General features: G+C 39.4%; 2 protein-coding genes across 6 annotated transcripts; one reads left to right on the top strand and one right to left on the bottom strand.

The window, feature by feature from the left end:
* The first annotated feature begins 7,723 nt into the window (after nucleotides 1-7,723).
* Nucleotides 7,724-19,229, top strand: LOC143328852 (tissue factor-like). Its single transcript, XM_076744266.1, has 7 exons — nucleotides 7,724-7,920; nucleotides 9,527-9,641; nucleotides 12,799-12,888; nucleotides 14,243-14,349; nucleotides 15,338-15,516; nucleotides 16,733-16,898; nucleotides 18,242-19,229. Exons 1-7 carry the CDS (start codon nucleotides 7,854-7,856, stop codon nucleotides 18,385-18,387), a joined length of 870 nt encoding a protein of 289 aa, XP_076600381.1. The 5' UTR covers nucleotides 7,724-7,853; the 3' UTR covers nucleotides 18,388-19,229.
* A 3,494-nt stretch (nucleotides 19,230-22,723) lies between these two features.
* Nucleotides 22,724-47,903, bottom strand: LOC143328851 (uncharacterized). Of its 5 annotated transcripts, none has more exons than XM_076744264.1 (11): nucleotides 47,614-47,903; nucleotides 42,420-42,504; nucleotides 39,836-39,997; nucleotides 36,670-36,867; nucleotides 35,225-35,383; nucleotides 33,649-33,729; nucleotides 32,504-32,657; nucleotides 30,614-30,658; nucleotides 29,450-29,917; nucleotides 26,632-28,130; nucleotides 22,724-24,233 (listed from the first exon to the last, which is right to left on the bottom strand). In XM_076744264.1, exons 1-11 carry the CDS (start codon nucleotides 47,673-47,675, stop codon nucleotides 24,186-24,188), a joined length of 2,961 nt encoding a protein of 986 aa, XP_076600379.1. In that variant the 5' UTR covers nucleotides 47,676-47,903; the 3' UTR covers nucleotides 22,724-24,185. The 5 variants fall into 5 exon arrangements, with proteins under 5 accessions (XP_076600379.1, XP_076600380.1, XP_076600376.1 ...); XM_076744265.1 differs by having other exon boundaries at nucleotides 42,447-42,504; nucleotides 47,614-47,889; XM_076744261.1 differs by lacking the exon at nucleotides 47,614-47,903 and having other exon boundaries at nucleotides 42,420-42,768.
* Nucleotides 47,904-60,948: the final 13,045 nt, after the last annotated feature.

Genomic DNA, 60,948 nt, shown 5'->3' with positions numbered 1-60,948 from the left:
TCAAATTTGCAATAGCGAAAACACTGTACTGAAACCATGTGCAATTCTAAATCCATGTACAATTTTCAATCTTTCCATTAGTAATATAATTTTTCAATGCCCACCCCCTTTTTTGTGTAAAATGTATACAATTGATTTTTCATTTTCTATTTTGTCTCCATTCCCCTCTATGTGTCCTTTTATATTCCTGATACTATTGCTGCCGCCTGTAACACCCTAATTTCCCCTATAGGGGATAAATAAAGTGTTATCTTACCTTATCTTATATTAACTTATCTTATCTTAAAGTGTTGCCTGGGGCTCTGCATTTCAAGGTGCAGTTCCGGTATGTGATTGTTCAGTTTTAGTTTTATAGTGGTGTGCCCAAAAAGAAAGCATGTTACTTTTAAAATCCTAGTATCTTTGTGGATTATTACCAGGATCACATTTATGTTTGCATATATAACATTTAAGCTGGAACAGAATTAAACTGTATACATTATTTCAGAAATAATGAAAATATATATAACGTGCTAATGCTAATTTTTTCAATGCTGCTTTCATTTTATATCTTGAACCACGGTAGTATTTGTCTGCAGATAGTTATTGTATGGATCATCCTGATGACAAATAATATTGTGTACTTGTATGCACTTGGCAAGATGTTTGAACTGCTGTATTCATTACTGAATGTCTGCAGATCCCAGACAACAATAAGTTTCCTTTGAGGAAAACTCAACAGTCAATGCACCATGATGGGAAGGATTTTTTTAAACTTATTTTACTCTTTTCAAGTGTAACTGTAGTGAAGATACTTTCAGCCAAGATCCATGTTTCATTTCAAACTGTGTGAAGAAGAAATGGAAGTAGTGAATGTGATTGGCCAAGATTGTCATAACCTCTAATTTGTTCAAATGTAACGCATGTTAATGTATTCCCTTTGGTGCACCAGGCCAATCTGACCACCAAAGGACCAAGAGTGCATTTGCCACACCGCTGATGGACTGCGAGGAGCACTCTGACTGTGATCTGTTCATGAAACTGGAGCTCTTTTCTGATGTTGCTGCTTTGATTTTATCTTGTTCGTGAACTCCTTTCTAGACCACAGTGTTCAATAAAACAATGAAATTTCCTCCAAATGTTTGCCTCAAGGAAAGGATTAACAATTGGCAATAAAGCAGATTCCTCACTGATCTGAAACAGCTGTCGGTCGGCTTCATTTGCAACACTAAAACTGTCATTGTCTTTACTTTGACCATGGTAATGCAAGAATTATTTCTTTTGAAATGCAATTCTTGTCAGGGTGAGGATGCCTCTCTAAGATACTAATGTTTTCTTACTGAAATAGTTTCAGGGGCTTGTAACAGGGCGATGATAGTTTAATTTCAGGTTTTACAGATTGCTGAATAAAGTCCTCCCACACTGTGCTGGAATGTTTTGTCAATCTCTGGAGAGAACCCTGCCCCTCCTCTCTGCTCCCCTACAGAGCTCCCACATCTCCATTCACCAACAGCAGAAACATGTCTTGACAGCGTGACTGGCTCCTTTTCATGCTGTTCCAGTGTCACATGAGCATGACGTGTTTGCTAGGAGTTTAATGTTAAGGTGAAGTGGGCCACGAATGAAAAAGCCATATCAGAATGTAAATAATGGAAGTCAGGTACAAGTCTCGTCTTGGTACCAGCTTCGTGTTGTTTCTCAGGAAATGATTTCTGGTAAAGGCTGTAACAGTTCAAGTTGTATAAATATACTACATAGGCTGAATACACTGACTGTTAGTTTTCCATCATGTGAATGAAACAAAGTGAAACATCACAAACTGTCATCTGCAGTGAAGCACTGTTATTTGACAACTTCCTGTGGTAAACACTTCCAGGGAGATACATATAAAGCTGCAACAAGCTATGTATTGTTTTGAATAAAAATGAAATCATCAAAGCAAGTGGTCAGTAATGATAACATGTGGCACATTGTGTTTAAATAGAGTTAGACAGATTTGGCATTTGTTCCTATAACATTGTGACACTCATGATGGATGCTTCATTTTTAAAAAAGGCAAAGGCAAATTTATTTGTATAGCACAATTCATACACCAGGCAATTCAAAGTGCTTTACAGAAGCATAAAAATACATTAGAATCATAAATAGAAAATGCATTTCAAAGAAAGAGAGAAAGAAAGAAAGAAAGAAATTTGAAGAGAATAGAAAGATAAAAAATAAAATAAAATACATTTAAAAGAAAATTAAAAACACAAGCCAGTAAAAGACAATAATTTAGCATTTAGAATGATTAAAGTCATTGAGCAAATATATTTACTTTAAGTAAAAGCTGTAGCAAATAATAATGTTTTCAACCCTGATTTAAATGAGCTGACGGTTGGTGCAGACCTCAGGTGTGCGGGGAGAATGTTCCACAGGTGAGGAACATAATAACTGAAAGCTGCTTCACTTTGTTTGGTTCTCATTCTGGGAACACACAATAGACCTGTCCCTGACGACCTGAGAGGTCTGGATACTTCATATGGAGTTAATAAATCTAGAATATATTTCGGTCCTAGACCATTTAATGCTTTGCAGACCAACAGTAAGATTTTAAAGTCGTTGTTTTAAAGTGGTTGTTAAAATTCAGGTCAGAATCAATAATTACACCAAGACTTCTGGCTTGATCTGTTGTTGTCAGTGACATGGAATTAAGGTGAGCACTGATCTTTCATTTTTGGGGCCAAATACAATCACTTCTGTCTTATCTGCATTAAGCTGAAGAAAATTCTGGCACATCCACACATTGATTTGATGAATACACTCACTCTGTGACTGTAGTCATGTGATGACGCAGAAACATAAAGTTGTGTATCATCTGCGTAAGTATGATAAGAAATATTATGATGCTCCATAATCTGAGCTAGGGGCAACATGTAGATATTGAAAAGAAGTGGTCTGAGAATGGACCCTTGTGGCACCCCACACATCATCTTTTTTCGTTCAGACACATGCTCACCAATTGACACAAAGTAGTCTCTATCTTGTAAATAGGATTTGAACCTGAGAGGTCTGGATACTTCATATGGAGTTAATAAATCTAGAATATATTTCGGTCCTAGACCATTTAATGCTTTGCAGACCAACAGTAAGATTTTAAAGTCGTTGTTTTAAAGTGGTTGTTAAAATTCAGGTCAGAATCAATAATTACACCAAGACTTCTGGCTTGATCTGTTGTTGTCAGTGACATGGAATTAAGGTGAGCACTGATCTTTCATTTTTGGGGCCAAATACAATCACTTCTGTCTTATCTACATTAAGCTGAAGAAAATTCTGGCACATCCACACATTGATTTGATGAATACACTCACTCTGTGACTGTAGTCATGTGATGACGCAGAAACATAAAGTTGTGTATCATCTGCGTAAGTATGATAAGAAATATTATGATGCTCCATAATCTGAGCTAGGGGCAACATGTAGATATTGAAAAGAAGTGGTCTGAGAATGGACCCTTGTGGCACCCCACACATCATCTTTTTTCGTTCAGACACATGCTCACCAATTGACACAAAGTAGTCTCTATCTTGTAAATAGGATTTGAACCAGTGTAGTACAGTGCCAGTCAGTCCCACCCACTTTTCCAGATTGTCAAGAAGTATGTCATGATCAACTGTATCAAAGGCAGCACTGAGATCTAATAATACTAAGACTGAGGTTTTGAAAGCATCATTATTCAGATCTATGTCATTTGAATTTCTCCACTGTGGGAATAATAAAGGTATATCTTATCTTAAAACTTTGACAAGTACAGTCTCAGTGCTGTGGTGTGGACGAAATCCAGACTGAAATGCATTAAAAAGATTGTTCTGCATCATGAAAGCATGCGTTTGTTGAAAAACAACCCTTTCAATAATTTTTCCTAGAAAGGGAAGATTTGATATTGGCCTGTAGTTACTTATCGCTGAAGCATCCAGATTAGTCTTTTTTAGGAGAGGTTTTATTACTGCAGTTTTCAAGGCCTGGGGAAACTGACCAGACTGAAGAGAATTATTTATTATCTGCAACACATCTGGAGCTATGCAATTAAAGACATTTTTAAAAAAGTTTGTTGGCAGAGTATCAAGGCAGCATGTTGTGAATTTTAACTGTGATACAGTTTCTGTCAGCCTTTTATGATCTAGAAGGTTAAAATGTGCAGATTAACTGGAGAACAAGAAGGCACAGATGGACTTATCATTTTGCCTGAGCTGGAGCTGCACACTGTTTGTCTTATCCTTGAAATTTTATCTGTAAAAAAGGCTGCAAAATCATTGCATGACTTGATGGATAGCAGCTCAGGAGGGACTGATGCTGTGGGGTTTGTCAGTCTATCCACAACAGCAAACAAAGTGCGGGCATTATTACAGTTTCTGTTGATAATCTCTGAGAAGAATGTTTGCCTTGCCTTCTTTAGTTCATGGTTATGGGTGTGGAGACTTAAATATAAATCTCATAATGAACCTGGAGTTTGATGCATTGATATTGTCTCATTTATTCCACACATTCCTCTCCTTTGTCAAAGCATGGCTCATTAAGTGCAGCAGTAGTCCACAGCTCAACAAACTGACTTTAAATACCACTGTTTGTAGGATGTGATTTGGGCACTCCACGACATTTATCTAGCTGTAACAGCTATAGTAACTGGTTACTTTACAAATCAAGATTTCAAACACAAAACTTATAAAGGGCATTAGAATATGGAAGCAAAGCATAATAAAAAAAAATCATCTGAAATTTAATCAAATTTGAACTTAAAGGGACAGTAATTGTATCTCTGTAGTTGTGCTCTGTAGGGCACAACTACAGGGGAGTGATGATCGTGGTGATCCTCAGGTGCTGAAGTCACCACCAGTCATGGTTCTCCTGCCTGTCTAACGTTTTGTGATGTTTGTCATCAGATTTAACAGCCGTTAATTTTACCTCTTCAAATGTGCACCTCCGGGGCTTTTTTTATCATCTTGAATTTGCTTGAATTCATTGTTCTGTAAGGTACAACATCTGAAATGAAATAAAATGACAATTCGGTAATATTACAGGCTAGGTCAAGTTTCTTATACACTCTTACTTAATATCGATATATCATTACTATAAGATTTCAGTGCTAAGCCTGGATCTCCACTGATCCTAGAACAGCCCCAGCCCTCCTGTATGACATTAGGCTTTTCTCTCTGCCTTTGAGTGTAGCTGTTTGGAGCAGCTGTACACTGTTGCTCTCTGACAAAGTCGGGCAACCTATTGTACAAAGTAGTGCTTGTCTAGCATAACCTGACCCTTAGTCTTGTTAACTTGACATTTGTAATGAAACCACTGACAAATGATGTAGTCCTGCTGGCATCATGTTAGAAAACATTAAAATGTATAATTTTTGAGAGCTATTTTGTTATTTAGTTTGGAGGACTGTGTTCAGAACAGTAAGGCAGGTTGATGCAGCATTCTCAAATCTATCTTCACCTATCATATACTGCAGAATGTCTGCATGGAATATGATCACTGGAAACATTTTTCCAGTCCAGGAAGTGTGATGTCACAAGGAGGGGCCCAGCTGTTTGCACAGAGCATCGAAGAGCGACAGCAGAGACCAGGGGTTACAGCCTGTGTCTCATCTGTTTTTTAGGCTGCTAAAACACTTGTTTTTTCAATATCTACTCAAGGTTGTCATCTTTTCTTAACTAAAACAGCTATTTTCATGTTGCCTGAGTTGTAAGGAGCAGATACTGGAATAATGAAGTGTTGACAGTAAATGTTTAGCAAATATGTTTGATATTAACATTTTGCATTTGTGTCAATGTAAATGTTTCTTCATTATGTTGATAAAAAAACATAACCAGCAGCATTGTGTTTCCTAAAAAATGATAATGCAAGTAAGGATAAGTAGTGTAATCTTTGGGACACAGGGTGGAGTAACACAAACAGTGCCTTATTCTGTGTGTGTGTGTGTGTGTGTGTGTGTGTTTCTGTAAGTTTCTGTGTATGGAGACAAGGTCCAAGTACAACAGTCAGATGGTTTCTAATTGCTACCAGGAGGTTTTGCTCAAATGACACACATTGCTGCAATGTTCCCACACAGTTGCTCAATGGCATTATATCTGCAAAGCACGTCACAAATTTTTACTGGAGATTTACTTCACTGACTTACCCAAATTCCATTATCTTAAATGCTTATACGAAATTACTAAGGTCACTGATTCAAACACAAATACCCACAGCTTTGAGATCTTTTCAAAAATGTACTTAGTATGTATTCACTTTTCTTCAGTCCCAAGGGGCTAATAGAGAGTGGAGGGCTCTTTCAAATATCTGACATATTTGGTTAACTTCGAGCAACAAAGTTTAAATAGTAAATGCAAAAAACCCCCATCATAATGGCATTCCAGTATTCAGTTAATGGTAAATGGATAAATAACATTATATAATAAAAACATCAAAAAGGGAACATGTGAGAGGGAACATGTTGCCAAACAGAGTTTGTGGGATAATGATTCAATTCAGGTAGCCGAATTTGTTAGATATTCCATGCTACTAAGACTTGATATCTTTACTGCTCCCACTCAACAATGTGTGCTGGTAATTATTATGAGGTTATCCATGAGGTAATGGAATATTATGTTCTTCTTCATTGTGTTCTGTTCTTTCAAACACATTTCACAGCGATCAGATGTTTTCTGATCTTCACGTCAATGCTCATTTTCATGGTTCTAAACATATATTTATCAATCAAAGAACAGCAAATCTTTTATGTTTCCTTAATTTTGAAAAAGTGCAACAGTATAGCTCATTGTTGTATTTTTCATAGTTTGTATTATATTTTAATTGTTTGTAACATACATCCATTGTGAGTTGGGTTCAACCTTTTCCTTTAACAAACCACTTCAGAAAAAGTCTTCACGGAACATACTGACTTCACTTTGAATCTATTTAGCAACATCTTAATCTCAATGCGGTTTCCTGATTAAATAAAGGTTATAAAATAAGTAACGATAATAAGTGTAATAGGTAATAAGCAGTCAATGAGCCCTTACACCAGGAGCCGGCATACCTGAATGGAATGCAGCTGTAAATAATGTTATTAGACCTGTGATTAACAGGTCAAAATGTTCCGTTGAACACAATTAAATATAGTTTTTAAACAAATTATAAAAACAGTAATATATATTATCACGTACATCCCTTATTGGAAGCTGAAATCTTTATCAGTGGGCATTAGCGCTGACATCCCATATCAGGCATTTATGGTATGTACTGAGTCTCCAGCGTTCCTGTGTGAGTTTAGAAAGAAATGAGTAAGTTTCCTGGTGAGAGAAAAGCAAGTTTGGATCTTGACCACTCAGTTATGACAACAGGGCATCAAGCTGTTTGCTTTTCAGAGAAACAGGGTTGGATATGCGCTGCAGCACTGTGCTGAGAATCTCCTTCAACCATCAGTGCAAAGAAAGAATGGACTGTTTGGTTCTTTTTTTGCGGGGGGGGGGGGGGGGGGGGTAACTATTGCGAACCAATTACTCATGTTTCTCGCTCATCTCGTGAGTTTACACTCACTCACAGGCGGACATGTCTCAGCCCATGGACAGCTAATGATGCAATCGATGATGTGGTAAAATGTTCAAACTGAGCAAACCGTCATAGAATCCTCCATCAGCAGGCAGGAATGTGGGAGGGATCAGCAGACGTAACAAGGCACAACCCTGAAGAGTGCCCCTATTCCCCCATCTGCAGCTCCCACACTCTCTGCCCTGTGCACCATAAAAAACAGTGAGTCTGAGCAGCTTCAGCCCAGAGGAAGACCTTATCCACAGCTACTTTTCACATTCAGCTCAGATACTTTTAACTGAATTTCAGAAAAGGGTTGTGCTAACATGGCATCTCTGAAAACTGTGCTTTATCTGGGAGTCTGTCTGTCTGTTTGGATCAGCACTACAGCAGGTAAGACCACATGATTAGATAGATAGATAGATAGATAGATAGATAGATAGATAGATAGATATGCAGAAGATGACAGACACATGTTCACTCTTATATAATCTCTTTTTATTTCTTTTAATGATCCTGGCGAATGGACTTGTTTTCTGTCAGTGTTATTAGCAGTGTAAAGTTTAAAGTTTATGTAACATATCACCATGTGGTTCCTATTACATTCTTTTACCATTACTGCAACCTGACCCGCATTTTAGTTGAGTTTTTGTTGCACAAGTAACAGAACAATGTAACATAATGGAGGAACAGGCATGGCCTACAGCGGCTCGAAAAGAGAGATGATTGCCTCTATATATAAAATTCAAGCAGAGGCTGAGCAGTCAACAGACAGTTTTCTGGGGTGGTCAAGTTGGGAAGTTTTTTCTCTTTTGTCAGAGATGTATAAACTAGGATAAGACACCCCCTCGTGAATGAAATCTATTTTCTTTAAAATATAGAGCCTATACTCAATATCAATATAATATGTACACAAGAAGTATGCTTTACTAAAAACATTTAAAGGGCAAAGAAATGTGTAAGGAAGTAAGGAAGCGTCTTCCCACATGACCTGAGGAAGATGCCCCCCTATTCCGAGAAGAAGCTGCCTCTTTCGTTACAAGTCATGTTGATTTAGACAAACTTGGGTGGAGCGGTGGGTGTCTAACCCTAGTTTAGCCTAAACATTTACGCAGGTTACAGGATGATGAGGGTTTATGGTCAATTACTCAGCTTTCAGTTATTTCACAGCTTGTAACTGGATCTCTGTAGTTTGGAGTTTGGTTCCTATGTTCCTGTTCTAACTTAACAGGGACATATTGATGTATGATGTCACAGTTTCAGGCAGTGGTGGACATATGTCAGGCAAGACAGTTGCCTCCACCATAAAGCAATGAAGCAAGGTTTGCTTTTATTTGTCCAAGCTACCTGTGAGATTTTTGCCTCCACACCAACACAATCGAAGTGAAAGGAACATCCACATAATGGACAGTTTTCATGGGACAGTAGAAAAGAGATTGGATTGTTCATTCATCTCCATTGTGTTGGGCAGTGTGTGGAGGTCAGACTTCAGTCTCTGGTGCTACGTCCACCTCTGGCCACCACTTGGCCCCATCATTGCATGCAAGCAGTTTGACTCATCAGAAAGTAAAGTGACAAAGGAAGATGGAGCTCCAATATATGTACAAAATATACGTGTGTTATATATGTTCCACAATGTTCTTTAGACTGTTGTAAGAAACGCAATGAAAACCTGATGTACTGTTACAAGAATGTTGGACATACAGTATCTGAGTGTACAAACAGCATTTCTAAGATTGTGTCTATTAACAGGCTCACTTTTGGAACACATCCAGCTATGCTCACTGACTTTAAAATCTGACTTTAATTATGGTCTGTTTATGATGAAGAAGAGGAATGGGAGGCTGTCAAACTTTTCTGCAAGTGGTTTATCAGAGTCCATTTTCATTTTTTGTGATACCACAACACACTCACTCACTGATGAAAATATAAAACAGGAATGGAGAACTTTCAGAGATCATGGATGAGTGGAAAAAGTAATTCTGCGTTTTCTTTACAGATATGAGCGATCTGCCCAAAGCAGAGAATGTACACTGGGTGTCTCTAGACTTTAAAACCATCCTCACCTGGACTGTTCCACAATCAAACCACGCATACACTGTGTTGTATTCTGAGTGAGTACACACACACACACACACACACACACACACACACACACACACACACTGTGGGGACACAACATAGACTTACCCTTACCCTAACCATAACTCAAGCATTAACCCTAAAATTGAATGATTTACTTCATGGGGTCCAGCATTTCTGTCCCCAGTTGACGGACCACACAGCCAACCCGTTCTCATTCCCAGAGCGTCACATACTGACGCTTTGTCACACCCTGCGGTGTTTCATACAGACACTCAAGAGCTTTCAACTAACTCCAATGTCTGGCGATCTGCAGCAATGTCAGATCACCAGAGCAACTGCTCTGGCCTCCCAGCACATTCTCATCCCCATGAGCACATATAAGATGTTAAATGGCCGTTTGCTGGCTGATGTTGCGTAATGCTGGAAAAAGTTCAGCCTGGATCAAATGATTTGCTGGCCAACCCGTCTGTGGCAGCAGTCTCACTGAAACGATCGTGAGCTGACAGTTAAGTGTACCAAGATGTCATTCGCACTGATTAATACAAAACAATCAAAACCCTCCTCAGAAATTTCAGTGACACCACTGTGTTTGCAATCCAGTCTCACGTCTAAATGTGGAAATGCCATGTTGGTCCACCATCACAGTAACAGGCCAGAGAGACTGTTAAATTCTGTCTGTGAAAACAAAAAACTGGTGCACATTTGTTTCAGAAACAAAATATAACATCCTAGGATCTTTTCTCACTTAGAGTGTGCTTTGATAACATTTCTAGAGAAATGTGTGTTGTATTTTCATGACATTTGTTCAGAGAATGTGTATGACTTTTACTTTGGTAGTTATTACCAAAGGTTTTTCAGATCTTGCCACAAATAGTTTAGAGTAAATGCAGCGTTTTCTATTGTTGCTGTGGTGGTTGCTGGACTCTTCTATCAATAAGACCACATCGCTTGCATGTTATTTGAATCATTGTTTTTGTGTCATGTAGTTTCTGAGCTGTTGTGTTATTTGCCTTGTGTTATGTATGTTTAATGATGTTCTTTCAATAAGAAATGAAGACTTTACAGCATCAAATCAGCTTCAAAGTCAGACGGGGCGCCTTGGTGTCCATGTTTTTTTTTTTTTTTTTTTTTTTTTTTGATAATATCCTCAACATTTCTCAGCACCAAAGCATCAAAGTGCCTTGATAATTCAACTTCACAATGTTTTATTGTTGGACCATCAGTTTTCATTGTTTCTCCTTTGATTCTGAGAAATGAAGAACTCAGCCACCGTTGCTATGGAGATAAAGTCAGTCGATTTTTTTCTTTCCTGTTATAAAATCTCAATTCATTTCAAGCTGATTCATTTTGTGTAAAAAATGAAATGAACATGTTCCTCTTTTGATTCTGGTTGGGTTGAGGGGCATTGTGTTTTTTTTTAATATCTTCTATGGAAAAACATTTTTTGAATGCAGTACAATGCAGCAAAGGAACAAAAGAAAGAAATAAAGGTAATTAGTGACAAAATGACAAAGATAAGAAAAAAAAAGTTAAGAAAAATTCATAAAATCAACATATGAACCCACACAAGAGGGTTAATTCATCTGGTATTGGATTTGCATAAATTGATCATTTTTTTAATTTCAGGTTTTTAAATGCGACTATGTTATATGCTAAGATCTGTTTTTTAAAGTTGAATATAAGATGATAATGTCATCAAGAATTTAATTTCATGAATGTAGAAGTTGGCAAAAATAATGAGCAAATTAGCAACACATTGTTCTATGATGGAGACATTAGGCTTTTTGAACAGAAATTCCTTACCAGTCATTTCCTGACCAAAACATATTTTAAGATCCAACTGAATATCAGTCCAAAAATCGTCACATTCACACACTGAATTGACACTGTTTGTGTATACAAATAAGAGAATCTACCAGGTAATATCTATGTGTGACTTTAAAGAACAGCTCTATGATTCTGTTAAGCAGCACATATACTGAGTATTCCATATTTTCCCATCAAGAGCTCAGTCTGTCCATCAACATTTAATAGACATTACTGTTCTTGTTTCTGATAAAGGTGATGAATGATGAAGATGGAAATGCTATTTGTGAGGAGAATTCTTGTGCTTATAGAAGGGACCAACACGTACGCGCTGATAGAAACAGAACATTTGGGGTAATATTCTCCATGCTGTCTGGAGATCCAGTTAATGCTGCTAATATGGTTGAATGAGGAAAACAGGGACATAACCTCCTTTCTTACCGTGTAGACGAGAGGTTTTATGTTTGGTGACATCACGGGTGGATCAGACATAAGAGGCTCTTGATTGGCCTCCTGCCTTGCAGTCAGTGTGCAGTTTTAGCCACAAAATAAGTCTCACGCAGAGAAACAAGATGTGAAGTAAATGTTTCTGAGCGATTACGTCTGCCCGTGCTGTTCTATCGACTGGACTCATTCCTCCCACACATTATGGACAACTTTCTGTCCCTAATGGTCATAAGCTGAATTCAATGTAATTGTTATTTAATGCCTTTATTATATTGTATTTGATATGATTGTTGATATTTGCACATTATTGTGTACTGATTGTGAATCATCTGTCAGTGTTAATAAGTCTCTGTGCTACTTTGGCAATATAGGATAGGATTCTAATCAGTCATGCCCAACAAAGCGACAAAGCGGCGACATATTCTTGAAAATCTAAAATTTAATGAGCAACCTCCTATTTTACAATGACAGCCTGAAGTGAGACTGGGTTGGTATTTGCACAGCTATCATCCCAATACAGTGGACTGAGGAAAAAAGCAGGAAAGGCAACGCGCAAAAGCATTAAAATTCCTTTAGTTTCAACTTAACCACACCGAGACAGACCCAGCACACAGTGGACAAGCTAACACAGGTCACAGAGCTTTCACCTGAACAAATGATGCTCACTAAAAGCTTCATGTCATCTCACCTCAATGCTTACAACATACAGTAAACACCTGTCACCTGAAAGCGTTTTCATGGTTCTGTCTTTTCAAACAGCAAAACATTTTCTTATTATTGTACAATAATTTTCTCAGAATGGTTTTCATTTTTTTTCTTTTGCACAGTGTGCTCTAGAAACTGAAGTGATATCAGGGACAGAACATCAGCAGTCTGTGCGTTCTTTATGTTATGACATCATTTTCCCTGTGTGCTTTGTCATGTGACTGTCAGAGATGGCAGTGACTGGACGGAGAGTCCTGACTGCATCCGAGTGTCAGAGCCAGAGTGTGATCTGAGCAACCACCTCGAACCCTTCGACAGGTAGGAGGAAGACGTGTCGCTTCAAACCCTGGCTGATATTTCTATGATATTTCAGTATTCCAACACCACTCATATTCTAAAATATTCCTACAGGAACTCACTGTGTTTTTCCTTCATCTTGGTTTATCACAGTTTTTAGTAACATACATTTTACTGAAACTACACTGAAATATTATGACTTTTTAAAATAAAAATAAGATAAAAAAGAAATAAAAGACCCATAGCGTTGATTAAGTATCAACTAGATACAGATGAAAATAATGTCGTTTAAGCAGTCTCTTTACCTTTTAGAAAAATAGTACGACCATTGTTTGTGCTGCTAACAGAAACCAAAATACCAAAATCGTTGATACCTAAGTTAACAGGAAATCTTGATGTCTGAACAAACTTTACAGAGCTGTGACAAGCCATGTATGGAGTTGTGATGATTTATTTGAAGCCAAATCGAGCCAGTCATTTTAAACATAACATTTTGAACTGCTCTGTCAAAGGCTTTACCAAAGTCAGCACATGAAATCTATCTCTGTAGTCATTCATTCATTCATTCATTCATTCATTCATTCATTCATCTTCTACACCCGCCTATCCCTTTCGGGGTTGCGGGGGGCTGGAGCCTATCCCAGCTGTCAACGGGCGAGAGGCGGGGTACACCCTGAACCGGTCGCCAGCCAATTGCAGGGCCTCTCTGTAGTCATTTAGATCTAAAACTAAACCTCTTCCAAATGAAATAACCAATTACAACCTCTGTGACATTGACCTCTAGAATGACACATAGAAGTGTTGTCTGATCTGAAATCCCCATCAGCCCCGTGCCATTCGTCTGTGTTTTATGATGTGATAACACTGTCGTGAAGATTTGGTTAGGTTTAAGGGAAGATCTTGGTTTGGATTAAAATGACTACTCTGTTCAGGCTAGAGGGCCTTTATCAGTGGTTCAATCAAATGGATAATAATAATATAATTTAAAGTTAAGGTTTCAGTCCTGCTTAATGTGGCGCCACCCATCTTTACTTCAGTAACAGCAGCTACTTTGTCAGAAATCCAACAGTTACACCAGATACAGCAGCTGGTGTTTACAGTGCAGCCAAACAAATTCACATATTGAAAAAACTTAAAACATATACAGAAGTCAGCTAAAAAGAAATTCAAACTCAAGTAGTTTTCAACACAGCGGCCGGACATGGTAAAAAGAGTTGGTTCTTTGCTGAGATGGTGGTGGTGTTCAGTCCTGGCTGCCTCTCACTCATCCTTTAGTTTACAGATTCCCAGTATTTACTGTACTGCTTTAGAATTCCAACACTGCTGTGCAAAATCCAAACAAGATGCATGTTGATTGCATGTCATTTATCTCCAGGACCTACTCTGCTGACATCCTGACAGAGTCCTCGACCATGGACAATGACTATGGCCTGGAGGACCTCCCTCATACTTATTCCCCACCCTTCAACCCCTATAGAGAGAGTAGGTGTTACACACACACACACACACACACACGCACACACACACACACACACACACACACACACACACACACACACACACACACACACACTCAAACACACACACACACACAAACACAAACACATGTACATAATTACAGAAGTGCACTGCTCAAAGAAGATACCATATTTCTGACAGATCTTGAATAAATTTTGGAATTCAGGACTTGTACATGAAGTTGAATATTTTTACATTGTTCTACTTCGAATTTTACTTAAGTAAAACAAACAAACCAAAGCAAAACAAAAAACACATTAGAGTTGCACTGCATGTGAAAAAATGTGTGGGAATCCTTTGGTGTCTCCTGACGGAGCTGTTTGAAGCCTGAGGAGTGTCATCAAGTGATGTCAGTGTCGGTTTGGGTCTGAAGACCACGAGCTTGAACATGTGAGAAACTCTGAAGGTTGGTTAGACAGTTAGACAGAAGTGACTTTTTATGTCTGCGGCAGGCTGGAGGCTCCTCCAGGCGACATTAGCTGTTGCTAGCACATCTCCAACCAAACTGAAGGGTTGAGTTTTATTCTGGCTTTAACCAGAATGGGATGATTCACATGATTTCATACGGAACGTGACAGATTATTCATTTCCCTGTTTACATAATTCTAAGAACATCCAGGTTTCTGATGATGTTTGAGCAGGTGTGTCTTGATTCTTCCACATTTCAGCCACTATGTTCTGTGTCAATAGGGTACGTTCACAACCACAGATAAGGTGTTCACTTTGCAACACTCCCCTGGTTTCTACTGAGTACTCTGATTTCTGAAACCAGGTTATGGTGTTTACATGCACAACACAAAACCTGATATGTTCATTTCTTAAAGGAGTTAAATGTGTTTTAAACAGCTTGTCTATCCAACAGAATCTTCTGATCAGCTTTTTTGGATAAGACACTTTCAACCCAACCAAGTCTGACTATAGTCTCATTATCGCCAATTTGTCCTCTCCTCAGGTAACATCAGTGCTGTGAAATTCACCGTGGAGGCTGTGAATGACGGCAGAGTAATTGTCAACATCACAGATCCGCTGACCAGCATCCATCGGCGTGGGAAGCAGCTCAGCATCAGAGACATTCTCAAAAATGACCTTAAGTACAAGATCAGCTACTACAAGTCTGGAAGTACAGGCAAGGTACTGTGTTCAGCCGTCAACACTGACTGACTCATACAAACAGTTTCACAAAAGTAGTGAAAACTAAAAAAAACTGTTCAATTCAATTCACATTTTATTTGTATCACACTGTCTTATACAGAAGCACTTCAGAGTACTTTACATTAAAAAGTTTTCTTCCAGTTACTTCCAGCTATAGATGAGCCACACTAATTCTCAGTCAGTCTGCAGCTGACCTGCAAGTACAGATATACACTATTGTATCTTGTAGTTATGAACATTCACTGTATGTGTTTTTCAGTTTATTGTTGTATTTTATTAATGAACTATTTGGAAAATATAACTGGAATGTCATTTTGTCACATCTGGAAGTCTGTGCAGTAGATATGCAGCTGGAGCTGGTTAGCCTCTCTTAGCATCAAATCTAGACGAAGCAGGAAAAGCTGGCCTGCCTCCACCCAAACACATTCAAAACGAACCAAACCTGGGCTGCCACAGTAGGGACAGCCTCAGTGCATGGGGTGTGCCCCATACCTCCATGCAAAAATTTAAGTATGAAAATGGCAAGCAGTGATTTTGCTACCTCCTGGATGGGCTCAGTATCTTCTGCTGGTTGCCTGGCAAGCTCCCAGCAAGAAAACAATGTAGCACACAATTCATTTCAGAGATTTTGAGGTTGTGGTACGTGGATTTTGTTACCTTTGGATAGATCCAGGCTAGCTTTTACCCCCATTTCCACTCTTTATGCTCAGACAAGCTAATTAGTGCTCTAGCCTAACTCATATGAGAGTGGTATCAATCTGTCATGCTAACTCTTAGCAAAAAAGTGTAGATGTATGAACTCTACATTGCTATTGACATTGCTACCTGCCTTGTAGAGAAAAAAAAAAATGACTTTCAAGAATGGAATGTGAGTTCATTTAAGTTGACTGGGTACTCAGCTAAGACTGATACTATATACTGAATGACTTTCCATTGTCACCCTAAAGATAAAGATCATAAAATAAATAAGAGCAAGGGTTCATACTGAGAGCAGCTTCAGAAGCTTATTTCATATTAGAAAGCTACTTACAGTGTGTGATATAAGTGTGTGATATGTGTGAGAGTATTTCAATTTAAATTCCATAGAAATATCGTAATATTGGCAGTCCAATGAAGACTTTCAGCTGAATGTCTAAATGTTAACCACAAATGGTAAGTTAGGTAAGTTAATCCTTTGTTTCTTCTGACCTGACAGAGAGACTTCATATCTAACTCCAGCATGGCAGAGTTGTCAAAGTTAGATCCAGGACAGAGTTATTGCTTCATGGTGGCAGCTTTCATCCCCTCAAGACCCAAAGCCACCCAGCAGGGAGCCTGGAGCGTCCAGCGGTGTACACAGGGAAACAGTAACGTCGTGGAAGGTGCGCAAACTCTGTACACACTACACTACACACACACTACACTACGTTACATTACACGCCACAGTGTGTGGACGTAGAAAGATCTGTAGAGTTACAGCGGTATCACAAGAGGACAGGTACATCCTGTGCTACAATGTGATGGAGTGAAACTTGTCATGAAAGTTGTTGTTTTTGCACATTAGCCCTCATGTGATAAAACTCAGACTCCGGACTCGAGAGAGAGAGAGAGAGAGAGAGAGAGAGAGAGAGAGAGAGAGAGAGAGAGGGACTTCTGGTGATCCATTAAAGTTGAAACATGAAGTCCAATCTAAAACATGGGGTAACTGTGCACTTCAGCCTCTTGTGGCCGAAATGGGTATTACAACCACAAGCCCTTGTGGTTGTAAAAAACATGAAATGATTGTAAAATGATTTTGACAAATTCATTTTTTTCACCATAACTAATTTTTTCTTCGTTTCACAAGTTCAAGGCAAATTTCTTAAATTTCATCAGCTCAGATATGAGTCTGTCTGTGTTTCCGTCAACCGCCTTTATACATTACTGTGTTCTGCAGTTCACTTCGACTCAGACTTAACTTTATTGATCTCAATTTGGGAAATTGTTTTGTTGCAGCAGCAGGTTAAACAATACACATAAACATAAAATATGTACAATACAGAAGAATAAGGATGAGAATAAAAGAGAAAAGAGAGTTTCTGAAAAATATAACTAAGTATAAAGTTATTTAATATGTATTATAATATATCATACATATTATGTAACATATTATAATAATATAATAAAACGCAATATAACTAAGTATATAAACAAGCATGAACAGTTCTTAAAGAGAGAGAAGTTGCTCGGTATTTGTGTGTGATTGCATGTGTTCATAACATGCATTTTTGCATATCAGTGTCCCTGCTGCAATGTGGAAATTTTTAAATGGCAAAACAAAAACAAAAGAAATAAAGAAGTAACACATGCTGTGATATGTGTGTATAAATCATAGCTCCAAAAACACAGTTCGGGACAGCAGACTGCAGACAGACAATCATAAATCTGACCAAACGTACAGTCAGTCGAGCAGCCGGTACAGACTGTTAATATGTCATGTAAAATCCAAATGATAAATGTTTTTCATTTCATTCTGACACAGTAAATGCATACATAAGAAATGGATAATTTATATTTCTATATATACATTTATATTGTTTTTGTTTTGACTTGAAGTGATACAGATGGTACAGGGAGCTGCACACCAAAACACTGCTGCAGAGTCATCAGGGCCTAAAAACTATACAGTGTGATAATTAATGAGCCAGATTCATGGATCTAACTGTGACTCTCACTGTCCCTCCAGAGCTGAGTACCGGAGCGTGGGTAGGTGTCGTCTTCATCCTGCTAACAGTCCTCATCATCATCATTACAGTGACGGTCCTCTGCTGCAGATGCTGCCAACAGAGAAACAAAAGCCTCCACTCATCTCAATCATCTGCACCTATTTAGTGTGTGTGTGTGTGTGTGTGTGTGTGTGTGTGTGTGTGCGTGTGCGTGTGCGTGTGTGTGTGTGTGTGTGCATATGGCGGGGGTTGTCTTTCAAACACAGGGAGCTGGCTTCCCTTCAGTTTTGTCTTGTCTTTTTCTAGGAAACCACTGTTTCACTTTGCTCTGCTCTTTGTTTACAGTGTTTTGTGATGTGTGTATTTTTTAATTTCATACCTTTAAGGTTAACAACATGTGCAGCTTGCTCTGACAGTTCAAAAAGGATTCTGCTTTCCAGTATCCGTATTTGATGCATTTCAGGCATTTATCCCATGTGTTTGAATGGCTGGTGTGGATCCACGCTCATTAATGCATTAACAATTATGTACGGCTTTGTTTTAGAATATCAAATGCTAACCACATCAGCAGTTTCAACTAAAAGAAAGCTAATCAAAGAGATCTGAATGTGATTTGTCTACTCTGCCATATAGGTACAGACTAAATGTGTAACATTCTGTCACAACTTTATTCCAAAATCCTTATTTTAACCGAACATGTTAATCCAGTTTCCTCTAAGCATCATTTTTAGGAGTCATCATTCTTTCAGCTGAGCTTTCCCTTAAAGTTCTGTCAGGACCGAGTATAAATGTCCACTACAAGTACAGTAAATGCAGCTCTGTAGTGGCCTCCACTGGTTGCTTGATGGAACTACAACTATATCAGCAAACTCATCTACAAATTCACACTCAGTGTAAAGTTTGTATGTAACTTCCTCAAATTCATTATTCAGTTATTTTCTGTGTCACAAGATCAGCTTTTGTTGAACAAAAGGAAGGACCAGCAATTAAACATTAAGGATAAAAAGGTTCTCCAGTTCCTGTCATTTTCAGAATTCACTGTCATCCCATTCAGTCAATCAACTTTAACATAATTCACACTCACACACACACTCACACACACACACACACACACACACACACACACACACACACACACACACACACACACACACCTGCTCAACACCTAAGCTTCAAATCAAACCATGCTGTGTTTTCTCTCCAGACCTGCAGGCTTGTTTCCTTCTGTGACACACTCCTGTACTGGTGGTGGTTAAGCGGCCTCTTAATGACAAACCAGTCCACATGCTGGAATTATAGAAGACCTTTATTTCTTAATTTTTCCAACATAGAATCTCACATTTAGACAGCAACACATACAACATCACACATAAATGTATTATCATCACAAGAAACCATGGCTTCACCATGGCCAAAGTTATTTTGAATATCATTTCACTCAACCATGGCTTTTAAAGTGCATACATCTGTATGATAGAAAACACACACTGAAACAAATGAAAAGAAGCCAGAAGCAACTATCTTTTCTGTCTCTGAACAACATTACTGCTTTCATGAGGATTGTGATCATGTCCATGTCTCGGTCATGTAACAACAGATAGAATAAATATAAATGAGAACAAAATAACAATACATACATAAATATGTTAGCAACAACAACTAATCTAATTGCCATCTGTGTAAAAACTAACTTGGTTCCTTGTCATACAGTGCATGGAATGAGATGTTGCATGTGCCTATGTACAATAATGCATTTTCAGCAGTTCAGGAAGGAACACGGATACAATTTATCAGTCAAAAACTGTTTAGCTTTGGACAGTGTGACACTGTTCTTACTTAGTAACTCACATGTGGAACACTTGTATATTTTGCTTGTGTTTTCAGAAGAAACTGCAGGGAGAAAATTTTATTGAATCCTTTCTCTGAAGAACAAATGTGGTCATTAGCCCGAGTGCGAGCGTTCTTCTCTGTGCAAACTGAAACTTATCATGTGCTACTACACCTTCACTTTTGGTGCTTTTTTGGAAACTGCAAAACATGTTTTTCTATCATCCGAACAAAAATGATGATGTCATGCAGCAGTGGGTGATATGACGAGAAATATGAAACAAGATGCTTTAAATGTTTCTTGCACCATACCATTAATTCCACAGCAGTTATCCAACCTAAGATCACGGCTTGTATGATGTTTTTGTGTAAATCACTGAATGAGCCGCTTTACTGCAAACTGGATTTTTATGTAATGTTTATGTTTTCAGCTGCTGGGAATCGAATTTGCTGGATTACCCCAAAACAAAAAATGTCTCATTATTTTATTGATTCATCAATTTGTCAGTGGATCTTCCAAAAAAATGCATATCTTGGCATAAAGTTACATATGCTGCCAAAGATAGTTTATCCATATCACCCACTGTTAAATCCATGTCATGCCTGTTTGTTGTTTGTACTATATGAATGACAAATTTGATCCATTTGACAATAAGCAACGTTTAACTGAACGTGACTCTGTACAGAAGACAGCGCTGAAAACTGGCTCACATGGATTTCTGTATATTAGTGATATAGCCGGATAACGTTGACTGTTAAAAACTCATTTCTTCTTCCTGCCCACAAAGACAGCAGAGTGTCAGATTTGACTCACTGAGGCCTCATATCATATTTTTTAATGTCTTGGTTATACAATGTGCACAGTACATGAATTTGCATTTTATCTTGACAGCACATGGTTACATAGTGTCAAAATCACAGAATGTTTGCTTTTACAGGGTTCACAGTGTTGTCATGCAAGTAGTGATGAGGTAGGCAAGAACTGAAACTTAATATTAACTGAAATGTTCCTTCAGTGCCTGTCTGTTCCAGTGTGAGAGTAGACTGTCATCTGAGATATATCATGTTGATTGAGCACACCACTATTCTATCATACAATCACATTCTTCATTTTATATAAGAATAATTCTATAAATGTATATGTCATTTTGTTTTTGTAAACTGTTTAATGAATTGGTTACACAGTATTTGTGGACTGTTTCTTACAGCAAGCACAAACAGTGCAGCAACAGTTAAACTGCAGTTAAACTGCATTTGTTCTGAATGTTGTGTTCCCTTAAAGCAGCTATAATTGATAACAATAACAATGTATGAAATGAAATTAGGATCACTATCACTATCACTTGTAGTGATGAACCCAGCTGTCCAGCCACAGCTGTACTGTTCTGGTTCACTCTCACTTTTCCAGTGAAAAGCTCCACTACATACGACCTGCTCAGCAGCCAACAGCAGACAGACACCGTTAGACTAGTTGGTGAACACAGTGGAACATTTAGCAGCTGAAGAGCTACATAATAACCTCAGGAGTTGGTGGAGACTGAAAACAGAGCTAAAAGAGAGGGAATATTCATCAGGAAGACACACATGCATCTCCGAATGAATGATCACTGAACTGCTGCATGTGGAAATAGATAACTGTTTGTTCACCACATCAACTTCAAAGGTGACGATATGTCTATGCTGCATTTAGGACTTGATTCTTGTTTCCAAAAACACTTACTGTAGGTTTAATTAAAGAATGATGGAAAATGTTCTACTTCATGCACTTTTATTTGACATCATCCTACCAGCAGGACTAACTGCTCTCTACACCCAACCCATAGCCGTGCATGGACAGAGTTTGGACATTGCAGTTAAGGGGCAGCCAACACTGAGCTGATGGTGGCAGAGCAGTCAGGACTACATCTACCATGAAGCCCAAATCTATCTGAGCTCACTCCCCTTCTCTGATGTCTTTGGTTTGATGGGAGTAAACATGTTGGAAGGGAATTCCTCACTGGTCTATCAGACCTGACCTGCCTGGAAGAAACTCTGAAAACTGTCAGCCCATTTCTGTAGTTGTTCTGTAAAGCGATCAAGTGCTGCCCGTGCAACATTCTACATGGTGTCTGATTCTAGCTGTGTCCCAATTCCATACTTAATACTAAATTTTAAGCAGGTTTCAAGTATGAAGTGTGTTCACACTAATTTAAACTTGCTCAAAGGTGTCAGTATGCATACGCAATCTGTCTGCCTTCTTCAGTGTGCTGTTGATGATGACTGTTGGCCCACAGTGCACACACCAAGGAAATGCAGGAGCTGCTCAAACTGAAAAAAAGACATTTTGGACAGTAGTGAAACATGTCCAAACTGGCCAAGAAAACCAAACAAAGTATAAAATCACTGTTGCTTTGTTTGTAAAATCAGATTTTGTGGTGAGTTTTGATTTTGTCAGAAATGAACTTGTCTGTTCTCTCTGGTGGACAAACTCTGTTATACAGACATCTGAGACAGAGCTGTAGCATTTCTGTAATGTTTTTGGTACTCATCAGCCACCATTTATGCCAATGCCATATATGACAACAAGCTAAATCTGCTGACATATTAGCTCAAGTTACGCTAACCATTAGCTGTGTTTTAAGCAGGGTTACGTACGGTTAAGCAAGTTTTTCTCTTTTTATCTTTTTCATTTCTTTCAAAGTGGTTTCTACTGTTTTGAGTGTTGCGCTGATGGACACTTTTGGCCCACAATACAGCATAACAGCTTTCCATAGCTGTAAATTATCGAAGAAAGAAGCAGACAGCAGTGTGACGACTCCAGTGGCAGCTCAGAAAACACAATAAAAATCCTTGAATCCTTGGAAATACAATTTTTGCTGACTGTTTTTGTTTCGTTTTTGAAACTGGCAGTAATATTTCAAAGTTGCAGTTTCACATCTGCCTATGCATACTTTAACACCGATCCTTTAGTGTTAATACTAAACAGTTAGGAAAATCAATGTCTTCTATACTAACTACCAAAATAGTGCAAAGTTAACATTAGTGCATAGTTTTCCTTCTTTTGTCTTATTAGTATATCATATGGAACTGGGACACTGATGTAGTGGAATGCAGTGCAGAGGCCATTTGATGCAGGCAGTTTTCAACGTTGATGTCCGAATGATGATCTGTTTGTTTAATGCTACTGATTCTAATGTTCAAGTATGATGTTCAGTGGCCAAGATGTTTTAAACTGTAATTTAACACCCCTTGAAAAGCTTCATTTTGCTGACTTCCAGTGGTTTAACTTCTTACCTTGCGGCAGTGCTGTGCAGGTGTACTCCAGAATGCCATGACATCACTGTCTGGTGTGGTTGCAGGTGCAACAAAGCACACCTCTTACCACACACGTCAGTCATGCTGTGGTTAGAAGGGAAACAGGCTCGAAACTTTAGAGATGGCAGTGAAACACTGCTTTTCAGCCTGCTGTCAAGGTACGGACCACCTTAAAGTAACCGATGACTGAAAACACTGGCCATGTTACCGTTACTAATATACACTCACTATACAACCTGACCAAACTCCCTCTACAGCACTCAGTAAATTTAGACCTAAAACTACAAATTGACTATATAATCTGAAAACCACAATAGCAGAGTATATAATATATATACATTTTATCTATGTGACAAAGTCCACTTACACATGCTACAACACTAAGGTCAAATAAAAATAGGGAAGATTATTTTCATGTTGTTCATTTTCATAATGTTGTTTCCAACCCTGACTTTTACAAATCACTCTAAATAGACTGAAGTCATGAGCCAATTAATATTGGTTTACAATAAATTACAATTAATAGTAATCATTAAATCTTGAGGAGTCAGTAGTTTTTACATCTTGTTTACTTCTCATCTTTCCATACTTTAAATTTTTCCCTTCATAACCTCCAAACAAAAGAATGCCTGACACTACCATTATTGCCATAAATAACAGCAAAATGATCGCTCCCTCCTGTCTATTTAACCATCCCTCCTTCATTCCATCCAGCCCCCTTCATCTCCATCTCATTGCCCATCCCCTTACTTCTCTCCTCCTCTTCATGTCTTGAGTTGACGTTGTTGTCATGGAAACCCTGCTGACATGGTAATCCCCACATGACTGTTGGTTGGTGAGAGATCACTTCAGGTCGATTCCCTGAGCCTGTGACTGAGCCTTCTCTTTGGCCTAGAACAATGATGAGAAATGTGATTAAAAGCTTCAACAAATGACAAATATGAATTCACCCATGATATCTGACATATAGAGGAGTTAAGATGTTTGTTGCTGTAAAAAGCAGCACAAATGGTGTCTATTTTATGATGGCATATACAAGAACGCCTTTACATTACATTAAATTATATTAATTTAGCTGACACACTGACAAGACAGAAATTATTGCATATTTACCATCTGTCTACCATCATGGCATTCATTTTGCAGGCATTATTATATTATTTCAAAATGACATTATATTATCTTTACTATTATTGCAGGTCATGAGCCAAGGCACCAAACCAAGTTTTGGACAGAATTAACTATGACCTGGTGATGGAAATAGATGTAACATTAAGGGATCACAATGTTACTACAATTCTTCTTGTGGGTGACATAAATGTTTCTAGCATCATTTCATGGCAATCCATCAAATAATTGTTAAGATATTTCACTCGAAAACCAAAAATGGCATGGAATCAACATCGTCATTCCGTATTATTCTCAAGGGACTATGAATGCATGTACAACATTTCCATTACATGGATTGGTATGAAAGTGGTAGACCATTTGACCTACTCTGCCATCCTTCAAGACACTACAAGTATAGCTTACCTGCGTCCAGTCAGAAAACAATGAAATCATGGTGACCAGTTATTTTAATGTCAAACAGTTATATGCAAATATGCCAAATACAACAGATCCCTCCCCAACCCAGTTAGAATTAACCTTGACTTGCACCTCAACCCATGGTTGGGCATTGCAGTAAGAATTATGTGGACCCATAACTGTGTTAATTTTGTTAACGATGTGTATTTTTTGTTTGTCAATGACGTTTTTTGAGACAGCACTGTTGTCACTACGCACTAACTGAGGCTGTAACAATATGGAACATTGTTGCCGAAGAAAGACTAAAATGTATCTTATCTCTCTTTATTTTTGTTGTTGCATTAAATATTAGGCCTAAAGACTTTCTTTTCATCAATGCAGCAGTTCTGCTGTGTGCTTATCAGGAGTACACTGATTACACACAGTCAGGACTCGGTGTCAGTTGATGTCAGTTAAAGCCAGGGTGCTGGCATGAAAGTGAGGCGGGGCAAACTGTATGCGAAATGCTGATGTTTCAACAAGATTGCGAGTTTATTTAAAGCAGCAGGAGGAGATTCAGTCTAAAATTAGTGAGCTAACTAGCTAAAAGCCATTCACCTTAGAATCATAAACAACAGCCTAGTACACACCTAATACCTGAGCAGCAAGCTTACTGACTGATGTATTTTGGCATGTCTTTGGTCCATTAACATGCTGTGTTTACTTGTCCTTCACGTTTCCAACAAAGTTAATTTCATTTGATTTGCCATCAAAATGAATCTGGATGTATTCCTTAAACCGAAACCATCAAACCACTAGACCAGACACTTGCAATGATACATTCTGCATTCTAAATCATTCAACCTGTTTTTTTCATCAGCTAATGATAAAATAACATTTCTTGTGAAATAAGTGTGACTGAAATGACATAATTTTAAGACTTAAAAAGACTAAAATGTGAACAGTTTTCATTGACTAAAACTATACTAAAATATTTCTTTGACCAAGATAAGACTAAAATAACTTGTCATCAACTAAAACTTCAGAGGATAAAAACCTACACTCAGAACTTCAAACTTTATTTATTTATATGGCACTTTTCATACTTAAAAAGCAAAGTGCCTCACAGAGGCTAAAAACAACAAAGAAGAAAACCCAGCCCTCCCGCCCCGATAACTACATACAGAAACACACGCACAGACACGCACGCAGGCACACACACATCTCCACACACACCCATACAGACAAGATAGGGAATAAGCCACCTTTGGGGGCCATCCACACTGAGAGGGCCCCCGGCTCATGACCGGGGAGCGCCGCCCGAGACCACCCCGACCCAGGCAGACAGGAGGCCCCACACCAAGGTGCAGAGGCCTCCAGCCATCCAGGCCAGAGCCGTCCCCTCAGCAGCGCCCCCATCAGTAGACCAGGAGCAGTTCCCAGTGTGGGGGGCCCCCATGAGGAAACACTGGAGCTAAAAACCAAGGACCCCCATGAGGAAACACTGGAGCTAAAAACCAAGTGGCTAAGACATAAACATAAAATAAAATAAAACGAGTAAATGAAATAAATAGCAGTTAAACATGTCGTAAAAAGATGCAACTAAAATAAGATACGAACAAAGATAAATATGCTAAGAAGCCTGATTACAGGAATAAGATAAATCAAACAAATCAATTGAAAGCCTGATTAAAAAGGTGGGTCTTGAACCTCTTTTTAAAAACATCAACAGTGTCTGCGGCACAGAAGATTAACATCAAGTTGTGTGTGGTTTCCAACTTACCCTGAGTGAGGGTCGAGGAGGCCTAACTGGTCTGACTGGTCGTACTGGCTCTGTTACTGGGTTTGTCTGCCTTCTGTCCAGAGGCTCTAGATCTTCAGCTACATCAGGACAACCGATGTATCCTCCAACCCCAAACACGGAACCCAGGTCACCTTCTAACAAGTTGGATGAAGCGAAGTCCTGGTTAGCAGGCATGTTACTGACAGCCATGCTGAAGGAGTCAGCAGTATTTGTATTTGTTTTGTTTGTAGTGCAGATACTGGTGTTACTGAGTTCGAGTCCCAGCAGGTCATCTGATGCCACATCACTGTCTGAGCTGTTATTGGTGGGACTGACATTGAGCTCTGGTTCCACAACGCATTGGTTATTGTTTGCTTCAGGGAAAACTTCCTTACACAACAAGTCCAGCACCTCCTGGTTGTCATGACTTAAGTCCAGCAAGTCCTGATCTTCACTGCTACTGAGTTCCTGGTTGTTGTGGCTACCTGTCACAAGCACTTGATGATTTTCTTTGCTACCAACATTGAGTAGTTCTTGGTTGTCATGGTTATCTAAACCCAGCACTTCCTGATTTTCAGGATGGGAGAAATCCAGCAGTTCCTGAGTGGAATGGCTACAAGGTTCCAGCACTTCTTGGTTATCATAGTTACAAGGTTGAAGTAGTTCCTCAGTTGTGTTATTGCGAAAGGGTTCCACCACCTCCTGGTTGTCATGACTGCAGAGATCCAGAAGTTCATGGTTTTCATTACCAACCAACTCCCTGTTGTCAAGACTAGAAGATTCCAGCACTTCTTGGTTTCCATTGTTACACAAATCCAGTAGTTCCTGGTTATTGTGGCTACAATGTTCAAGCACTTCTTGGTTTTCTTGGGTTTGAGTTTCCAGTACTTCTTGGTTGCTATAGTTAGAGGGTTCTATTTGCTCATTGTTGTCAAAGGTGCAAAGGTCCATTGCCGCCTGGTTATCATGGCCACAGAGGTCCAGGACCTCCTGGTTCTCTTCTTCAGGACTGAGCTTAAAACCATAAGGGTCAGAGTCCCTTGCCATCTGCGGGGAAGTGATTTCAAACCCATAGGGATCAAAGTCCACTTGGTCTGGTTGAGAAGAGGATGGCTCAGGGTCAAAGGTCAGATCATTTTCAGTAGGTTCTGGGCTCAGTTCAGCTTCATCTGGGTCTAAGAGAGTGTGACTAGAATGTTCTGGACTGAGTTTAAACCCATATGGGTCAAAGGAAGACTGACTGGTTTGTTCATAGCTCAAATCAAAGCTCAGCTCTCTGTTCTGATCTGAGTCTGGCTGGATAAAGAGGTTTTGTGAGTCAAGTGAGTTCTGGGGAGTTGCAGGGTTTCCGGGTTCCTCTTCGATGTTGCTAACCCATTCTGCCCCCTGACTGATAACATCATGTGACAGAATTTGCTCTACATTGCCTGTCCAGTCTGGTTCCAAAAGGACTTGTTCACCAAGAGCAGGGACAGCCTGAGTTGAACCAGAACTCAGACCTAGGAGAAGAAAAAAATTAAGGGTCAAATCAAATATAAAACATTAGAGGCAAGACTTTTCGGGACCCTGAAAAGCAACAAAATATAACTTATTTCATTTGCGACAATGAAATGACTTTTAATATTGCGTAGTAAATAATTTGAAACACGATAGTTTAATAGTTTGTAACAAGGATAAAAATAGCTCAAACTGATGTTTGAAATACAAAGAATATTATATGTATTTATATAATATATAGTATATTTTAGAAAATTAAACAAATCATAGAACAAATATTTTTCTTACAAATTTAAGAAAGTGTTTCATATCAAAATCAACATCAATCAACTAATGTATTCATAATAGAAATTCAATGCATATCTGTGTTTTGTGTTTGTCAACCCCCTGTCGAGGAACTGTACTTTCTCTATTCCTATACGGCAAAGATGCCTGTTTCAACGAAAAGTACCATAAGCAGATATGTCTTCACCAGGTGCTCTACAACACACCTTTGGTGGTGTCAGACTAAACACAATGCTATTTTTTGGAAAGATTGCATTTGAAGTCAGTGAAACTCTGTTGGCACGAATAGAAAAAAACTCAACCTGGGTGGCACACACTGAAACTAACGTGTCTGCATGAGTTGGAATTGTTTCAGCTTGACAGAAAAAAATTGTGCTTATTGATATGACTTCACTTAACTAATGTGTGTAGACAAGAGGAAAAAGGAGAGAAACAGGATAAAGATGACAGAATCACACTCACTTATCAGTAGGTTACACTTTTTCCCATGTTTTTGTGCCCAGGTGACTAATGGAGACAACAATTTTGAAAGTTTTTCCAGTATTTGCCTGCTACATTTTGTGGGAACCACTGTATGACAATCTGATCAGTTAAAATTCTACACCTGGTGACTTTAACAATATCAGTGCAACAGGGGCATCCTACTAGCTGATAAGAGGCTGGATAGTAAAGCGTACCCACATGGCATACATCAACATAAAAACAGAATGAGTATTTCTTAAAATCTTTGCGATTCCAATTCAGAGTTTATATTTTTATAACCACATTATCAGGCCTACTGGCCTACTTGTTTTAATCTGTTCAGCGGGAGTTGTGAAATTATTATTCTTATCATTTGTACTTTCTTTTCTTTTATTTTGTGAGAAACCACAAGAAAATAAAGTTATTTCAGTTTCTCTTTAGTTTTGCTTTTATGCTCGCTCCTCCCTTTCTTTTGCTCTCTTCTCTCTCCCCTTCTACCTTTTGTCTCATTTATTTTGAAATTAGGTGCTGAGTGTAAAATCTGAAATGGGGAATGGAAGTGAGTACAAATTACCTTGTTGTAGTCCTTCCATTGCCTCAGTGTTAATCTCTCCAGCTAGAGATCCCAGACTGTGTTCTTCTATATCAGAGGGTGGGGAGACAGCACCAAGGTCCAGTTCATACCCATTAGGGTCTGATTCTACAGAATACTGACCCTGGGACCTCCAGCTATGAATGGGCTCTGCCCCCAGCTCCTCTGATGAGCTCTGAATGGGTTTAAATCCATGAGAATCATCGACCACAGCAATGGCATCCAGGTCCTCTCGGCTATAGCTTATCTCTATGTCACTGTCTTCGTCTGGGAATTCAGACTCAAAGCACTGAGTTCCTGTTGAGGCTTTGTTTTCAGCACAGGACAAACTGTTGTCTGCCTCATCGCCAACGTTTTCAGCCCCTTCATGATTGCCGGCCTTGACCTCGGGGAACAAAATATCTGCTGCAAAGGGGTCACTGCCTTTGAAAGGATCTGAAGCAAATCCATCTGGCAAACAGATTATTTAACAAAAGCTGTGACATGCCAGTTAGAAGTTACATCCATCCCAATTTCATTCAATAATTTCTATTATGCTTAAAACAAAGAGAAAAAGTTGAAACAAGGCAACATGTCACAAACACTTTAGCAACAGATCTCGTAAGAGCTGTGTCAACAGCAGAACAAACCCTGTATCTAAATATAGTGGAGGAGTATTACAAGTATTAAAATATTCCTTTGGAAGTGGAAGTTCTAAATTCAAAATATTACCAGTGTGTACGTTTTAGTGGCATCTATTGGTGAGGTTGCAGATTGTAACCTACTGTAGGCCCCTCTCTTCACCGCTCCCTTTCCAGGCGTGGAGGAGAACCTACAGGGACCTTCAAGTAGTGTAAAAATGCTGAAGGCCCCATGCAGAGGCAGTGTTTGGTTTGTTCCAGGCTACTGCAGAACATTGCAGTGCAACATGATGGGCTTCATGGAGGAGGGCCCACTCCCTATGTAGATTTGAAGGGCTGATTCAAGGCTCACCAAAAGGTGATTATACAGCAATGAAAATGTAATGATGAATATTATACTCACTTTCCACCAATAGATCCCTATATATCCTACACACTGATATATATATATATATGTATATATAGACTCCTCTTACAGTCTCTTTAACACTGCAAAAAGTGTAAATATTAATGTATCATTGCTCACCAGATGAGTCAGTTTTAGGGAATAGGTCTTCATTGAAGAGGTCATCTACAAATCAAGTGAGAAAGAAATTGGGAAATCACTAGATACAATCAATGAGTGGTGGAAAGAAAAACATTTAGAGCACAAATTTGGAACAGGGTGGACATGGCCGATTCACTTTAAAGTCACATAACACATGTTCAATACTGTTTTGAGCATCATTGCTTTAAAGATTATTGAAAATGTAATATACATACAACTATGTTCTGGAGGCAAATTTGTGACTGTGAAGCCACTTGTAGCATTCTGTCTGTCCATGGTTCCAGAATTAAAACTTCTGAATGGACAGTAAACTGTAAAAGTGTCCTGGTTGAATCATCAGTACAAAATGTGCAAAGTCCATATTAATATCTGATAACCAAACTGGATGTGACCAGAAGATATCCAGAGGCTGGACTCCTTTTTTTCCTGCACAGGTCTCCCTCGTACCATCTAGTCAGACAGGTCGTCAACCGTTACATCCAAATTTTATCAGCAGGTTACTTTATGGCTTTTTTTTTGTATTGGGTCCATTGACCTGACAAAGTTACCTTATCAGTATACTGTAAAATGTACAGCCACAGGGCACTACTGAAAGGTTTCATGGCATTAAAATCAATGATTCGAATGTTATTGCAAGCTCATCCCAAGGAATAGGATGAGGCTGGCACTTTGTTTGCCAATCAAAACTCAAGTGAGTCTCTTGGTTGTAGCCCATTCAACCTCATATTTGGCCTTGAGGTTAGGGGCCCTCTGTAGTGGTTCATGGAGAAGATTCTACAACAAAAACCCCCAGAGGATATTCTTTATTATGCCTCTTATTTTTGAGCTAGGCTTGCATGAAGGTGAGATGATGTTCGCTGTAAGGCCATGTGAATCAGTTGGGGCCTGGATTTACAGGTTCATACAGAGTGTTGGCGAGGTGAAGTATGTACTCAGTACTCAAAAAAAAAAAAAAAAAAAAAAAAAAATCTGTGTCATGTAAATGCACTGAACATCCATTAAGGTCATAGTATTGCAGTGTGCCTGAAGCGGTGTATGTCATTCAGCCGCAGATAATGTGAGTGACAGTTCGTATGATACTCATGCTTGAACTGATTTGCCAGCAAACCATGGTCATTTGCAGAAGGGCCAGAGGCAGGGTGTATACAATTTCATCCATCTCTACACTGTTTCTGGATGTTCCTGGAGTTTTTGAGCTTACTGGTAATGCTTGGAGTTCACCTGTTCTGTTAACTGCTCATTGTGTTGAGTGTAGGAAAAATAATGGTTTACACCAGCTGTTGCTTTTTCAATTCCTCATCTTGATGATTGTATAGATCAAGCCAAGCTGGAAGACCAAATTATGTCAGAAAAAGATTGATCTACTTCAATGGTACTTTCAGGTATTACTAACTGAAAGAGCTAGTGAGATTGCAGGCTTTGTCACATGCATCTGGATGAGGCTGACTGATGCTTTTTAAAGGCTGTATAAGGATAGGTTAGCAACTAATGACTAAATTCTAACAATCAATGCTTGCTAGTGGAAGGAAGGATTTATTTTTGTGAAGATTCATCTAGTAGATTACTTTATTTTTCTCAGGTTCCATGAGAGAGTTAGCATAATTTCATTAATGGTAACTAAACCATGAGAAATAGTTCCTTTACTTTGATGTAAATAGCCTCACTCCTCTTTGGACTATCCAAGTCCACTTGCCCTAGATTCAATCGTCCCTGGATAACTGTGACTTGGATGACTTGAGAATCTTCACAGACACTGTTTGCAGTGTTTGTATGCCGTGACAATGGTGCTGGAAAACATTTTGCTACCAAGCAAATCAGTAAAGGTCTTATTAGCCAGCCGGTGGCTAAGGCTCCATGTCTGATACATACGATCACTCTGACAGTGTGCGAAGGGGTCAGCTTGGTAGAAGTCCATTTGGCTGAGAGGGTTTGCGTTAATAGCGGACTCTTTCTCTCTTTCCTTTTCCCCTTCATTGTTGATCTCCCCCTCTTCTGGGTCATCCTCAATGTCGGATCTGTCCATCTGTGAAACATGACAACACATTGTTTGAATGGTGACCGCCACTGGTTGGTAGTCCGACATTAGACTAGTTGACAGTGAGATCATATATTCAGAACAATATTTACTTGGGATGAGCGAGTACACCACTATCTGTATCTGTATCTGTATCTGTTTAGCCATCTAAATTATCTGTATCCGTATCTGTACTCGGAGTGGGCAGGGCCTAACCGGAAGTGGGTGTGGTAGTAAAATCTGAAATCGGAAATGGGTGGGGCCTAAATTGGTACATTATTTTAAGTCTGAAATTGATATACAATAAAAATGTTAATATAGACTACTTTGTGTGTTCAGCTGTATGTGTGTATGTGTGTAAGTGGTCTGTAAGACTGTTTATTTTTTAATGATCTGTGTGAACTTGGTGATTCATGCAAACATCCAGTGATGGCAAACAGGGAAATAATATGTCAGCCTTGTTCACTGTGGTCTTCTCAAAAGCACCGCGTTCAGTGCAAGCAAAGTTTTCCAACTGACTTTATATCACCAGCCAAACTAAGAGCAAGCAGACGGTTAAAAAAAAAAAAAAAAAAAATCGACCGGAGTGGAGGCAGTGACCGACGTGACACGAGCCGTTTTCAGCTCTGTCTTGTCAAATGCACCGCGTACGTTACGAAACAAGTCGTGAGAACAGAGCAGAGCGTGAATACAGTCAGTTACCCAATGAGGATTTTCCTTCAGCACGAGCACGCATATTGACGAGTTTTACTCGTATCATGCTCATACTCGTCAAAAATGCTTTATCCATACCGGATACTCATCTGAAATGAGTATCCGGCTCAACCCTAGTATTAACTAAATGTAAAAATTCTCAAAATCATAAAAGCTTAATGATTTCAGCCTGGAAAACAAAAAAATATATTATTTTCATACTTGCTAATTATTGCCTCAACAGTATTTACGTATCACATAATTGGTGTTGTGCATGATCAGAGGTGTTCTGTGGTAATGAAGCTACCTTTGGTGAGCTGGTTCCACTGTCGTCTGCTTCTTCTCGAGTATCTGCTAGATTATTGCAGAAAGACGAGCCACTTGCCCCCTGGTAGTCACGCACACAGACAGAGAGGGATGTAACATGATGTTAATCTTTTTCAGTCAAAGAAAAGAAAATGCAACTGGATCAGTTTGTTAAAGGTATTCACACCTACTATAACTTAGAAGGAACAGCTCTATTTTAATGACAAAACTAAAAATTTCTGCAAAAAAATGACACCTGCCGCACCCCAGCTGTTTCCTGCTGCATGTAAATCAGTGTCCAATCTTCTAGGTTGTCCACAACGTGGGAATCGCAATTTGTTTTTTGGGGGTATGAAAGGTTAAAAAATGCTGTGTAGCACAGTCTACAAGATTTTGATAATGTCAGAGTTGATGTACTGCTCAGACCAAAAGGCATTTTTTGCCCCAGACTGTTGTCACGTTGATGTGAGAATGAACAACTGAACACAGAAAACAGATGTGATGCATTACATCCCAGACACATGTGTATGTATCAAACAAAAGACAGAGGTTGTGGTAGAGAAAAGAAATCTAAATCAACCTATAATCTACAGAAGTCTCACTGATGTCAGCCTTTATATCCTTGTTTTACCCATGCCACATAAAGCTTGCTTAAATGGCTGTGGCATTGATAATGTAATTACTGGTTGTGGCTCTGCTCTCATTGCCAACTTCTCTTTTCAGACTTGTCTCTAAGGTGCCCTTAATACAGGCACATCATGTCTTTGGCTAGGACAAAATGTTTGAAAAGTGTCTGGGACAGCTCACGACTATGTGAAGACATATCTCTGAACCTGAGGACAGTCCTGACAGAAGTGTGGATCCCATTCCAACTTGAGGGTTTTTGTGTCGGATCTATGAAATATATCTGGGACAGGAAAATTATGCAAAACAGTCTGTACAAGCCCTTAGTGTTGCACTTCCATAAAGTTTACAGAATATCGACTAAATCAAATCAGGAGAGTCTGATATCCTGACATTTAGTATGTGATCAAGATCCAAAGCAGGGGATCCTACGCTTCCCATAATACAACTTGATCATGAGGGTCATTCATTAGACCCTCATTGTCTAGAAAATGCCAATGTCTTTCAAACTCCACATGCCCATTTCATGGCGCAACCTCTTTGTTTTAAATGTGCAATCTTTAAGCCCAAACTGAGATTGCCCAAATGATGTCACTTACGGAATTTCTCCTTCGGGGGACTAATAAAGGCATTCTGATTCTGATTGACTACAATCAGATTTTTTCCGAAGATCTAACTGCTAATAACGTGCCTGCGTGGAACTAATTCAATTCAACTTTATTTATATAGCGCCAAATCCCAACAAAAGTAGTCTCAGATCACTTTCCATATAGAACAGGTCCCAACAAGTCCCAAATGATCAAGCACTTGGTGACAGTGGCAAGGAAAACCTTCCTTTTAACTGGCCAACACAACCAACATAGCATGAAACAACCAACCAGCTGTGTTGTCTACTGTCTTTTCCAGACTCAAACGTGCTGTAAGTAGTACTCAGCTTGATTACTCTGATTTACCATTATCAGATTAGCATAGGTCGGCAGTGACTGGCTTCTCCCCCATGGCCTCATAGGGAGAGGGTCATCTTCAGTGGTATCTGCAGGAGATGTTGACTCCTCCAGCTGGCTTTCTGGAGTGACTGCACCTCCTGACAGAGAATACAGAGTGTGCTCCTCCTACGAAGAGGAGAAGAGTAAGAAGTCATCAATGATACATTAGGACTGATTTCTGTTAAAAGACCAGTTACTAAAGAAAACCCTTTCTCCTTTATTATCATATATTTGAGTATGAAAATGAAAAAAATATGATAGTTTCCCCCATTTTTATAAATGACCTAGATTAAAATATCAGGACCTTGATTATAACAGTGAAATACCACATTGACTTGCTCTCAGCAAACACTTGGGCAGTACAAAAAATATACTATTGCTGGATCTATAGAGCAGAATACGTGTCCAGTGGGACATTTAGTTATCTTAATTAGGCAAATTACTCAAAACTGAGTATAAATATCATGAATTTCTTTCAGAAACAAACAGTTGTTGTCAGATAGGTATTGACTGAGCTCCCATTCTGATTGTTAGTAAATGAAATACTCCATGTAAACATATATATGAGAAGAGAGACTTCCTCTGAATTTAAGCATCCTTCTTCTACTACAATTCATGTTTGGGTCCAGCAGGATTCCTCCTCATCCCCAGTGTTTCTGCTGTCCCCACCCCCTTCATGTGTCCTCTTTGTCTCTCTCTGTTGGTGTATATGAGTGTCTGTTTCTTCAATCAGAGCGTGGCGACCTAGTTTCCTCCTCCTGCCAACTCACCTGCACACCTGATCCACTTATCAGCTTCACCTGTAGCCTGCAGTCTATAAACCCTGATCCATCACTCGACTTTTTGCCAGATCGTTCCGTGAGTCATAGTGGTGCTACAGTCAGCTGACTCTCCTGGTTCTTTACAATTTGCTCATGCTGTCTTTGAACCTGCCTAATCCTATTTCACCTATTCCAGGTCCATTGTCTCCTGCCTTCCTGATTTGTCTGCTATGCCCTGATCCTCGTCAGTCTCCAGTGTTCTTTCTGAAGGTTCCAGTCACTGCCTGCCCTGCTCTGCTGCTCTGATTCTCAATACACAATCCAGCCAGTGCCTTGTATGCTCTTGGTTGAACTTTTAGATCATCTCTGATTCTGACTTCTACTTTTGAGTCCTGAATAATTACCTAAAACTTAACAATTAATGTAAATCAGCAAATGAAACAAATTCATTAGACATCAACACATTATAATCAGGTTCATTCTAATTTTATAAAATAAGTAATGAATATTCACATTTAAAATATGTACAATGTATATTATTGTTGTGTGATGATCACAGAGATGGTTTTATTAAGGCCTATTCTTCACAGGTACAAACAAATACACACATACACTACACACACATATGTAAACATGCACATCCTACTGTACCTGCAGGATCTCTTCATAGGACTGTCTGATGGAGTCTTGCAAAGGAGTGTTCCTCTCTCCAGCTTCATCCACCTTCCTCTTGGCCTGCTTCACCTCCTCTCTGAGCTTCCTCAGCCTCCACCTGGCTCTGGCAAGTTCCCTCTCATACTCCTCCACCTGGCTCTCCCTCTGCACCTCGTCTGCCTGCAGAGACAGGATCTGGCAAGAGGGACAGAGAGGCAGCCCAGTGTTATCATTTATTAGCTCACAGCAAATTCTAAATAACCTGTCTGGTTTGAAAAAGAAAACACAAACAGAAAAGAAAATGAAAGCTGCTATATAGCAGTGAGTCACGGGCTGGCATTTTGAGGGAGAAGGAGGAGGAAGATGAAAAATAGGAAGAAGATGGAGACAAATAAGAAATACAGAAGGCTCCATCGGCTGTAAGGACTAAAATTGTCATTAAACCTTGAAGTCATGTGTCTAACTCACACAGTACAATGTCAAAGTGGTCAAAGGATATTAATTGTGCATCACCTGATGTGGAGCTCCCCAGAGAAACGGGAAAATCGGAGGTCGCTCCATCAGCTTCAAAATGTTTTGTTTCTTAAGTGGCACATTTAATCAAGAGCTGTGTGTTTATACTAGTTGTTATTTTGTATGACAAAGTCTTATTAATTATGTCCACCACATGTAATTCTCCATTATGAAAGCATCCAGAGACACTTTCCAGTGCTGTTTAGTAGGACAGCATGAAAAATATAAGCAGTGTGTAGGATCCTGAGCATCACAAGTTCACTTAATTTATCATTTAAAACTTCCTCTGCGGCAGTAGCTGAGTGGTGTATGGCCGATGACAGACTTGGTTCCACATATATTTGTGGAGCAGCCAGTAAGACAGTTCATCCTTTCCTTTTGTCAGTAAAATATTGATAACTGCTGTAAACTACATACTGTTCATCTGTTGTTAAATCAGTTGTCTAGTGTGCCATGCAGCAAGCTCATGTCATGTCTGTAGAGCAGAGGAAAGTTAACGTTTAATGTATAAGGTTTAATTGAACATAACAAGCCCTTTTTGTTCAACAAAAGGAAGCAGCTCAATCCTGCAAAATTAAAGCCAAAAGCAGCAGCGAGTGGGTTTTAGGCTTCACAGAGGTGACCAAAGTCACTTCAGCTAAACAAGGATTAAGACAGATCACATACTCTATCATCAACAAAGCCTACAGCATTTCAACTATTGCACACTCAAAGTGCCCCCTTTTCTCCTTCCTTCATTAGATTTGAATTTAACTTTATGTGTATGTTCAGAAGATAGTACAGCATCACCAGTGATTTTAATCAGGATTGCTCAAAGGCATCGTGTTTTACGAGCTAATATGTGAAAGGCCACGCCCATTTGCATCAATCAACATGACACTTCAGATTTTGGTCAATACTTGACTCCAGAGCATGCACGCTTGATCAAATTCTGTCAAATGGCCTTTGAGAAACACAATTTCTGTGGCAGCCCCTTTGAATCAATCTCAAAATGCTTCTGTACGCGTTCTCCAAAACATGGCCTGAAGATATGTACCAAGATTCATGAGGACTGGACGAACTGTTGACTGATTATGTTCATTTTCCTGCTACGGCTCAGTCTTTGCAAACTTTGTGGTTGATGACGGCCCTGTTTTTTGACTGATATTGCTAACTCTTGCCTGAAATGTGTACCTGAGTCCGGCAATGCTCTATACCAATTTTCGTGCTGATATAGTCAAAATCCAACAAATTCTACTGTTACTTTTCAAAAAATTCAAATTAGCAGAAAATCAATCATGGAAGACTTCCGTAATCCAAGAGGCTTTTTTGTGGAGAAAATTAGTACGGCATATTTTACAAGAAGCTTGACTTTGACTGACGTTGGTCTTCATTAAGCATCCTCCCATGTGATGAGATACTTGAAGCCGTTTTGATGGGGACTCCATTCCTTCATCCATCTTCTTCTTCTTCTTTTTCTTCTTGATTTATTGGCGGGTGTTGTTTCAATGAATGACTCATCACTGGATGTTATGGTGAATGTTCTGCATACTACAACCTGCTGCATTAGAGGGGAATCTACATTACAGCCAACCTCCCTTTGTTTTTAGGTTTTTTTAAAGAAAGGCTAAAAATACAAGAAAAAATGGGGAGGACAGCGGGAGTGAAGGGTAAAATACAGATGAATCCCAGGAAAAGCAGGAGAGTTGACAGGTCCCAATACACAAAGTATGGCTGCAAACTGAGATTCCAGGTTCAAGCCTGGAGATATGGACCCATATTTATGATTATTGGGCAAATCATAAAGGAGTTATGACCATTTTCCACTGTGCTCTGCCGCTTGCTTACTTTCTTGGTTAATGGTGGCCATTTGCCTCTTTATAAAAGAAATGTGTATCTCAATATACCCGTTTTGTTGATGATGCAGACAAAATCCAACAAGTTCTTTTCATATTAATGCTTTTCAAAAAATTCAAGAGAAAATCCATCATGGAGGACTCTCGTGGTCCAAAAGCTTTTTGTGCAGCACATTAAGTTGGAATTGTGTGTTTGATTTCAAGTTAATCTGACTTATTGTGTGAGGGGCGTGGCCTTTCCAAAATGTAATTTTTAGAGCTTAATTACAGCACCACCATTTCACGATCACTCCATCTCATTGCAATTAGAGCCTAATAAGGGCTTGAACCCTTATAACATCGATAATAACAATAATTCAAGTGATATGTGCTCTTACAGTTGTTAGCAATGGTTTACTGTTTGGTGGTGGTTGGTTTACAATTAATCAAGTTTATTTTTCATCTGCCTAATGTTCTGCTCACTAAAATCTTAGGCAGAACTCTTCAATAACTAAATGTAAATATTGGATATTTTAATTGATAAAATACTGAAATAGGCATCCGCTTTAAAAGTCTTGTATCAGTCGGGCTCTATTTCAGTATCTTGTGAGTTGGTTACTCAAAAATATCCAAGGTAGAATCGGAAACCTTTTAACAATGTAAACACCGACATCAGCACAGCATCACAGACTGTCACAAAGGCAGCATTTTAAACTTACCATCACTTATATGGCAACAGGTTATATGTTTACAAATGCATACAGTATTTACTTCATTTAGCAAGTTTCATGCAGTTCACAGTGTGAACTAACTATACAGAAGCAGTTCATCATTACCTGCTGACTCTCTTCATAGCACAGCTGTCTAATTGCCTTTATTTGCTCCACCAGCTTCTGTTTGTGATCCTCTAGTTTAACCAGAGTGTCCTCCAGCTCCTTGCGGTCTGACTGCTGCTCCTGAAGCTCCAAGTTCTCCACTGCCACTGCATTCTCCAGCTCCTATAATCACACATACACACACGCTTTAGGATTTAAGAACGCTTCAGACTTCTCTGTGGGATGATAGAACATGCATGTACAAGCACACGCACACAGAAAGGTGGTCTGAAATGTTCTTTCACAGCATCCAAATGATGCTATAGGTAACCAATGAATGCTTGATCATATTAACATGTACCATGTCTCAACATGTGATCTGACAGTTACTTAAAAATAAGATTTAGTCTCATAAACACTGCTTGTTGTTTCACCCAGAGTCTGTTAAGCACACCGATATCAATTTCATCTGTGTCTGTCCGATGAACAAAAAAGCCTAGCATAGCTGTTCAGTCTGGGTTAGGAGGCAGGGAGACTCTGCTAGTTCTGCTCCGAAATAAATGAAGAAATATGCCTTTCAACAACTTCATTCCTGTCTTGTATTTTGTTAGCCTGCAAGCTAGTAACTAATATATTTAAGAGTGAAGTAGGAATATATTTGAAACAACACATACATGATTCCATTTGTGCTACAGCAGAACATTACGCTGAGACAGAATTGTCAACACATTACACTCCGTTTTTTATTCTTCATTTGACATCGCCTTCACTCTAAGCGATTTCAGAGAGGGATTCTATTTTTTCTAACCAATCACTGGAGACCAACTTATCTGGATGCAACAGACCAACGAAGGCTCTGGCTGGTGGGTGACGTACAGAGACCAAAATTGTTTCAACATGGTCACAAACTTTCTCATATTACAGCAGAACAGCACACAATATGTTTCTGACAACATCTGAAGCAAGAAATAGGCAATGCAGTAACAGAATCTCAATTCCCGCTTTAGCAGTGCTGCCGAGTTTGACAGTTTGCTCCTTGGTTCCTGTGTACAGCTTCACACTGCCTGATAACCATGTTAGTCCTGCCCATGGCACTGATTGGATAGTCTGCTTCGTCACAATGCCAGACTCTGAGGAGTCAGTAAGCTGGACTCAGTGGATTGGGTGGATTCAAATATCTGGACCCAGGCAACACTCAGTCAGGGATAAGCTGCTAAGGGGCCCTGGGTAAAACTGAGCTATGGACCCACTCAGTACAGCACAGAGTACAAATGGCAGCCTCATTCTAATTCGAACCCAGCAGTGCCTTGTATGCTGAGATACTGCGTGCCACAGGCTTGCTGTGTGTATTTGTGTCAGATTATGCCAATTTTGATTGATTTCAACACTGATTAATCCTGTAGAGCTGATTGACACATATTGTCAAAATTTACATCCATTCTTCCCACACATATAACTCAGTCAAATAGGAAAACACACTGGTTTTTCAGGGATTCAAGCATTGTATCGTGTGCAGTATGTCCACGTAGGGGACAGACTGTATGAAACATGGACAGAGTCTCTGTGACATCAACCACAGATCTCTGAAGAGCTGTTGTGAAGCTCGGTGACAGTTGGCATCTTGGCAGTGCCTGACTCAGCCACACTCCTGGCTGATACAAAAATGGGCAAAGAGGTGGAGCGTGGGTGGAGCTGAGGCAGGCTGAATGAAGCCTGGTTGCTGAAACCCAGCATCTAGCTGTCATTCAAAGTGGCCACGTCCATTGTTATCCATAACTTTAAGCCTTAATATGATTAACATTTTGTTAGTTATATCATAATTCAGGAAATCAGCTACAGACACCAAAATAATTTTAGTACTAGGCTGTAAACATGTTTATCTCTGCTGTTAAATCAAGCATTTTAATATGGGAGTCTATGGGGATTGACTCGCAATTGGAGCCAGCCTCAAGTGACCATTCCAGGAACTGCAGTTTTTGGGATTTCCATGTTGGCTTCATTTTTTAGCCCCAAAGGTTGATGCTTGATCTAGGACAGATGACTCATTTGTGCTTGCAAGCAAAATCAACACAGGTGCTCAATTAGTTGATCAACAGAAAATATTCAGTAACAATTTTGATAATGAATTCATCATTTCAGAGGTTTTTTAGGCAAAAATGCCAGAAATCCACAGGTCCCAGCTTTAATGTTGCTGAATATTTGCAGGTTTTGTTATTCCGCTAACACAGATTCATCTCTAATGAAAATTAGTGGTTGCACCCAAGTTCCCTTTACATCAGACTTCACTTCAGTCATCCAGTGATTGGTTTTGGCACAGGACTGGCCATAAGACAGTGCCTCAGTTTTAGACCAGACCAGACTGGCACAGAGCACAAGTGTATCTACAGCTTCATCCAGTCTTACAGCATCATGGCATCACATGAAAGCATCATGGGAAATGCAGTGAGTCCCAAACTGGAAAAACTACACAAACACACAAGCTATGATTTATGTCCTGTCCATATAATTTATATAAAACCCACAGAAATATGATACCAATGTAAAACACACACAGATGTATAAAAACCCAACATACTCACACAAACACACACACACTCACACACACCAGCGCTAGATGCTGCGGTCTTCTTACTCTGATCTCGGCCGCCTTGGTGAGGACTCTCTCATCCGTTTCCACGACATCGGTGTCCCTGGGAGACGACCAGCAGAGAAGACAGGAGTGTTTAAGGAGGGAGGAGAGGGAGCACTCATTCTTCCAGTCTGCCTTACTTCCATCATGCCCTCCTTCCCATGATCCCTCTATTTTTTCCTGCTGCACTGCTGGCTCCTCCATTGCTGCCCTCACTAGCTGTCGCTACACTGCAGAAGAGGCGGAGCTGCCTCTGTGAACGTGTGTGTGTGTGTGTGTGTGTGTGTGTGTGTCTGTGGTGATCGATGCATACAGGCAGAATGCACCAACGTCACAATGGAGAGAGAGAGGGGGGTGAGTCAGAGTGAAGGCAGTAGAGTAGGCTTATCCATCCGGAGGAGAATCTATTTCCTCTCCTCTAGTCTCCTCCCTTCACGTCGTTCTCCTGCTTCCTTTTTCCCTCCTACCATCATGCTGCTTCTCCAGTCCTCCTCCTCCAGTCTCTCACCTCCTCCTCTATTTCCTCCTCCCCCTCCATCACCATCACTGGCCACTGCAGTATGCATCAGTCCACACACACACACACACACACACACACACACACACACATACAGCAAGCATCGACCAAGCCATTCATAAAAATCCCAGGGAGCACAGAAGCAGCAGTCTGCACAAACATGACAAATCACTCAGGAATCACAAATGCACTTTAAATATATGACCAGCTGATTGACTGTAAACATTATATTTATCACTGCAAATATAAAATGCTGATAAGCATAATAATAATAATGGTAGTTGTGTATTTTATTCAGCATGCTTTTTCAAATACTCAAAGATGCTTAGGTAAGCAAAAAACATTAAAGCTGAATGTTTCGTTTTGGCAACTTGTGGCAGCAGAACAAGCTGTAAACACAACATCTGACATATTGTCATCTTTTAAAGATGTTATTGTGAATATATTCAATAGAAATTATACTTTCCAAGTCTGCGTAGCTGCAAGATCCTGCGTGATCTAAACCAAGCTTTGACTACACATAAGCTATGCACAGACCATGCAGCTGAAGACATGTCAACACGTCTATGTACAGACACCACTCATACCACAGAATGTATATAGCCATGTGCATGTCCGCTGTTTTTTGTCAGCATCTGTTCTAGACTATATCGAACTAGATCTGTATCAACTCAGGTGTGTTCCGTCCACCTCATCCTGCGAGTGTTTATCACACTGCTCCCAGGGCAGCTCTTCCTATGAAAATGATGTTGTGAATGCAAGTATATCTGTGCAGATTCACAGATTCACTGACACTAACTGTCTCTGTCTAATCAGCAAAGAGCTGCATACAAAACAGTAAGGTAGCTCCTTCTCATTTTTAGCTGCACTAAACACTGGAACAGAAGTCACTTTAACCAGTTAAATGACAAATGTCAATTCATCTTAATTCAATGAGTAACTTGATAACAGGTCAACTGTTTGTCTGGTGAAAGTGGTCCCAGCAGCCAGCGAACCAGACCAGATCTTCTGTGAGGAGGAGAACTCCAAGAGAGTGATGTCTCTCCCTGGCTGATCGCTTCATGACCGTTTCAGGAGTGAATTCTTCTCTTAAACTATTGTTTGTACAGTATGAAATCAATAATATAAACTAAAAGCTCATTTGCAGGCTCCCGCATATCTCATGGCCCAGGGCCGGAAAAAGTTCTTGCAGGGCAAGCTGATTGGCCAGTCAATGGATGATTCGCTTAGCTGCGCTGAATTAAACAGTTAACATTGTGCTAATCTTCTGAGGCTGTTTAAAGATTAGTGTCCAGTGCTAATATAAAAATCTGAAACATGACACATGACTGCCACTTGTCCTTCCTCTCCAGAGCCATTGTTGGTGTGTGGTGTTTAGCTGTTTTCTATAATCTGCGATGAGATTTGGTTTTTTTAGCAAGACAACACAGCAGACAGGCTGCTTATTGTGTTAACTGCTGATCATATGTAACAGTGCATTTTGGCCATATCTGTTTCAGCTGCTCACTTATCAGTTTGTATTAGTATTGTTGTATTGTCTGGTTAATATTGAGCTGACAATGTCCTGCAAATGTTCTCTCTTTCACGGTTCTATCTATATATGCGGGAAAGTTATAAATTATTAACTTATGGAAAACAGTTGTTTTCACTATACTATGTCAAAACAGAGAAATCAGTTTTTGGAAATGGACCCATAAACCTGAAAGGTCGGAATCATATCCTTCAGCATTTGGATCAAGTAGCTCATGAAAAATGAGGTGTGCCGAATTCAACAGTTCATAGCTGTCATTTGAATGTTTCATACATGTGTAATGAATGTGTTGGTTCATGAATATAAGCACTGGACCAGATTCTGTCAATCTAAATACACATAAAAATGTTGATCAGTGTGGTTTATTAACAGACACACAGATTTAAAGTGTATCTTCTGACATCTCCAGAGCAGATAAACCTTGAGACCTCTACATTTCATGACAGTGGTGTCTGGAATTAAATGTAAGATCACTTAAAAGTACAACAGAACGAAGAAGATTACAAAAAATGTACATACTCGAATTGACGATCAATTGTGTTAAAATCTGATGTCATAGATTTTCATTATTGATAAATCCATTAATAGATTCCTTGTTTTTCTAAAGGGTGTCAGCAAGTTGTGAAAGATGTCCATTATGTTTTTTCAGATTTCAGATCATATTTTCAGATTGCTTCTTTTGTTTTCAGCTCTATAACGGAGTGTACCACACATGATTGGGGTTTTAAACACAGCTGACAAATCAGATTTATTCAATTAGCTGTGTCTTTTCTCCATTTGTGTCTGAGCTTGACACAGTGAGCAGTTTCTACTGTACAGCTACTGTGTCACTATGATTTGAGTTGCTGTCCTTGACTGTAACACAAGCCTGCAGGAGAGTGCTGAAGTTCACCCAGTTACTGGTGGGGAGCAAGGATTTCTTCATGCATTCATTCATGCATTCATTCATTCATTCATACGCTGCTGCTTCAGTTGTTAAGCATGTCTGTACATCTGTCCTGATCTGTTAAAAGAAATGAATCTAAATCACCTCAGCAATAATTGATTTGAATGCTTTAATTTCAAAGAAGCATGAATCTTTAAAAGAGACCTCATATTTTCTTGAACTGCAGGTCTGTATTTAGCTAACTCAGCGGCTAATCTGCTGCTACTGCCACTGACATTACTGACTTTCCTGCCAAGTTCTAAGGCAGCATTAAGTAAGCATGAGCAGATTGGAAAATTCTTGCTGACACTGAAAACATTAAATCCACTCGCCACAGCAGAACATATATCATTGATCTGGTCTATTCATATGCAGACAGAGTTTTTATGATTCCAACAGCCTTCTGTTGCTCTTACTATGAAGAGCTAAAAATGGCTGACTGAAGCCCCTTTCCCTTTTGATTTCTGTCTGGTTTATTAACCACTGATTTAAAGTGATCCATGTTGATCCAACTCATTCCAAACTGATCCTTCTGAAGATGCTCTCACGTGCTGTTTGCTTTCTGAAATTATCTTTTGGAACTTCTGTCACATATATCATCTATTTTTTGTATATTATATTGTAACATGGTAGTTTTTCTCCTTTCAAACCTTCAGTAGATGTCAGTTAGTACAATTAGATCTTTTCTAGCTCTAACATCTTGAGTTAGAAAAGTATGAGAAACAGTCATATCATCAATTTATAACTAATAATAACATCTCTTTAAAGGTGCATTCATCAATGTTTTTATATTGAAGTCCAACTGAAATTGCATTTAGTCCTCCATTTTCGTTATTAATAGGTTTTTATTTTTAAAAGGAGGAAAAAAGGTCTGGGGAAATATCAGAAATGCTCCAGTTCCTCTCAGACAGCTGGAGGTGCACGTCGATGCCAAGAGACAAAGTAAATGAAGTTGTGTTGTACCTACATGGCATGTGCAGACAGAGCGTTGTTAGTGGTATTAAAGTCTAAGGACCATGCCAGCGTCTAACTGGACCCAAGTGACATCTGTAGGTATACATGTACATGCTGTTTCATGTGCTGCAGCTGAGCAGCTAATTAGCTATCATACCTGCAAACTGACGTTGGCAGTGCTCTTTTCCCTGGTGAATGTTTGTTAGGCTGCTTGTTCAACGAGTGGAGGTGCAGGACAGGACGCACGTTCATGTTTGCATGTGAGATGAGAAGACTGTTAGCAGGCTGCAGTTTGGCTCAGTGTGACTGTCTTAACTGAGTGGCTGTATTGAAATAAAGTTTGTAGACAGATACTTACGGTATTTATGAAGAACCACTATTTAACCAGTAATTAATAGTAAGCTATCAAGTAAGCTATAATATTATAATATTATTATTAACATTCATGCAGAATGGCCCATCTCTGAATGTAATATTAATATATATTATGTCATATTTATATTGGACCTATATGTCTATGACCTGGACCAATACATCAGCCTCTCTGTATATCAACTGATATTAACATGTCACACATATATCCTGATGTAGCTACTAACAAATCACAGTATAGAAATGGTTTGAGGTCATTTTAAGTCAGTGTCAGTGTTAAATCAGTAGACTATGTCCATCAGAGAGCACAGAGAGACAAGTTTTACACTGTCAAATGTCTTGTTCAGTATCTTGGTCATAATTTAAAAATTAATACTAATATAATAATAAAATAAAAAGTGTGTATGTTTAGAGTATTCCTGATGGCTGAGGTCGGTGTGTTAGCATCGTTTTCGTGTTGAAGCTGGTAAATCATGATGAATACTTTACTAACTGCTGGACATAATTGATGTATTCCGGATCAAAATTTGATCTGTGAAGTATCAACTGAAACGTCGTGGACTACGAGGTAGACGTGTAAAATGAAGACATAACATGGGAATACTTAAAGACATGCACGTCAGACCAGTATCTGCTTGGTTACAGGCACACAACAGACTCTAATGAACGTCAGATTCACTCACCGCTGAAGGACCTGGGACAGGCCCCGGGTCGCCACAGTCTGCACTATTTTCACTTTAAGCCTAAATCTGATTTATGACTGTTATCACTTTAAATGGTAGTCTCTATTTACATGTTAGTGAACTAAAAGTTTAAAATTCAGACAAAACACGTCTCATTCCTTCTGGAAGAGCTTTAGCGGTAATTTTACCCTTCATCCTTGGGGTTTCTCACTCGCGGTGTCCTCAGGCAGTCCAGAATAAAACGCATCATTACTGCAGTGCTCGCGCTCTCATTCTCTGGCTGTCGCTTCCGGGACCAGCAGGGCTCGTGCTACAGGCACTTTAACCAACTGTCCTCGAGCGCTCAGCCTTCACCGCTGCCCTGTTAACCAGTGGCTGTGACCGAGGGGGCTGCAAAGTGAAGCCCCGGTTAGCTGTGACAGCGCAGTCGGTCCAGCTGCAATGAAAGTGTCAAGTATACAAACGAAGAGGACTTCCTGTTCAGCCTGTCATTATAAGACCAGGTCGTATGACGAAGATGTGGGCTATTGAAGGCTAGCATTTACTAGACATCGCATAAGACGACATAAGTAAGAGAAATAAACATTATGCACAAATGCATTATATATATATATATTTTATCTCTTTCATATGGGATGTGTCTTCTGTCTTAATGTCGTCATTTCAGCATTTTGCTTTGGAGCCCTAAATGCTGCTTTTACGCTGAAGGAAGATCATGACTGTTTCCGGTATTTTATCACTAGTGTACTTGACGCGGGTCTCGCGCTGCTCCTCTGCCGCATCCTCATTGTATTCCTATTGACAACGCAGAAAAAGTGATCAAATAATCATTTAACCAGCTAAAGACATTCTGTCGGCCTACTGTAACTATCTCAAATATATGGGGACGCACCATTATTTAATCAGTTTTAAACAGGTGAGTTGTAGCCTACACAACATAACAATGTTTGAGCGTTGACTAAAAGAGAGATAAACCTCTATTTTTGATAATTGTTGTTTGTAAAATCAGAATATTTAGTAACCCGCCCACAAAAAAAATAAATTAAAAAAAAAAAAAAAATAAAATAAAATAAATAAATAAATAAAGTCCCGGATGATCTTTTCACCTAGAAACAGAAAATGCTTATTAGGACGCAGCCATTTTTCATTTGGTTCTGCACATAACTTATTTTTATGAGTATAAGAAACATAGAGTAGCACCAGTGTGGTTTGATTTGTGAAATGTTCCATGGTAAGTCTGAACAAACAGAGTGAATATGCAGAGGACACACACAGTACATAACACTGTTATATTTGACTGTATTGGTTTTTCCTTGTGCTCATCATTGTGTGCTCCAGCAGTCCTGCCAAACCAACCATATGTCCGCCTTAAAATCCTCTGTTATCCACATAATAACTCCCTTTTCACTGATTAATTATGGATTCAGAATTCTAAGCAGACATCAATATGGCACACCATTTGGTCCAAAATACTGCTGCCTGTCCCCCTTTAACATGTCACTCTGTCAGATGTTGCTGGAGGCCTTCTGTTAGGAGTGGACTGTTGTTAGAAAACAACAGTTAAGATAGTCACATTATTAGTGTTTTATTTGAGGCACAATGTGGGAATGTTTGAATAGGGGCGTGAAAAAAATTAATGAACTCAATTCAGTGCGATTTTTTAACTGGAGCAAAATGGTTCAAATTGTGAGCACAGGAGTTTGCCAACCAAAATCACTTTTCGTTTTACACCCCCAGATACAAGTATGAAACAGCGATTTGATCGATCATAAATGTGAGCTGTTACCTATTTTGCACTCATAACTTGACAGCATAGAAATAATACCATCAATGACAAAGTCTAAATTTTGTGACTGACAAACAGCATGTTTTATGGCGTCATTTTCCAAATCCACAGTTTAACACAAGACTGAAAAAAGATCAGTTTTGGTGGAGAGAATTAGTGTTGATGGAAGTTTTTGTTGTGAACCATGTGTCAGTGCAGTGAACAGTTTATCCTGTCCTATTTAAATGCTGCTAGCAAACCGGACCAATGTCACATTCAGGCTGTAAAACAAAAAAAGGAAAACGAAAAAAACGATGATATATAATGGAATTTCCCATAGACAGTCTAGAATTAGTATTGTGATTCCTTGTCCTGTTCATGTGTTATTACTTACTGACATACATTCTACAGAAGGCCAGTAGAATGTAGCTAATGCTGGGTTTGCTAGTTGTTCCCAGAATCAATCAAAATGCATTACCACTGGGGGGAGACACAGAACACTGGACATTACAGGCCTATAGGAGGAGAATAATAACTACTTCTAACCTCACTGATCATCTCCACAGTCACTACCTTCATACTTTTTGACCAGGAGAAGTAATGTTAGCAATTCCAGACTTCAGTAATGAGCAATGTGAGCACTATAGCAGTAAGGTTGTATTATGCTCAGCGGAGCATGATGTAACATTGGTAACATAAGCTTGTTCAGCAGCAAAGCCACAGCCCTGACCACATAGCCTATAGAAATTTTCCTAACAAATACTGAATATGAATTTATGTAGAGTGTATAACAATAGAGTGGTGCAGTGGTAAGCACGGTGGCCTCACAGCAAAGATCTTGGGTCTGAACCTCCCCATCGGCTGGGCCCTTTCTGTGTGCAGTTGGCATGTTCTGCTCATGTCCATGTGTGTTTCCTCCACATGCTCCAGCTTCCTCCCACTCCAGAGACACGCAGTTTAGCTTAACTGACGCCTCCAAATTGTCCGTAGGTGTGAATGTGAGTATGAGTGGTTGTTAGTCTCATATATCAGCTCCGTGATGAACTGACAACCTGTCCAGACCTGTTCTGTCACCTGGTGTCAGCTGCCCCCTGCGACCCTCCAAAGGATAAGTGACTTTGAATAATGGATGGATTTACAACAGTATATAGTTGTACTTCCTTATGATCACTAGAGGGAGACATACAACAGCTAACAGAATCACTTCTGCAGGGGAGCCAGCCCACCACATGAAGCACTGGGACCACAAGGAAGCATGAACACAGTCACTGGCAGTTTGTCTCTCATTCTGTCCCTTCTTCCTCCCTCCCCTTCCCTCTTCCCCTTACTCCCCTCACCAAGCCTCCCTCCCTCTCTCCCTCTCTCTCTCTCTCTCTCTCTCTCTCTTTCTGTCTAAACTTTGGTGACATTACCATTGTTCCTGATCACAGATGGTCTATTGTTCTCAGCCAGTGTGGTCTGAACGAATCTGTACCCTAATAACTTGGCCCTTCAACAACAAAAACAACAACAAACACACAACCAAATTCTCTGAAAAAAGCAACAACAACAAAAAAGATATAGAATATGTTAGTGGTCTGTATCTGTGTTCAGTCCTGATAGTTTTCTGTTCATTACTTTTCATCCTTTCTGGCTCTAGCAAAGTGCTCCCTCAGTGACTAATGGAATTGCTGAAAATGTTAGCATGTCCGGCTAACTAGCCTAATTACCTACAATATTAACCAAGCATTACATCCAAAATGTTATTAGCTTCCTACCTTATTTTGTGGGGTTCCAGGTCACATTTAAAACATGTCTGCTCATGGCCAGCTGTTTGTGGATGTGTCAGTCTGCAGTCCAAGATGCAACCAGATCACAATGTAGAGTAATGACAGCAGCTCAGTCCTGCTCTTTGTTTTGGGGGAGTTCACACTCCTGTGAACCTTATTTGTTTATATGTGGGTTTGTTTGACATTTATAGACAATGATAGCTGATAACTATTGTGTGCATTGAAAAATATTTTTATGGAGAGAGCCATTCATGTACAAATCCCAAAATACTTTTGTGAAACATATTGTACGCAATCATTAATATTGACACTGATCTGACTCCTTCAGAGCCTGTATGTTGCTTGAATGATGCTTGCGCCAGTAATTCTGGAGTACAGCAGCTGCATGCTTACAGATGAGACGGGAGGATAAGATAATCCTTTATTGATCCCGGGAGGGGAAATCGACGTTACATATGAGTATAGTAAGAGGCAGTGTGTTAGATTCTCTTGGAGCTGTCTGTGGTACTCCTTGTTTAGACTGTCTTTAAGGGGAAAGATGCTCAACTTTAATGTTGTAAGCAGAGGGCGCACAAAACGCAGGAAATCCACAGTGAATTAACACCAACAGGAGATTGACAAAGAATCCCAAAATCTGACTCTCCCAAGCCATTATTGGGGGATTATTTTTATTTCTTTCTTTCCTTTTTATTTGAGTCTTTACAGAGTTAGTAGAAAAAAAAAATCCATAGTCAGTTGAGAGAGTGGAGAGCACATGCGCTTTGCGTAAAGGTACAATTCATAATTAAGGTTTATGTCACTAATGATAGTAAGCACAGCAGTAAATCATGCTTTTATTTTTAATTAGAATTACTAAACAAATACACACAGTGAAACCTTTTTTAAGATGAACTCTTCAATCATAATTATGTAAGTGACCCAAACAAAACCCCCCAGAACCTTCCAGTCTGAATTAACTAGCACTTATGTACACAAACACACACGCAAACACACACCCTCCTCCCCCTCCCACAGCTCAGAGCTGTCTGTTGATATGTGTCATTGATCCTCCATTCATTCCTTGACCAGCCCAGCTGTCTGTCACTTCCACGTCACTGCGTCTCCAACGGCTGCACAGTGTCTCAGCACAGCTCAAGGTGCCTGTCTGGGCTCAGTTATGCAATTTGTCTGCTTAAAGCTGCAAGAGATCACAGGATCAAAAACACTGACCCTGAATCAGTCCAGAAAAGAGAAAGAAGGAAAGAGGGGAAGAATGTATGAGTGTAGGAAAGGAGAGACGAAAAAGGAAGAACAAAAGGTGGCTAATCAACAGCGAAAAGCCCTCAGCATCTCAGATCAACATCATCAGTCAGACAATGCAGATCAGCCCTCAGAGACACAGATTTAGGTTTTGATTAATTATAAAAATAGGAGCATATTGTTTAGCCCCCAGGGCAGACTCATACAGTGGAGAAGCTACGCCAGAGGAGACGGGGGTGGGGTCACATCTCCAGCCACCAACAGAGATATCCAATAGAGGACGGAGGGGCCAGGGGCGGGGGCCATACATTTCCTCATCCAGGGATTATGCAGCTCAATCAGACTCTGGCAGATTATGTCTGACCAAAACAGACTCCATCAGGGAAGGAGATTAACAACTATTTCCAAATAGTTTTGTTGGGTGAAAATAATCAGCTTTGTGATTAAGGACAGAGCTACAGGCATCAAATGGCCCACAGATGTAAAAGCGATGGTTTTGGAAGATAATTCTGGCCCCAAATCCTCTCAGATCCATTGGTTTCAATATGTTTGGTAGGTTAGATTGTAATTGGCTTGCTTTTACTAATCCAAAAAATATTACCAGAAAGCTCCTGAAACCCAATTAGAAGCATCGAAAATAAGAAGTATAATTAGAAGTCCTCATAGTGTCATGACCACTAATCCAAGTTAAATAGATAAAATGCACAGATTATTTATTAACACACTGGCAACATATTCTATGGAATTAATAGTAAATTGGCTGGATTTCTAATTATGCTGGATTGTTTAACTGTTGCAGTTGCCACTAACTGTGCTGTGTTCTACTCGACTGCAGTGCTCTTCTTCATACCACACCTGTAGTGTACAGGACCTTCACGCCTAACAAACACAACATGTGTGAAATATAATGATACCACTTCTTTCAATATTGAAGATAATTTATGTATTACAAACTGGATTATTTTAGTGGTTGTGGTGTTAGTTCTGATAATATTGTGCTCATCAAGTTATAGCTGAGATCTGGGAACACAGTGCAGTCAGACAATCAGACAGGTTGTAAACAGTTTATCCAGATGACCTGCGCACATCTGATTCAGGGATTATTAGCAACATTGCTAATGCTGATGCTAATGAAATTCTTTTAGGTGACTGTCGCTGCTTTTCTGCATCTCAGAAATTAACTTTGTGAACACAACGATGAAAACAAGACCGAAGTTGTATTTAACCAGAATTAGACTTTAAATTAATGCATACATTTTATTCTACGTATGCTGTTTCCGTTTGGTCATTATTTTAAAATACAGCTTTGTCTTAACATATGTGCTCAATATAGTTTTTGATCTGATGGTACTGACAAAAATCTAATACTGGTCTGTAAAAGCAACCCCATCTTCTACACATTCTGTTCATATCCAACTATTTTGCAACAACAAATATCTGTTGATTTTTTAATTAATGTATCTGGCAAGTCACAAAGATGTTGATACTGAGCGTATCAGTAAAATGTTCACTGACAGCGTGTTTGCTTTCAAAATGTCCGATACAGTGTAACACAGTATTAATCAACTTTTTTTATGGTTATATTTAGGCACCAGTAGGTCCTGGTTAAGTTTCAAGAAAGATCATGGTCCAGGTGTGATATGGAAAAGTCTGCAGTGCAGTCCACAGCATGATTATCAACATTTAACGAAAACCATGATCTTTCCCAAAAAGTAACCAAATTACTTCTGTTGCCTAACTACCACACATGGGACGCATGGATAAGAACCCCACACCTTGGTGTCAGACTTTATACCACAGTATCAACCCTGACCTCCTTTCTAGGACTCTGGTGCCATACATAAATCTAACACTTTGCTGAAAAAAAAAAAAAAAAAAAAGTGCAATTTGTCACCACAGTGTAAATGATGAACAATTTCATGCTATATAAATGTGATTTCTAGGACATAGACATTATAAAATGTTATTTCAAAAACAACCTTTTGCTGGAAATACCCAATAGCCAAGCTTTGCAGTACTTCAGTGATTTATAATTTTCTGATGTTTGCTCAGATTGTAATTCCAGGATGCCTTTTGTGAGATGCTCTCTGCCTTGAAAATAGCCATCTTAAACCCCTAAATGATCTTGTTTGTGGTGTGCATACAGTACATCATAGTCCAAAGACATTTCTGTCCATTTTTTAATCTATAGTGTTCTTCAAAATGTGATTATTCCAATGATTGTTGAAACACAAATACCCACCACCCAAACATTCAGGAATTAATCACAAAATCAACACAGACAACAAATTGTTTTAAATCCTTCAAAAATCTAATGTTAAAGGTCCTCCACAAAAACTGGTGCGCAACAATGATCAATGAATGATTAGACTTGTTTAATTCAAATTATTATGCTGAAATTAAATTAACCTCCATGTTACTGCAAGTGTTTAGTCTCTGTCAGTGGTGCAGTGTGGCTGTGGGGAGTGTGGAATGGAGGTACTGGCTGGATGATGAGTGACACCCTGAATGTGCATTCCACTTGATTTGCTCAGTGCTTCAATTCACTGATGGTAGTCCTTTCATCCCATTAGCTCCAAATTCCTATAACTGGGTCTCTAAATGCATGGGCCCCCATATCAGGGCCGGCCCCTGCTGGGAGGGCATATGGGCTGCTTTGTTGGCAGGAAGGGAGTGTGTGTGCAGGGTCCACCAATCACTGCCCTCGCCTGGGGAGTTAAACAAATTGATTGGCAGGCTAGTGGCGGCCAGTTCCAGACACTGTGGTCCCTATTCATCTCAACACAGAGCACAGAAAGCTCTGTAGTGAACCAGCTGAAAGGCCTGGCCTGAGGCGGACTTAGAGGAGTCTTAAAGGGGTGTATCTTATTCTTTAAACATACACTGACAAGGGGAGTATCTTATTCTTTAAACATACACTGACATATTTTGTTACAGCACACAACAGAGCCTCACATCCTTGAATTCACTCCCAGTTCAAAGAGGATCTTTGGAATTCAACTGTGTAACTTCAGCAGTGAGCTCGGAGAAGAATTAGGAATTTAGGGCCACTTTTGGGCGCTACAGCAAAGGCAAGAAGTGTGTCTTTCAAATGTTTCAGCTTTTATTTGAGCCTTTGTTTTTTCACAGAACACTGACAGTGTCCTGTCGTTTTTTTCTGGGCACACTCTGATTCATACATGTACCCCTTTACTCACAGTACTGTCTTGTAGTATCCAGTGGGAGTTGTACAACCACAGTGTTTCAATGGGTATGTTTCTATCCAAATGTTGCAAAGTTGCAAAAAAAGTGAGGAAAAAAAATGCAAGTAAAGAAAGTGCCAGTAACTCTTAAACGCACATGCCTCTGATAGCCTTTTTCACTGCTGCATCACTCTTATGGCATACATTTCAGAAAAAATACATATTTGAATGCTGCTGTAGAAAATCTGTCAAAGATGGATTCTATGAAAAGCTACAGAGGGACAGTTTCATAGCCAAAACAGTTGTACCAATCCCAACTGCTGTTAATGGTTGAGTCAGTGGATTTGCTCTTTTTTGGAAAGTGGCTGATGTCGTATTCAAACTTTGCACTTGAATGCTAGTCTTTCACTTTCACTCACACGACATTGCAACAGCTTGAACCATTTAATAAGTACTGATGAGGTTTTCAACAGGAAAGCTAATTCAGTCTTTACAAGTTGTAGCTAATGTCTTTATTGTGTGAAATTGTTCATCAATTACATTGTGGTGCAGAAAAATCATTTTGACTAATAATCATCTTATCTAACGTATAATCATGTAGTTTAAGATGTTAGTCATTCATAAGGGGTTCTTGCTATGGGTGCATTCATCCCGAACTGTTTGGTACGGGATATTTGGGTATGCGACTTCCTTGATTTGATACACCGTGTGACCCAAACAATTACTGTCATAACAGCCTATTTATGTAGACATACTTGCATGAGCACAATAGAATTTGATTTTTGGAGGTTTTGGCTGTGCAGTTGTTGTGTATCAGGTGTAGCATGCCAGTCAGCTTAGCCTGGTTGGCCAGGTTAGCCGAGCACATGTTGGGTTAGGGTTAGTAATGTTGCTGCCATCCAAATAGAAAACATAGAGACTAGAGCTGGAGGATCCTTCCACAACATTTAGATTTGCTGTATAGTTTGTTAGAGCGATAATGGGCAAACAAGATAAGTGGATCAGATGAAAGATGTCTAACAACATTTTTGTTGATTAATGTTACCAGACAAAAACAGACTGGAAGGCGATTCCATCTCCCCCAACATGTTCTCATCCCAGGTTGTCAAATGCCAACACAGCTTTGTCACGCTCCTCTGCGTGTCATACCTATGTACCCTTGAGCTTCTGTATGCAATGTGCAAAGCTGTCCCGCCAGAAAGCCTCTCTAACATCTGGCTAACATCTGCTGTGAAACACTCACAGTCTGGTTAGGTTTAATTATCAAAACTATTTGTTTGGTTTTAGGAAAAGATTGTTGACTTTTGCTTTCACATGGGACATGAACGCGGAGTCCTGGGTGGAAGTCAAGTGTATGACCCACCAACCTCCACCCCTCTAAAGATTTTGTTACTCTCTCTACTACATTTGGTGAAGCAGGTGCTATGTGCATCCAGTACTTCCACAGATGGGTTACACTGGAGTTAGCTGAAAGCCTGGTGTGTCTCACACAGACACTAGTGGGTACCTTGTGCATTTGTGTGAGACGCTGAGCGGCCTGACAAAACGTCAGTATTTGATGGCCTGGGAATGAGAACACAGTTTTCAGGCAACCTTTCACTACATATGCTATTTTTTCAATTTCTTTTGTTTTCCCTGCTGTACCCAACCATGACCTCAAAACTACATACCAAACCATGAATTCTGTGTATCATTACAACCAAGTTCTTCAGTAATTCATCACATCTGCATCTCCTTCCAAATCAGCTAAAGACCTAACAAGAAAGCAAGTACATAGTGAAGAATCAACACAAGCCAAAGGAATTCGACTCAACAGTTACTGATGCAGGTTACAGATCTAGAAAGTATTAGTAAATGAGATATGCACCATGTCTAAAGCCATTAGTTACTACTTTTGATCACTTTATAAAGGTTGCCTTCAAAGAAAGTGATAGCATTTAATTTTATTTTTTCACTTCTGTGGTGCTCCTCTAATGGCACTCCAATAGGCTAACACTGTGGTTGTGTAGCATAAACAAGCCTGATGAAAACCCAGTCAAATAGGAGTGGTCATCTGTTAATGCCAAGGTGAATGGCTCAGTGCCCACACAGATTAAGCAGGCCAGCAATTAGCCAGGGCCAGTCAGCCAGTGAGACACCAACACATGGACAACAACTACAAAAGGCCAACCAAGCAGAGCATACTGGGCAACATGGTCGGGCACGGACAAATGTGCACACGCGCGCACACACACACACACACACACACACACACACACTGAAGCCCAGATGCTAGGCACTAATCCCTGAGTGATTGTTGCGTTATGTCTTTTGTTGGGACTGTTTATGACGCTCTGTCATGCCTCTGACTGCATGCAGTTAGCATTCACACACTCAATCTCATGAAGCGTGACTTCTGACACTGACTGAATTGATTTTTCCTCCCCACCTTTTTATTTCTTTTTCTTTGCAATTCACTGTGTCGTTTTGCCAACCTGAATGAAAGTGGGTGTTATGGAGGCCTTTGTTGCCTCTGCTGTATTGAAAAGGTTCTGGACTCCTTCCAGTGGATGCAGAAAAGCTCCCTTTCAGTTTACTCAAATATGATCTCTGTGCACAGCGTCTTTGAGAGTGAATGAATCCAAACTGAGGGAGACAGAGAGTGGAAAGATGAAGGGAAGACTGAGTACAGGAGGGGGCATGCACGCGCACACACACACACACACACACACACACGCTCTAGCAGCTCTCATATTTGTGACAAACATGAAAGATGGTTCGTGTGTATGTGTGTGTGATGTGACACTGCAGACACACACTCCTGCACACACTCATTTCCATTTTCAATTGGTTCTGCTTGAAACAAAGAATGTGTGAGACAGTGGTGGTTCCAGGATTAGTAACTTGGAGTTTAGCTCAGACCTGGGGGCCCAGGCCCCAGTAATCTGGGGGAAATATGGTTGCTGTCTCACCCTCTGTCCAGAGGCGGGGAAAATGTGCTGGTAGAATGAGGGGTGGAGCTCTATTTAACTGACCCTCTTAGCTGATCACTACACAGTATTTATTTCATGATATGAACCCAATAATATGATAAGTACACCTACATTCTGTTACTATGTGAACAAACATTTCTGGGCTCACACTAAGGCAGTTACAGGACAGGTTAACATAGAGGTTAAACTTTGAAATGCATTTCTGCACTGAACAAGGATTGTGGATTTTGTTTAGTAAGGGATCTTTAAATGACCAGTATGAACAAGAGGAATGATTGCAGCAAGTCAAAACTGTTCAAATGTTCATGTGACTATTGGTTTAAGATTGACTTGAAAAATTGTGAACCTATGATTTAAATTTGAACATGACTGACCGATGGCAAGTTTTATTTATTTATTTATTTTATTTTATTTTTTTTTATATGTAACAGAAAACATACCTTTTGAAAAAGGTCTCTTTAGTGGATAAAACTTAAATTGGCAGTTTTGAATCTGCACTGTGAATTTCATCTCAGTCTCAAGTGCAATTTATTTTTTATTGGACATCACACTGAAATTAATGTTTAAATAATAACTAATTATTGTCTGGTTGAATTTTTGCTCAGTGTAATTATTTTTCCATTCAGCTGTTCAGCAGTCACATGGAAACTCAGCTACTGCAACCTCACTTTACAGGAGACACCTTATCTTTCTCAACAAATAACAGAAAGTGTGTGTGTGTGTGTGTGTGTGTGTGTGTGTGTGTGTGTGTGTGTGTGTGTGTGTGTGCAGACCCAGCTGCCAATGTTGGCCCTCTACAAAGCACTGACCTGAGTGACATCAAGCACCAGTATGAGGCACATTATCCACCTCAACAAACAGACCCCCTGAATTACGCTCTTTGTATCTTATGTACTGTGTTCATTTCAAAGGAAGAGAGAGAGAGAGAGAGAGAGAGAGAGAGAGAGAGAGAGAGAGAGAAGGACATATAAAGCACAAGTCACTTTGTCACAGGCGGCATATACCGAAATGATGTTTGGTGACTCTAAGACACCAGCAGCAATAGTAAACAAGATAAAAATAAGGTAAATAAACAAGATAAATATGATTATGTCATTTCTTCTATCTATATATAACAAAGAAAGGCACTTGAATGTAGCAGGTTAACAGTGACAGTGCAATACTGTACCACAAATAAGAGTTAAAAACAATACTGATTTGTGAGCACAGGGGTCGTCTTTCTCTATATAGTACATATAAGACACCTAAGCATGTAAAGTAAATTGGTAGCAGTTCAGTGTAGCAGGGATTGCATGATGAATGAGGTACTTGTTAATAAAAAATTGATACAATGTAGTATGTTGATTTTATATCACATATGTAATATGTATTCAGTCCTCAGCAGCTATGGTAGGGTGGGAGTGATGGAAGCCACAGCTCTGGGGAAGAATGTATTCCTGTATCTCTTCTCCAGATGCAACGGGACAAACAGAGTGTGACCTGTGTGGGTTGAGTCCGTGATGATATTGCTAGCCTGGTTGTGTAAATGGCTAGCAAACACTGTGCCCAGGTGTGGGAGCACAGTTTCCACAATCTTCTATGTCGTTTTTACCACCCAGACCAAGTCCTTCTGGTTCTTGGCATTAGACACCTTGCTGCCTGCATGATTATGAACACCCATCTACAGGATGCATATCTAAGGTTGTAGAAACACATCTGTCCCTGTTTGTCCTGTTTTAGAGTACATATATATCTATATCTACAGTATAATTTATATCAGGGTCCTAAGAAACATCACTGCACTAAGGAGTAATTGTAAAGTCAAGACTTAAGTGTTGAGTGTTTTTTTTTTTTTTTTTTAACCTGGTGCTCGTTTACGTTGTTTCCTTGTCCAGACCCAAAATATGAGGAAATATCACATCCACCCCCACCCACCATACCTTTGACATCCCCTCCTCTGTCACTCTCCATTGTAGTTGCATCATCTGCTAAATCAGGGTTGGGGAACCTCAAGAACCATTTCAGTTTTTCTAAGATCCTTCGGCAACTTACTAAACTTTACTGTAATAATTATCAAACACATCTATCCAACAATGCAATGGTTGGAACTGCTTCTCTTTAGTGAGGTGTCTGATGTCAGATGGTAGTGATGATGATGCTAAGTGCAGCTGGCTTTCCAGGTTTGGGTGAATCAGTCTGGAGTGGAACTGAGTCTTTGCAAGACTTTGCGAGTCAGTTTTGAAAACAGCTGCTCACAGTTGTAGGTAATTCCAAACAGAAATAAAAACTTAAGTGCACGTCCCCCCAGAGTGGAAAATCATCCGAACACAACGCTGGACATTGCTTTGCAGCTCAGTGATTTCATGTTGTGGGTGTGTGTGTGTGTGTGTATGTGTGTATATATATATATATATATATATATATATATATGTATATATATATATATACATGTATATATATACATATATATACATATACGTATATATATATATATATATATATATATATATATATATATATATGTATATATATATATATATATATATATATATATATATACATACATATACATATATATATATATATGACTTTTTTCATCGCTGCAAGCATGTCCCCT

The sequence above is a fragment of the Chaetodon auriga genome, chromosome 12 (genome assembly GCF_051107435.1).
Source record: "Chaetodon auriga isolate fChaAug3 chromosome 12, fChaAug3.hap1, whole genome shotgun sequence".
NCBI classification, from domain to species: domain Eukaryota; kingdom Metazoa; phylum Chordata; class Actinopteri; order Chaetodontiformes; family Chaetodontidae; genus Chaetodon; species Chaetodon auriga.
This window is presented reverse-complemented; position numbering and strand designations above follow the sequence as displayed.

What these genes read in the sequence shown, in the direction of transcription:
- LOC143328852 (XM_076744266.1), top strand. Translation starts at nt 7,854, where the DNA reads ATGGCATCTCTGAAAACTGTGCTTTATCTGGGAGTCTGTCTGTCTGTT. An exon ending in TACACTGTGTTGTATTCTGA is followed by an intron (nt 9,642 to 12,798) that starts GTGAGTACACAC and finishes TGTGACTGTCAG; the next exon opens with AGATGGCAGTGACTGGACGG. An exon ending in AGTCTGGAAGTACAGGCAAG is followed by an intron (nt 15,517 to 16,732) that starts GTACTGTGTTCA and finishes CTGACCTGACAG; the next exon opens with AGAGACTTCATATCTAACTC.
- LOC143328851 (XM_076744261.1), bottom strand. Translation starts at nt 42,647, where the DNA reads ATGGAGGAGCCAGCAGTGCAGCAGGAAAAAATAGAGGGATCATGGGAA. An exon ending in GTGGAACCAGCTCACCAAAG is followed by an intron (nt 32,658 to 33,648) that starts GTAGCTTCATTA and finishes CATGTTTCACAG; the next exon opens with ATGGACAGATCCGACATTGA. An exon ending in AATGGAAGGACTACAACAAG is followed by an intron (nt 28,131 to 29,449) that starts GTAATTTGTACT and finishes TTCTTCTCCTAG; the next exon opens with GTCTGAGTTCTGGTTCAACT.